We start from the raw sequence: 71298 nt of genomic DNA, 5'->3' as shown, positions 1-71298 counted from the left end.
TACAGTTCTAATATTCATAGTTGATGTGTCTTGTGACCATAGCATCAAATTCACCAGAGAGGATGCAGAGCACAAACAAACTACCCTTTCTGGACTGTCTGATGAGCATGGAAGGAGACGGAAGCCTAAACATTGAAGTGTTTAGGAAACCTACTCACACAGACCAGTATCTTATTTTTTAATCACACCACCCACTGGAACACAAACTCTCAGTCATCAGAACCGTACAACACCGGGCAGAGCATGTCCCTACTAAAACAGAAGGGAAGGACAAAGAACAGAAACACATCAAAGATGCTCTCCAAAACTGTGGATATCCAAACTGGGCTTTTATCAAATCAGCAAGGAAATCCAAAAGACACGCAACAGAAGATAACGATGAGAAAATTAAACGCAAAAACATCACAATCCCTTATGTTGCTGGAGTGTCTGAAAAGCTCTAGAGGATTTTCTCCAAACACAAGATCCCAGTACATTTCAAGCCAAACCAAACCCTTAAACAGAGGCTAGTGCATCCTAAAGATAAAACCCCACAGACCGAATATGAGCGGAGTGGTATATGCTGTTCAGTGCAGCGAGGAATGCTCTGATCTTTATATTGGAGAAACCAAACACACTCTCCACAGACGCATGGCCCAACACTGAAGAGCGGCCTCCTCTGGACAAGACTCCGCAGTACATCTACACATGGTGGACAAAGGACATTCTTTTGAGGACCAGAATGTTCACATTCTGGATAAAGAAAATAGGTGGTTTGAGAGGGGTGTGAAGGAAGCCATCTATGTTAAGAGAGAAAAACCAACTTTAAACAGAGGTGGTGGACTCAGATTCCAGCTTCCAAAAACTTACAATTCAATCATAGACATGAGCCCTTCCAGATATCACCAAACCCCCCACCCCATCACAGGGGAACGAAGGACCTACCCGCTCCAGCCGGTGAACAATACCTCCTTAACGACCAACCCTTAACAATCATAGACAGGTTTCAGGTATTACAGGAGACAATCCCTGCTGGGTCTGCTTCCCCATTTGTTATCAGCGTCATAGATAATGTTATTTACTCTATATTATTGTCATGATTTTCTTGAGAGATCGCACCCACATGCAGTAAACCACTCAGAGAACCAGGGTAAAAGTTTGAACAGGTTTATTGATAAGGACAGTGGGGGTAGGATTCAGAAAACTCAGTGTGCTGGTGAACCGGAATTGGAAGAGGGAAGGGAAGTAACAGCGGTTAGCTCGGGATCCATGTGAACTTTGAGCGATGACTGGAGAGACAGAGAAAATGGGACTCACGTTGGTTGAGAAGACCTCTTCTCCCAGAATCCAGTTAGTGAGGGTTTATCCAGAGGTTGAGACTCGTTGGAGGGTGGGCAGGTTTAGACTTGGGCCCCGTCCACACGAAGTCAAAACGAACACGAAACGCTAATATTTTCCAGAACGTTTGTCGTAAAGACGGAGACGTAAAATAAATGTGATCGTCCACAGGAATGCATGAAAACGCTGCAAAATGTATGCCAGGCCTGTAAGTGGCGCTGTGGTGCCAAAGCAAAAATAGGCGACGAAATGTTGGGCATGGGTCTATTTTCGTGGTCAAGTCAAATTCAGGTGTTGAACTATGTCGTCGATATTGCTCTGTTCTTCCTGGAGATATTCCAGAAGAAGAAGATTCTGTTGTAAGCCCGACAGCAGGGTGAGTAGCATGAGCAGCAACCGCCGGCTTAGTATGAATGAGAGGCTGGTTTGGTGAAAAATTTATGCGTTTAGGCCAGGGTTTGGCTTCGTGTGGACGGGGCCTTGGTTGGATCCTGAGGAGCTATTGAGCGGACTGTCCCTTGGGAATCCAGGAGGACTTGAACGGAACTTGTGGAGGTTAATCCCCTGCTCAGTGTGAGACTCAAACAATCCTTCCAGGGGAGGAAGGCCTAACATTCAGCTTGCAGGAAGGCTTCCTGCCCAAAGGCAAAGACAAAAACAAGGTTAGGCTCAGCACAAAGACTCAGGGCCGGATCTATCAAAGGTTTGCGTGTATAAAAACGTGAGCTATTTCACTGCGCACGCTAAAAAATGTACAAACTGATCTATCAACAGCGTGCTAAAAGGATTTGGTCTTTAAAACGTGCTAAATAGCGCCTCTTATCCATTTAGTACTTTTTCTGCAATGAATATGCAATATGGGGCATTTACACGCAAAAGTGCGTCTTGTGGGAGGAGAAAATATAAATATATTAATGTAAATATATTAATTCAGCACTCGCAAAGTGATTTATCAAACCTGAAAGCAATTTTGCAGACGGTATCTGACTCTATATTTAACACGTTTCAAAAGAAGGTGCAAATGGTCTGTATGCGTAATTGCGCACACATACCAGCGGTTATAGTCGCAAGAAGGAGACATCGAAATGAAGCAAGGAGACGCAGAGAAAGTATTTTTTCACTCCGTGTGAATATTTTTGGAATGAACGAGGAAATGATCATCAAAACATATAATTTATCCAGCATTGCCATTTTGGAGCTGTTGGGGGAACTCCGAATGGATTTCACTCTTGTTAAATCACCCGCAAACCATGGTTCAGCCCCTCGCGCAAAATTCCAGTTTGTGAGCGCAAATTACAGCACGCAAAATTGGATCTTGATATATCCGGCCCTCAGTAGACTAAGCAAAACTCGGCTTGGCTAGAGTACCGAAAAGTGGCAAACTGGCGTCGAGGTAGTGACAGTCCACAGCTCAAATAGTCCTCAGAAATGAGCCAACCAGCCGCAGGTGTGTGGGAGGACCAATAAGAACAGGGCGCCACCTGGTGGTGGAAGGCGAGAACAAAACAAAAACACAACCAGCACAAACTGGATTCCTAACAATTATGGAGGAAATCTAGTTTTTTGGTGAGTGACCTATATATAACCTATATGTAACCTATATATAACTCACTGATTCAGCTTTTTAATAGCTAATGTAAACTCTGGATTTCCTGTGAAGAACTGATTACCTTTTTTTCAATAAAGAAAAAAAAGTTAAACCCTGTTTGAAGATTGCTTAAAAATCCATGTCAGCTGCCAAATGTAGATGACATGGATGAACACAGATGAAGATTAGAGTGTAGAAACGCCCCAATTTACTGTAAATACCAACAAGGAAAAAAAGAGGTTTAAATGTAACTTCTGGGAAAGAGACAGTCTGAACACATGTGATCTTCCTGCTTTGGAACAAAGTAATTCCGGTCCGTCAACATATTTGTTGGAGGAATGTTACTTAGATCTGAAGGCAGTCTGGTTTTTATTTTATTAAAACGCTGTCATGCTGAGAGGTGAAATGGCTCAGAAAGGAGTTCGGGTAGACGAAGAAAAATACTGTTGTCCCATCTGCTTGGACCTACTAAGTAATCCAGTGACTATTCCTTGTGGACACAGTTACTGTATGGACTGCATTAAAAACCACTGGGATGGAGAAGAACAAAGGAAAATCCACACCTGCCCCCAATGCAGGAAGGTCTTCCTACTGAGACCTGCACTGGAGAAAAACATCATGTTAGCAGATTTAGTGGAGGATCTTAAGAAGACTGGACTCCAAGCTGCTCCAGTTGATCACTGCTATGCTGGACCTGAAGATGTAGCCTGTGATGTCTGCACTGGGAGGAAAAAGAAAGCTGTTAAGTCCTGCGTGGTCTGTTTGGCTTCTTACTGTCAGAATCATCTACAGCCTCACTATGATGCGGCACCATTACAGGAGCATAACCTCATTGCCCCCACTAAGAAGCTCCAGCAAAAAATCTGCTCTTCTCATAAAAAGGTAAAGGAGATCTTCTGTCGTACTGATCAGCAGTGTATCTGTTATCTCTGCACCATGGATGAACATAAAGGCCATGAAACAGTCCCAGCTGCAGCAGAAAGGACTGAGAAGCAGAAGGAGCTCCAGGAGAGACGACAACAAATCCAGCAGAGAATCCAGGACCAGGAGAAAGATATGAAGCTGCTTCAACAGGAGGTGGAGGCCATCAATGGCTCTGCTGATAAAGCAGTGGGGGACAGTGAGAAGATCTACAATGAGCTGATTCATCTCATCCAGAAAAGAAGCTCTGATGTGAAGCAGCAGATCAGATCCCAGCAGGAAACTAAAGTGAGTCGAGTCAAAGAGCTTCAGAAGAAGCTGGAGAAGGAGATCACTGAGCTGAAGAGGAAAGAAGCTGAGCTGGAGAAGCTCTCAATCACAGAGGATCACACCCAGTTTCTCCAGAACTACCCCTCACTGTCAGCACTCAGTGAGTCTACACACTCATCCAGCTTTACTAGATGTCCTCAGGGATATTTTAAGGAAGTGACAGCAGCTGTGTCAGAGCTCAGAGAGAAACTACAGGACATCCTGAGAGACACATGGACAAACATCTCACTGACAGTCGCTGAGGTTGAGGTTCTACTGTCAGAACCAGAACCAAAGACCAGAACAGGATTCCTAAAGTATTCCAAGGAAATCACTCTGGATCCAAACACTGCAAACATGAAGCTGATATTATCTGAGGGGAACAGAAAAGTAGCAAGAATGAACCAACAATCTTATCCTTACCACCCAGATAGATTTACTGATTCCTCTCAGGTCCTGAGTAGAGAGAGTCTGACTGGACGCTGTTACTGGGAGATCGAGTGGAGAGGCAGAGGAGAAGTTGGTGTGTCAGTTTCATACATGAACATCAACAGAGCAGGCAAATCAGTCAACTGTTTATTTGGATTCAATGATAAATCTTGGTCATTATATTGTGACTCAAAGGGTTACCTATTTTGGCACAAAAGAATTAAAACTCCAGTATCAGGTCCAGTTTCCTCCAGAATAGGAGTGTATCTGGATCACAGAGCAGGTATTCTGTCTTATTACAGCGTCTCTAAAACCATGACTCTCCTCCATAGAATCCAGACGTCTTTCACTGAGCCTCTGTATGCTGGGATTGGATTTCATGATGATGGATCTTCTGTTGAGTTTGTTAGGCTGAAATAATCAGAAGTTATCTGAGGTCCAGACAGTTAAAATGTCTATTTTAGTCCCACTTTCTTTCGTCGCCTCATTGACTGTGAGATCTTTTTGTTGTTCAATTTCTTCACTTCTCAAGGACAAAATGTCTTTAGGGAGCTACTAGAGTCGTCCTAGAAACGTTTTATTTAAAATTTCTATTACTAATATTTTATCACTTGTTTGGGTTTAAATTTGAGTCATGTGAGTTTAGGGATAGGTACCAATCTCATGGTCTAATGCACCAGATTTTGGTCCCCATAAGGACATAGTACCCCATGATGTGACTTTGAAAACAGATAAAAGTCCCCACACCGTTGTTAAAACAGGTACCATGGACTGTTTCCCTCACACACACACAAACACACACACACCGTCACAACGATCTTCGGATCCAACACCACTTACAGATACTTGTCGACTATAGCTGTATATAATCTGTAAATATTTTATCTGCTATAATATTGCTTATCATTGTTTATCCTGCATTATAACCCCATTTATATATATATATATATATATATATATATATATATATATATATATATATATATATATATATATATATATATATATATATATATATATATATATATACAGTATATATATATAATCCATATCCTAACTTCCCTGTATACGTCCCTGTAATCTGTATATAGCTTTCATATTCATTCATTGTATGCCTCTTACAATTACTCTCTGTTTATATATACCATTTATAGTCACTACATACATAGTCTATGTGCACATGTAAATAAATATATATATGCTGTATAGCACTTCTCGATAGATGCAAACTACATTACGTTGCTTTGTTCTTGTGACAGTGTAATGACAATAAAGTTGAATTCTACTCTATTTTATTCCTGCATACAAATTCATTTCCTTTGATTTCATCATTTGTTTGTTTTTCTTTTTGGGTGTGTGTGTGTGTGTGTGGGTGGGGGTGGGGGGGGGGGGATGTTTTTCCAGCTGGAAAGTACCACCACTCCTAGCCAAAAAGTTTGATAAAAGTTTAGGGTCGAAAACAGGTTGGCTAGATGTGTAACCTTTGGTAATGAGAAAAATAAAAGTAACTTTGAAAAAATAAAGACTACACCTGATGTTTCCTCTACCATAGATAATTACTAATAAGTACCGAAAGGCACCTATTAGTATAATTGAGTTTTAGGTCATTTGCATACAAACTAACAGCAGCACTGTATGTTTTTTTTTTTTATTATTATTATTCAAAAACCAGCCTTGTTGGGGTGGGGTTCTAGAAAATTGATGGAGTGAATCCAATTGCCTTTGTTGTTTGTCAGCAAGAACTGAGAAACATATGAGACCTCGGTCATAGTGATGAGAGTAGCCAAACACCCCTGGAATAATCAGTCTGACCAATAATGAAAGACAGGAAACAAAAAAGCTGGCTGAAGTGCAGGAATTAGTGGAGTGGAAATAGCCAATTAGGTTACTACTGCTAATTATGTCATTTTTAAAGTGTTAAGCATTTCTCCAACGTAATACCTGAGTTCAGTGAAGAACAAACTGTCATGATTTTCTTAAGAGATCTGACCCACATGCAGTAAACCACTCAGAGAACCAGGGTAAAAGTTTGAACAGGTTTATTGATGAAACCAGCGGGGTTGGATTCAGCAAACGAACCGGAACTAGAAGAGGGAAAAGAAGTATTGGTGGTTAGTTCAGGATCCGTGGGAACTTTGAACAATGACTTGGAGAAACAGAGAAAACGGGACTCACGTTAGTGGAGAAAACTTTCCTCCCAGAATCCAGTCAGTGTGGGTTTTTCCAGTGGTTGAGACTTGTTGGAGGGCGGACAGGTATAGACCTGGTTAGACCCAAAGGAGCCATTGAGCAGACTGTCACTTGGGAATCCAGGAGAACTTGAACGGAACTTGTGGAGGTTTATCCCCTGCTCAGTGTGAGACTCAAAACAATCCTTCCAGGGGGAGAAGGCCAAACATCCAGCTTGCAGGAAGACTTCCTGCCGAAAAGGCAAAGACAAAAGGTAGGTTAGGCTCAGCGAAAAAACAAAGACTAAGTTAGACTCAGCAAAACTCAGCTTGGCTAGAGTACCCAAAACTGGCAAACACTCTGGCGCCGAGGTAGTGACAGTCCATGGCTCAAATAGTCCTCCGTGATTAGTCAACCAGCCGCAGGTGTGTGAGAGGACAAACGAGGACAGGGCACCACCTGGTGGTGGAGGGAGAGAAGACACAAAAACTCAACCCACACAAACTGGATTCCTAACACAAAAATATTCTTAGTTATTTAAACTTTTCTCAATCAACCTCTAAAGAAAAAGGGTTTTCCGTTTTTCATAGATAAACACCGGCTACATATTATTCAAATGTTCTGTGATTACAGTCATTCTGAAAACAATATGCAGATACAGCCATAGTTTTTATGTGCATTCTCTTTAAGGTGTTATGTTTTCTTTTTTTAGAAGATAAAAACTATAACTTATTTCTAGCATGTTTGGACATATGTAGTTTGTGTACTTTGTTGTTTGGGGGGGTGTTGTTGCTTTCTTCTGGATGGACATCATTTCTGTTTCTATATTTTGTTAATTATTTTCTTTGGGGTTCTGTTTTTTGTTTTGTTTTTGTGTCTCTGAACAGATCTTTGGTTTTATTGTTTTTATTTTGAAATTCAGGTCAGTTGTTTGACCCAAATATTATTGATTATGAAATAAAGTAAATAAAAAGATACAACTTAAAGAAGCTCAATTGGAAGAGGAATTTAAGGGAAAGTAATTACACCTCTTAATCTGCCTAAGTATATTAGAGGGAAAGACGAAGTTTCTAATCAAACATGCTGATTCAAGAAGATTCCCTTCTGCTCCAAATATTTGTTAAAATTACGATCTCTCTTGCAACAAATACATTTATTTTGGGATAAATTATTCCACAGGGAAGAAAGCTGTTTTAAGCATCAGAGAAGTTTTCAAACAAAGAAGTTAAAAATGGAGTGAGCAGATTTATATTTGTGAAAAGCATGAGTTGTGGTAATAATTCTAACAGACTATAGCATGTTCATATCTAGTTCTTATATTGAGTACCGGTAATTAAAATTGACATTGATGTTATTAAAGCCTGACAAAGAAAATACAGGATTGAATTCTTCACATTAAAATATTACAATCATAGAGGATTAATACAAATTCATGCTGTTTTATGAAATACTTTTTACGCTTTATGGGAAAGAATCTGTCTCTGCACTAGCTTAGGAGTTTTATATGTAATTACAGTTAAAGATCAACTGCTCAAACCATTTCATGTATACATTATGTAGAACTATAAAATATCTAAACAGCACTGATGTGAAAATATTTGCATTGCTTTATTAGCAAGGGCCTCATTAAAATCTACTGTGTCTTCAGTAATTTATTTGGGAAGTATAGATGCAGGTATGTTGTGATCAGTAAAGGTTGACCCTGAACCAGTGGCACCATCAGGGGTTGGCCATGGGTGGCCACTGCCTGTGCAATGCCCTGGCCCACTCTTAGAGATGGGAAGCACTGAAGTACAAATACTTGGTTACTGTACTCAAGTAGATTTTTCTGATATTTTTACTTTATTTTACTACTTATTTTTATGGCGACTTTTTACTTCTACTCCTTACATTTTTACACAAATATCTGTACTTTCTACTCCTTACATTTTAAAAAATTGGCTCGTTACTTTAGTTTTGAATCATTTCAATGGAGTTACAGTTATTATTTTTCACGTCATCAATACCAAATTCAATCTAATTGGATGGGAATCTACGGTACGTTGCATTTGACGCACCACTACAAGATGAATCGACAGATTCGGCGGTATTCATTCACGGCAAATCATTGCAGCTTGGTGGCGGTGGCGTTAGCATAGTAGTATGGACGACGAGATGATTGAACATGAACACAACGGAGATCTAGTCCTATTGGCAGACATCCATTTAAAATGTAGGCAACGGCATGAAAAAAGTGGTTTCTACTTTTACTTTTATACTTTAAGTAAATTTACAAGCCTGTACTTTGTTACTTTTACTTGAGTAAAGAAGTTTAATCAGTACTTCCACTTTTACCAGTGTATTTTCTAACACAAGTATCTGTACTTTTACTCAAGTACGGAAAGTGAGTACTTTTGCCATCTCTGCCCACTCTCTAGTATAAATTGAAGTAACATCAGTTTAGCATTTCATCCCATTATCCACATTAAAAATAACACAATTAACCAAGATATAAGAAGGTTTTTACTTTAGTCGTTATGATTTTTACAGGCAGGTTTACAACAATAGATTTTATGGCTTTTAGTTTCAGTGAGTCACCCCAAGATTTTTAGTGGCTCCATCTGGCCGTCCCGACGAAACATTTCTGGAGGCGCCACTGACTGAACTGGTTTTGATGCCCATTAGATTTTTGCCTCAGTGCTAATTGGTCCCTCCCTGGCAACCGCTGGGATAATTTCCTGGAACAGCCACTGCTTATAGTAAACACTGGCAGAGCGTTTTGAAGAGTCAGCAGCAATGACGCTGCAGAGCTGAGTCAGACCAGTATTTCTTTTAGGTGTTTTTTTTTACTTTCTGTTTTGACTGGTGATAAAATATGCAGCCAAAGAGCCAAGTGTAGCTTTCCTTTCAGTTTCACTCTTTGTTAAATGATTTACTATGCAAATGTTTATCGAGAAATTTCATGCTTTTGTTTAAAGCATAATGACATCATTTCGGCTACTATTATCTGTTTCCCACTAAAAGTTCTAGAATTAAAATCTCCACGATTTTTTTTTTTACTTGGGTCATTGGAATCCTGAGTAATTCATCATTCTGCAAACAAATTACTACATATTTATTTATTTTAAGGAAATCCCTTTAATATACATCTGCTTGACTTCTGAATAATTATATATATTTTTTATTTGATCATATTTTGGATCTGTTTCATATGATTAAACCCACTAACTGAATAAGAGAAAAGAAAATCTCCTTGTTTAACAAAAATAAAACATTACTACCTTCATTTTTGGTTGCAGTGAACAATTAATGGCAAACAGGCGTCATAGCAATGATAACTAACTCACTACAGCACTCATTACCCTGCTTTTATCTTTGAAACTGAAGAAAAGTAAAATACACAAATATTTTTATATACAGTATTAATACCTGCACTATCAAACACTGGATATTCGTAGATGTGTTTTACATTTTTTTTTAGAAAATAAAGTTAAACAAAAAAGTAAACCCCAGTGAAAAGAGAGTTAATATATATATTAGAGGCTTTATATGTATTTGTTGGTTTAATTAATTTGATAATCTTTAGTGAAGTTAATTAAAAAGTTGAATGTTCATATGAAAAAACATTTAAGAAATGAAAGCTATTGCATCCATACATAGCTGTGGATTGCTTGTAGGTTAAATACATTCTTTTTTTTATACTTCTTTATATAAAAAAAAAAACAATTGAGAATCCAAATGATGTGCAATATAAATAAGTGTGTAATAGGACCAGAATTGTGCAATTAGAACAATACCCAATAAATAACGTACCTTCTAGACCTTTGCTGCTTTCAAATTCTCTAATATAATATATATATCTTTTCTATTCTATTCAGGCAGACACTAATGGTGTATTACTTAAAAACTGAGAGCAAAGGAAAAACTGTATGACTGACCTCAATAAAAGAACTCATTATATATTTAGATGAGAATATCCTCCAGTGGAACTGGTTTCCTGCCTTCAGGTTTTGATGATGGGTGGAACCATTAGCTTCAACTTAAGCATTGCTGCTAGGAAATGAATCTATCATTATTGAAAGTAAGATCACACAGGGAGGAGATGTGCTGCAGTGACAGCAGATACATCTCATCCAGCTTAAAGTTATGAAAATAAACAATAAAAATGATTTATCTGATCATCCTTTAGTAACAGTTTCTGTAGAAAGCCATAATAAGGAGTAAAGAGGTATTGAAGCTTCACCTGGTGGAAGATATATGACACAGAACTTATTCAGGGGAGAAAATTCTATAAATAAAACTATAAAACAGGCAGACACCATTCATATTGCTTCCTTGTTCCCTCCCTCTTTGTTTGCATACATAATAATGGGTGGAACCAAAGACCAAACAAACCTGCTTTTTAAAGCCGAGCCAAAAACAATTTGCTTGTATGTAGAAGGAAGTCCAACTAAGAGCTGAAATGGAGCCGAGAGGAGATCTGCTGGACCAAGGTAACCTCTCTTGTTCCATCTGTTTGGATCTACTGAAGGAACCTGTGACTATTCCCTGTGGACACAGCTACTGTATGAACTGTATCAAAGTCTCTTGGAGACAAGAAGATCAGAGGAGGATCCACAGCTGCCCACAGTGCAGGAAAACTTGGAGGCAAAGGCCTGTTCTGAAAAAAAATATCACATTATCGGCTTTAGTGGAGAGTCTAAGGAACTCTGCTCCAGCTGATCACTGCTATGCTGGACCTGAAGATGTGGCCTGTGACGTCTGCACTGGGAGGAAAAGGAAAGCTGTGAAGTCCTGTTTATTCTGTCCTGCTTCCTACTGTGAGGATCATCTCCAACCTCATTATGATGCTCCGCCATTAAAGAAGCACAAGCTGGTTACTCCCTCTAAAACTCTTCAGGAGAACATCTGCTCTCGTCATGATGAGGTGATGAAGATCTTCTGTCGTACTGATCAGCAGTGTATCTGTTATCTCTGCTCAATGGATGAACATAAAGGCCATGAAACAGTCCCAGCTGCAGCAGAAAGGACTGAGAAGCAGAAGGAGCTCCAGGAGAGACGACAACAAATCCAGCAGAGAATCCAGGACCAGGAGAAAGATGTGAAGCTGCTTCAACAGGAGGTGGAGGCCATCAATGCCTCTGCCGATAAAGCAGTGGAGGACAGTGAGAAGATCCTTGGTTCAGTGATCCGTCTCATCCAGAAAAGAAGCTCTGATGTAAAGCAGCAGATCAGATCCCAGCAGGAAACTGAAGTGAGTCGAGTCAAAGAGCTTCAGAAGAAGCTGGAGCAGGAGATCACTGAGCTGAAGAGGAAAGATGCTGAGCTGGAGAAGCTCTCAATCACAGAGGATCACACCCAGTTTCTCCAGAACTACCCCTCACTGTCAGCACTCAGTGAGTCTACACACTCATCCAGCATCCATTTATGGCCAATTAAAGATGCATCAGAGGGACCACAGGAGATGCTAAGAGACACATGGAAAAAGATCTCACTGAAGGTCACTGGACTTGGTATTTTACTGTCAGAACTTTGGACCAGAGCTGAGTTTTTAGGATATTCCAAAGATATCACTTTGGATCCAAACACAGCAAACAGGTATATCTTGCTATCTAAGAAGAACAGAAAAGTAACATTAAAGGTGGGGTATGTGATGTTTTCTGGAGCATGTTTTTACCATACTGATTGAAAACCTCCTCACCAGCCCATTGCGCCAACTGAGATAGAATGTTTGGAAAAAAAACGAAATCTTTTAGTCCAGTGTAGAGGGCGTAGTCAGAGGAAAACGCAAACCAATAGAAGTAACTATCATCCCTACTTCTACTGGTTTCTGGCACGCCCATCAACCGTCAGCTCTGAGCTCTCCCCACCCCTCCCCCCTGCGCGTTCACAGACTCGTGACACCCCCCATTCATTCTTTTCCTGCTTTGTGTGTCAACTTACACGGTTGCTAAGCAACAGAGCATACGCCGGTAAAACCCGCTGAAGGGAGGACCTGTTCGAATTTACAGACAGAACTCTTCTGGTCTCCTTATTTTCAAGGACTTCGAAGGGTCCAGTCTAGGTAGACCGCGTCCTTGGAGGATGCAGCCCAGGTTTTTGAACAGAGCCTCTGATTAAGAACAGGGCTGCCCGCACGCGGCTCAGGGATTACGTCACACGGAGCGTCGTGCGCAGTGAAATCAGGACATTTCCTCACTTTCTAAAAAAAACCCGGGACGCCCGGGACAGGACGTGAAATACGGATATGTCCCGGGAAATACGGACGTTTGGTCACCCTAATCAATACTTCTTGAAATGACAACCGTGACAACTTGTTTACGACCATATTGAATTGTTCAACACTCTTACCGTACTAGGAGAAGACGACGCCATCATGGAAGTTAGCCTGTTATGTTGTGGTTAGCTAGTAATAGACATGAGCTTCTCGCCTCATCCCGAGTCACGTGCACTCGCGAGGTCTCGGCCTGTTTCGTTCTCGTTCTCGGGAACATCCGAACATTCTCGACTGACAGCAGGCGCGTTCATGTAATTTGGAGGCGTGGTTTCGTGGGGTGGGCTGAAGGTGTGTATTTTCAAAAATGTAGCTGGCAGGAACCGTTTATCCAGGATCATATACCCCACCTTTAATGGAGCAGCTACAGTTCTATCCAGATCATCCAGACAGATTTGCTCGATGGTGGCAAGTACTGAGTAGAAACCGTCTGACTGGACGTTGTTACTGGGAGGTGGAGTGGATCGGGGAAGCAGTTTATGTTGCAGTTGCATACAAGAACATCAGCAGAAAAGGAACGTCCCAGGATTGTGTTTTTGGATTCAACAACAAGTCCTGGGCTTTACAATGTGAGGAAGGATCCTACACTTTTTGGCACAACAGTGTTAAAACTCCAGTATCAGGTCCAGTTTCCTCCAGAATAGGAGTGTATCTGGATCACAGAGCAGGTATTCTGTCTTTCTACAGCGTCTCTGGAACCATGACTCTCCTCCATAGAGTCCAGACCACATTCACTCAGCCTCTATATGCTGGAGTTTGGCTTTCTGATGACGGAGACTCTGCTGAGTTTGTTAAACTAAAACAGTTAGGCTAAACCTGAGGTCCAGTTATAAAGAATTTGCATTAATTTCCAGTTACTTTATTCCAGGTCTTTTCCATCATTTCAGCTTAGAGGTTATTGTTATCACTTCCACACTGGTCAGGATCAGCTGTGTACTTTTATCATGTTTGTTGTTTTGTTGATAGAATAGTTAAATATAAAGCATTATGGGAGGAATGTTTATGTCTATGAAGCTGTTGTGATGTTTTTGGATGCTTGTTCATGTTTATGGAAATTATGTCATAAGTGAGTGATCTTTTTCATACCCCCATAACCAATCCATTACCAGTTATAATAACCTTTAAACTGTCTAGCTTAATGAGTTTGATGTGTACAGATCCTGTCAGTGATATATATTATGAAGCGATAATAGTTCAAACCATTATTTTTCATGCCATGAACACTGATTTAGTTCTTGCCATTAGTTCTTGCCTGGTGACATCAGATTAACTTAATACTAAAACTGAAGATATGTTATTTTTGTATGGCTTCCTATCTATAAAGGATGTTATTTATTTGCCTTAACTGTTACATTCTTTAATAAATTTTTTATGAGGCTGATCCAGTCCTTGAACCTACTTTGTCAGACAATTCTTAAATTTGGTTCAATTCAGTTAATTTATATAGTGTCAATTCACAACACGTCATCTCAAGATACTTTACAGAGACAATACAGTCAGATTGATTTACAGTTTCTTTTATGGGAAACCAGTTTATTCTTTACACTCATTGACTTGCAAGAGATGCTTCTCCAGGATGAGCTTACAGCAGTGATTTTCGCTTGCATTTTGTCATTTGGCTCTTCAGCAACCTTTCCCATCGAGCACCAATATAGTGACTGTGGAGAGGAAAAACTCGTTTTTAACAGAAGGAAACGTCCAGCAGAAACAGGCTCACTGTGGGCGGCCATCTGCCGAGGCCAAATGGGGTTCAAGGAGTAAGAGGCAGACATAGAAAAAGAATTAGAGATACAAAAGGTAACTATAAACCAGTTCCACAGGTGGCCCTGTCCAGGAAACATACAGCCAGGCAGATGTGCTCTTAGTCAGCTCTCATGTCAGAGGATGAAAGAGAGCACATCCACTTAGTCACAGGCAGAAGAACAGGACTACATTAAAAGTAAGGCCAAGGTCCTACATCAATAAATAAAGATGTTGATAGCAACAGAAGAGCTGATATTTCTCTCCAGGACAGAGGCTGAACTAATAAATACAGCACAATGCGAGAAAAGAGATAATGAAGCAGAATGATGAAAAGTGGTCCCTGTGTCATCCAGCAGCCTAATCATATAGCAGCAAAAATACAGAAAATAGCTCAGTGTCATGATCGGTTTGACAAATCTGACCCACATGCAGAGATACCACTCAGAGAACACGGGAAAAGTTTAACCGGTTTATTGAGGTAGAGTACAGGGGTTGGATCTGGAACTCAGTGAGCTGGTGAACGGCAAGTTTGAGGGGGCCTTGTTAGTCCTTGAATCCAGTCTGAACACGTTGGAGGGCGGACAGGTAGACAAACGTTGGAACCGGAGGAGTAATGGAGCGGACTGTCACTCGGATTTCCGATGGGAACTTGAACGGATCATTTGGAGGTTTTCCCCTGCTCAGTGTGAACTCAGCTTTTCCTTCCAGGGAGTGAAGGACCAGGTATCCAGTTAAACAGGAAGTCTTCCTGCCGAAGAAACAAAGACAAAAGTACATAAGTCTCAGAGAAACAACGAGTCTAACGGCTAGGTTAGACTCAGCTAATCTCAGCTTGGCTAGAGTACCCAAAACTGGCAAACAGTCTGGCGTCGAGGTAGTGACAGCCCACTGCTCATATACTCCTCCAGATAATGGCCCAATGAGCCGCAGGTGTGCAGGGAGGCCCAACGAAGACAGGGCACCTCCTGGTGGTGGAGAAAATTAAACACACAAACAGACCACAAAAACTGGATTCCTAACACTCAGGATAGCTGGCTTGTTTGGATAAAGTCTGACAAAGCTAGATTTACCGTAGAGCCAAGGAGACACGTCTGTCAGGGAATGAAATTCTCCTCCACTAAATCGGGGTGTTAACGCTCGACCTCCATCTACTTCTCTAGTGACACTGCGACTAAGCAAATATTCTTATGTTTCTAACTACAAGGTAGTGTTTTAAAGCTTACACTTAAAGGTAAACGGAGTGCCTGCCACACGGACTAAAATCCATATCTCACACACTAATATTCAGTTAAAAACATCCTAAATAATGGTTTATAGACTAGCAGAACAATTTTAAAGTCTATATTCTCTAAAAGACAGTGAGCCAGTGTGAACCTTAGAACTGGGGTTATGTTTTTCCATTTTCCATTACAGTTCCAGTCAGGATGGGAAAGCACCTGTAACACAAGATTAAAAACCACCTAACTCACCTCCTATCTGATTTACATCAGGTGGTTTTTTGTTCTTTTGTTCAGGTACTGTTATGTGTGCCAAACGATTACCAATTGTAGTTTCACTTTCATTTGAACTCCTAAAATATACTTTACTTTGTTTTTTTTTTATCCAGAAATAATAGTCCCTTGTTTTAATATGAATGGTAAGGAAATAGTTTTAAAAAATGGATCATGGGTGGAAGTTCAACTGAATAAACTGATTACTCGCCTTCATCCGCCTATGACACAGCCAATCAGCTTTGAACCACACCTCCACGAAAGCCAATCAGGATCCAAAGTTCATCTTAAAGGAATAGTACACCCAAAACATGATTAGCCTTCATTTTCTACTCACCCCCATGCTGAACAACACTCTGGAGTACTTTTTTGATATCTCAAATGCATCTGGAGATCTGGGAGGCTTCTTGCTGTCTGCTGACATTCAAATAATGGAGGTCTATGGTGCCCGAGGCAGAAAGGTCCATAAAAGTCCACAAAAACTTGTCAATATTCCTCCATACTGCTCGTCCAATGTATTCCAAGTGTTCTGAGTGGGTAGCCTCCATAATTTACTCGAAACGAAGTCATTTAGAATGTTTTTAGAGCATAAACAGTAGTGTATAGGATTTCCTAAAAGCGCGTTCACGAGTCTACGGAAACCGCGGCAGACCAAACCAGATGAAAGTGCGCATTCAGCGTCTGCTCTGCCAATAATGCAAGCGTAGAAGAAGAAATGTGCTGTTTACCTGTGCAAAGAAAGAAACAACGGAAGAAAAATGTCTGAGGACTTCAGTGTTGAGGAAGAGCTTGAGTTCTTTGCCGAGCTGAATGCGCACTTTCATCTGGTTTGGTCTGCCGCGGTTTCCGTAGACTCGTGAACGCGCTTTCAGGAAATCCTATACACTACTGTTTATGCTCTAAAAACATTCTAAATGACTTTGTTTCGAGTAAATTCTGGATGCTACCCACTCAGGACACTTGGAATACATTGGACGAGCAGTATGGAGGAATATTGACACGTTTTTTGTGGACTTTTATGGACCTTTCTGCCTCGGGCGCCATAGACCTCCATTATTTGAATGTCAGCAGACAGCAAGAAGCCTCCCAGATCTCCAGATGCATTTGAGATATCAAAAAAGTACTCCAGAGTGTTGTTCAGCATGGGGGTGAGTAGAAAATGAAGGCTAATCATGTTTTGGGTGTACTATTCCTTTAAAAGGCCTCCGATCCACAACTCGTCTGCTACCTGGTACGCAGGCGGTGGTTGTGCCGTGTGACTTCATTCGGATGACCCCGTTTCAACCAACCTCCAGCCCCTCCTCCACCATCGTAGCTAAAACTTCATCAGAGGTTCATTCCTCTCTGACTCTTACTGTGTTCCGATCTCATTTCAACCGGTCTGGCAGAAGACCGCCATGTTGAGCCTGGTTCTGCCGGAGGTTTCTTCCCACTGTCGCTTCATGCTTGCTCATCATGGACAGGTTCTATTACTGATACTATTAGTGATTTCTTTGGGGCGCCAGAAAGTGAATATGAAGCCTTTAGCACCAGAATATAAAATGCAAGATTTTTTACCATAAATGTTTGACCTTTTTAGTATGAAATGTTTCACCAAAATTCTGAAAAAAAATTTTCAATGGAGTACCATCTCATGATCAAACAAAGCTGTTTCCTTTTTCCTGGTACATAAAAATAATATACATTTTCCTTAACACAGGCTTTTCATGTAAACTTTCCATACTGAGGAATTAACTTATTAGTTTCCATGTTTCAATGTTTCATGCAGAAAGCTTTGCAAGACAAGAGACCACAGTTAACAAGCAGTTTTCCAAAAGCTTCCAGTAGTTCTCTTCACCCATGTGCACGCCCATCGCCAGCTTTTACTTCTCTAAATATTTGCTTACGATTTGACTGTCAAGGTATCCTGTCCGGGTTCCTCTATATTAATTGTATGCTTTTTGATTTATTTTCTTATTGTGATAAGGTGTTATCATGAAAGTTTTTCAGCTTTTGGTCTTGATATTTGACATGAGTTTAGCTGTTTACTGTAATAATAAAAGAAAATAATACTTTGGTGCAGTTTTCTTGTCAACTTCCCCATACGTCATAAGGTTGATCTAAATACAGTTGTCAATAACCTTTCTGTGGAGGCCGCAGCATCAGAATTCCCCAAGGATTCCTTTAGGCTGGGTCAATGAAATCTTGGGACTTTTGCTGGAAAAGGGACTTAGGTTTGAATAATTAAATGTTAATGAAAAATCTAAAGTGAAAACATTTCTCATCTTTCCTGTTTGGATGAACACAATGTGCACAAGTCCATACTGCAATGTTACCTAAAGCGAAACAGGCTAACTTTTTGATTGCAATCAGCATTTTTTTCTTTTTCACTACTATTTTCTTGGCCTTGACACGTTAAAGTCGTAGGGAAACGACTGTTCCAACCGTTGCTTTTCCGAATTCTCCCAAGCAGTGCCCGACGTATGAATCAAGATGCTATGACTGAAAAAATTGATTGACAGATGACGTTGATATATGATTGGCCGAACTTAGGTGTACAGGCTGACGTATGACTAACTGGCTGCATAAACAAAGGAATTTTAAGATTTGAAGACAGGATTTAAAAAAAAATGTAAATTTTCTAACTTTTGGGACAATATGGTCTGATTAAGAGTACATTTATATACATGTTTAAGCCAGCATGATTTGACATTTAAAGATGACTTCCCTACAATTTTAAATAGATAAAAAAAAAAAAACAGACCTCTGCCTTCAGCAGTGAGGATTGAGCCCAAGATGAGTGATAATGACTTTACAACTTTTTAAAGTTTTTTCACACAGTGGGAGATTTGAAGAAAAGACATAGAGAGAATGTGAAAATGAGAAACACCTTAAAGGAATAGTACACCCAAAACATGATTAGCCTTCATTTTCTACTCACCCCCATGCTGAACAACACTCTGGAGTACTTTTTTGATATCTCAAATGCATCTGGAGATCTGGGAGGCTTCTTGCTGTCTGCTGACATTCAAATAATGGAGGTCCATGGCGCCCGAGACAGAAAGGTCCATAAAAGTCCACAAAAACGTGTCAATATTCCTCCATACTGCTCGTTCAATGTAATCCAAGTGTCCTGAGTGGGTAGCATCCAGAATTTACTCGAAACGAAGTCATTTAGAATGTTTTTAGAGCATAAACAGTAGTGTATAGGATTTCCTAATAGCGCCCCCATGCGCGCTCACGATTCTACGGAAGCCGGCAGACCAAACCGGAAGAAGGTGCGCATTCAGCGTCTGGTCTGCCGATAATGCAAGCGTAGAAGAAGAAATGTGCTGTTTACCTGTGCAAAGAAAGAAACAACGAAAGAAGAATGTCTGAGGACTTCAGTGTTGAGGAAGAGCATGAGTTCTTTGCCGAGCTGAATGCGCTGGTTTGGTCTGCCGGCTTCCGTAGAATCGTGAGCGCGCATGGGGGCGCTATTAGGAAATCCTATACACTACTGTTTATGCTCTAAAAACATTCTAAATGACTTCGTTTCGAGTAAATTCTGGATGCTACCCACTCAGGACACTTGGATTACATTGGACGAGCAGTATGGAGGAATATTGACAAGTTTTTGTGGACTTTTGTGGACCTTTCTGTCTCGGGCGCCATAGACCTCCATTATTTGAATGTCAGCAGACAGCAAGAAGCCTCCCAGATCTCCAGATGCATTTGAGATATCAAAAAAGTACTCCAGAGTTTTGTTCAGCATGGGGGTGAGTAGAAAATGAAGGCTAATCATGTTTTGGGTGTACTATTCCTTTAAGACAAATAATGCAGATTGAAGGAATAATAAATAAAAGGAGCAGAGAGAATCACAGATAAGGCATTTGATAGAGAATAGCAATTTAAAAAATGCACAGAGAATACCAGAATGAACTAAGAATCTAATTGTGATTGATGAACAAAAATGCCAGGATACAGAGAACATGAAAAAGAAGAAAAGAGACATTGTTACAGAAAAATATATAAACCCTCTAAAGATCAATACAATTAGTATTCTTCTTATTTAAAATAATAAAAATATCTTCCCTAACAATGATTTGTTAAGAAATCTTCTAAATTTATACTCTGTTTCAATCTCAGACCTCGGCAGGAAACATAGCGCTGAATTTTGATAGATATGCATGAACAGGAGCAAAGAGCAGGGCTGTTTCCCCTCCAGGCCTGAAAGTTGTGGTGGAGTGGAGATAGAGGAAGTTGGTCAGTCTGTAGACTGCTGGTTAGAGAGACGGTCTGCTGAGCTTTATGGGGAGATCCATTGGACTGCGTGAGCTGATACTAGAGCTTCACTCAGGGACCTGCAAGATGGAAGTCCAGATGTATATATATATATATATATATATATATATATATATATATATATATATATATATATATATATATATATATATATATATATATATATATATATAAAAACTGTTTTCTCACCCCTCGTGGGGTGGTATGTGTCATCCTCAAGCTCGGGTCCTCTACCAGAGGCCTGGGAGTTTGAGGGTTCTGCGCAGTATCTTAGCTGTTCCTAGGACTGCGCTCTTCTGGACAGAGACCTCTGATGTTTTACCTGGAATCTGCTGTAGCCACTATATATATATATATATATATATATATATATATATATATATATATATATATATATAGATAGATATATAGATAGATAGATAGATAGATAGATAGATAGATAGATAGATAGATAGATAGATAGATAGATAGATAGATAGATAGATAGATAGATAGATAGATAGATAGATAGATAGATAGATAGATAGATAGATAGATAGATAGATAGATAGATAGATAGATAGATAGATAGATAGATAGATAGATAGATAGATAGATAGATCTATGAACTTGGAAATTAGCCACAATTGAAACAATTTCTTTATAAATATACCACAAAATAAACCTATTAGAATCAGGGCTCTGTTGTTTACTCTTTTCGCTCCAGTCCAGATGGTGGCGCTAATGCGCTGCTATGTGAATTAAAACAGGAAAATGAAGAAGATCCTCATCCTATTATTAAAGATAAAATAAATAAGGTATGGCAGAAAAGATGGAATTTAGAAAAAAAGGAAGACATTTATATAAAATACATAAAGATATTAGCATAAGATATAACAGTATAATGAGTAGAAGAGAGGAAATATGGATAAATAGCTTAAGGATTGGGCATACCAGTTTAAATGCAGGTCTAAAAATAATAGGGAAACATCCAACGGGTAATTGTTGTTATTGTGGAGAAATCGAAGGAGTAGAACATGTGTTGATCTATTGTAGCAAATATATAAAAGTGAGGAAAGAACTGGAAAGGGTAATGGGGAGTTCAGTAAAGATGGCAGATTTATTAGGGAAGCATCAATCAGATAAGATAATTAAAGCACTTATTAAATATTTAAAAGATACAGAATTAGCTGGGAGAATTTAGTGTGTGTATGTGCGTGTGTGTAAGTATAGATAGAATTTAGTTTCATGAAGATATAAAGATATATAGGCATTATATTTCTGAATTACATCTCCGTCCAGTTGATGGCGGTAATGCACACAGGATGCAAACTGCCAGAAAACTCAATAGAAGAAGAAGAAGAAGAAGAAGATCCTCATCCTTCCATCGCTGGGATCATGTGAAGAAACCCGCGTATGGCAGAAGTAAAATCCCTCTGGGGTGAGTTAACTTTGATCAAATAAAACTTTATTAAGTAATGTTATAAATGTAAGTTATGAATATGTTGTTACAGCTCGTAAGGAGAAGTTTAGTTGTCATAAGGTGACGCCGTCCATCGTTAATTTAACTTTCGGTTCCGCTGGAACTTCTGTGTTTTATTACCTGCCGAGACTTTTTTTTCCCTTCTTTTTAATAAAATGAAAAATAAACTACCGTACGGAACACTACCAGTGAAATAAAAACAAGTACCATCAGGGGGCTGAGCATAATCCGACATAACATTTTATCGTTTCAGTTTACAAATATGAATAAATCATAAATGTTTTACATAACTGCAAAGCTAACAATGAGACAGTCAAACACTACAGGATCTAAGCACAGGAGAGATGTGGTTCATTAATAGAAAACCAGTTTAGACTGAAATTGATTTCCTTCACAAAAGAGCAATTAAATCTGTATGTCACTAAATGGAACAAAAAACACTTTTGAACGGATAAAATCTGTTTTTTAAGTTGAAAAAATACATATTTTACTTTAATATTTATCACAATAAGCTCATGTGTTCCTTTTTTTACTGTTAAGATAATTAAATGCTACAGCATGTAATAATTACAAGGATTTACTGACAGAAAAGTAATATATTATACATAAGGATGTCATTTATAATCATCTACAAGCTGATAGTTAACAGTGCAGTGATTAAATAGATAAATACCTATCTATATAAATATCTAGTGTAATAATTAAATAGATAAACACCTATCTATATAAATACCCAGTGCAATAATTAAATAGATAAATACCTATCTATATAAATACCCAGTGCAATAATTAAATAGATAAATACCTATCTATATAAATACCCAGTGCAATAATTAAATAGATAAATACCCAGTGCAACAGCTTATATCCACTTACAGCTATCCACTTAAGGAGTTCTGGAGAAAGCATTTGGATGAATACAAAAGGTTTTTTTTAGGGATGCACGATATAATCGGCCCCTTATCGGTATCAGCCTGTATCGGCCTTAAAACTGAATATCGGACATCGGCCACCCCACCGATATTTAACCCGATATTTGATCAGCTTCTGAGTTTCTAAAGTCTAAAAAAAAATAAAAAATACTACTACTTCTTCCTCAAAAACTTCTTTTTTTCAGACTTAAAAACTTCTAAAGACGAGGGAAAAAATATTGATACATTAAAATATCCCAATATCTTCATATGCTGATATATTGCCATTTAAAAACACCATATCAATCTCTTGTACTAATGAAATATTGCTATACGTCATCGTTATGCTACGAAATCCCCCGAAAATTCACGAAATGTTGCCATATTTTTATATGTTGATATATTGACGCGGTATCCATCTATTTTACTAACAAAATCTCACAAGAATTTCCAAATATCACGAGAGTTTGTAACAGAACGTTGAAATTTCACAAGATTTTGAAAGTAAAATAGATCGATACCGCATTTTGAAAAATCTATTTAATATCAGCATATGAAAATATATTTGAGTATATTATTTTTCAAAGTGTCAGAAATGGATAACAAAACTGCTATTTTCAATGACTACTTATTTTTGTCCAGCTTTAACATCGGTATCGGTTATCGGCTACATGAGTTTGAAAATATCGGCATATCGAAAATCGGGCAAAATCCCAATATCGTGCATCCCTAGTTTTTTTTCATCTTAAATTCTAAATGTTTACATATTTCTTTTACAATCTTGGCATAGTTACTGCTCTAAGTGGATTGATCTGTAAGATATAGGGATGTTTTAAAGTCTCTACACTCTAGTTAAAGGTTAATTCAGTACTTAGCAGACTCAGGGGAATCCCGTGCAGACCAGAGGGTTTCCTCTCTTCATCTGCAATGAAGTGACTCTCAGGGGGGAGGGAAGCGTGGCAGGAGGTCATGAGTGGGTCAGGGGTTGGTGATGGTAAGAGGGGAGGAGAGGTGTCTGGTGACCTGGAAGACGTGTGGAAAATTGAGGACAAGAAGGGGGCTTGTGTGAGTAGGGGGTCAACACTGATCTCTGTTCACTGGAATGCTGATTGCCCCCGTTCGTCATGCTGGTACTCCCAACTCCCAGGGAGATGTGCAGTAAAAATGCCTTCATGTGTAGCATTTCACTACGAAAACAAGCAGTTTGCCGGCTGTGGGAAGAGGTTTCACAAGTATGCATACATACTTGTATGTGTAGTTTTTTCAAATGATCAGATTCTTGTTGTAACTAAGAGCAAAAAGCAAAATATGAACTTGATGTTGCCTGTTATTTTACCAATTTATGGGATTTTGTGTGTAGAAATTTAAGCTCTGTGGAGTTATAAAATTGAGTCATTGACTTAGCTTATTGTAAGTCTGTCAGTTATAAAGGCCAATGCACAGACAAAGTATAAAAGTCAATGGCATCATGCATGCAGAGTTTGCAAATAGAAAAATACTATAGCATAAACAGGCATGTAATTCAGTCTTTATGTAAAATCTTAAAATTATATGTAAGATGTAAATACCCAGTGTGAGAGAAAACAACAACAAAAAGATGTGTCAGTTCATCAGACCATTCCACAGCTGTACTTTCATACCGCCCGTAACCCAGCGCCATAGAGAGACAAATTGTTTACGGCAGTAACGAAGCGACAGGAAGAACGCTCGTCACGCTCATAGACTTTCAGTGGTGGATCTACTCCCAGGGTGAGACCCACTCAAAGCACCAGTGATCCTTTATAGAAAAGTCCGCCTCAGTTGCCCGGTTCGCTTGTGCAATGTTGCCAACTCAGCAACTTTGTCGCTATATTTAGCGACTTTTCAGACTCCTCCAGCGACTCTTTTTCAAAAAACCGACTAGCTACAAAATCTAGCGACTTTTCTGGTGTCACTAGCGGCTTTAAGAGACTCTTAAATGAAAGCGGCAGGAGCTGCCATGGGTCGCCTCCCCCATCCCAACCCCGCAGGAGTCCACCCAGAGCTACAGTCAGAGCCACGGCATGTTTACCCTGAATGTAAGCAGGGAGGGGCTTACATTCAGGGCGGGAGCGAGCGGGATGTGAATGTAAAATGTTATTTGGTCTAAAATAAATAACTGAATTTGAAATGTTTTATCTTAAATAACGGCAACAGTCACTTAAAGCTACAGTGTGTAATTTTCAGCGACATCTAACGCTCAGACTGCAGACCGCATCAACATGAACATCTCCCCCCCCCCCCCAACAGTACGGCGAGCGTTACGGGACAAAATGTCTTCCACGACGTCCGCATCACCTACCTTCTCAAGTGATGAGGTTTGTTTACATAGATAATTTTAATACTGCCATCTATTGTTCAGTACCGTCTCAGTTTATCTCTCTCAACTTGCCGTAGTTACTTTCGAGCATAATGGGCGATCTCGCAATCGCTAGTTTGTTGGCTCTGCGCTGCCGTAGCGCAAAGATGTCTGCCTCCATGGATGCGAGACCCGCTCCTATGTAATTATAAATAACGAATTCGGAATATCTTCAGAACGGCTCCAAATAATTTTCCTCCCATGGTCCTTCTTCTCAGCTCTTATCCTACTTTGGAGCCCTAACACATATATATATGATATATATATATATATATATATATATATATATATATATATCATATATATATATATATATATATATATATATATATATATATATATATATATATATATATATGATATATATATATATATATATATGTTATCCCTGTTATTGTCCAACAATATTCATTCTCTGCATTTTGACCCATCCCCTTTGGGAGCAGTGGGCTGCCATTGTGTGGCGCTCGGGGACAGTGTGGGTTTAAGGGTTTTGCTCAGGAACCCAGAGTTGAGTATGTTGGGTTAAAACCAGGTACATGCAACCTATTTATGGAAAGTATGTGAGCTTGAATGCAGATAAAAAATTAATAAGAACGACATGAGATCATTTTTAGGAACACCATTTTGTTTCATATGTTAATTCAAACTTCAAACTTCCTATTGTGGATCAAGAGTGACGAGCAGCTGTTTGAAAAAAGGTTTTTAAACTACAGACAAAGGCGACATATTTCTCATATTTATCACCAAGAAGAAAGCCCAGTTAGTTTGCTTTGCCTTCTTTTTATGGGCAGAAGATCCCTAAGATTCCTACGACGACGTGGAAGCGTGTCGGAGCCAACATAGCTCGTGGGAAATTTTTACAAATCACTGTGGTTTGTTTTTTGTCTGACTTGCTGTAAACGAAATATTGCAGAACTGGCAAACTACTAAAACACTTCTCTGTGCCAGTTTCCTCTGCCTCTGTTTCCTCTGAGAGGGTGGCAGCGTGTCTGGGTCCGTGATTACAATTGGTTGGGAGGAAGTGGTGCGTTAACCTTCATCATAGGCTACAGTGAAAAGCAAGGCCATCAATTGGGACTGAACCAGCTGATAATGAACTTGCAATGACTAGATTTCGGCTGGTGTCTTGCACTTCATGCCTTTTGGCACCTCTCTTTCTTCACATGTTCAATACTTTAATTAGTTACTATCAGTTCAATGATTATAACTGTAATTTCCTTACTGACCAGGGTTTTAGCCTCTTACATGAAATATTGGACTCCTTAATCCGGCTGTTAAAAATTCAGTTGTCTTTCACCAATTTAGCAATTTAAGCTATGGCTCTTAGCAACGTTACTAATCACTGTGAGGGACCAAACTTAAATAAGGACAAAAGGTGTTCAAAATTTGAAAAAGTACTTTCATTTAATTGTGTCAAAAATGGTTAACAAAGGCTGAAAAGCGATACAAAATAACATGGATCCAGGCCCAACTTAACTGAAGTCAACTGAGGATCCAACTCAAACAAAAAAACTGACCTGCAAACAAAGAACTAAAGGCTGCTTAAAAAGGGATGGAGTAACCCAAGTCTACCACATGAGGGAGGCACAACATAAAAGTATAAAACAAATACAAAATTAACCATTCTATGAAACAAATAAAGCAAAACTAACTTTTACTGAGCAGAAACAATAAGTGAGTATTTAAGTGACAAACTAATTGAAAACAAATTGAAACAAGTCTCCCCCGTCAGTCTTTCAAAAATGGTACGCTCCAGGTTTCCTCCTCCAGCTGGTTTGCATCAGCAGCACCTCAAACAAAAGACAAGTGTAAATAAACCATTCAGACAGACATTAACTAAAGTGTGCACCCATTAGAAAATACCTGTCTAAAAGAAATAATCAACTTAAACATAAACTGTAATCTAATATAAAGCAAGAAAAAAATACTAACATGATGTGGTGGTGGGAGGATCATCCACCACAACCACCAACCAAGTAAATGTGTCTCTGTTCATTCAAATGCTACTAAAAGAAGAGTGCAGGGCTCGATGTTAACCATCGCCCGATCTCCCGGGGCAAGTAGTTTTTATTGTCGGGAGAGTACAAATTTTTACCACTTGCCAAAGGGCAAGTGGTAAAAATCCTTAACGTCAACCCCTGGAGTGAATCCAGCCTGAGTGATTAATCATTCACTGTGTAAAATAAACACAAAAGAATGCAAGTTAAAATACAATGGTACCATTATTAGCTACAATCACACAGTATAATATCTAATAACTAAGCAAAACACAAAACATTACTGAAAATAAGCAAAATAAAGAAATAAAAGGGGAATAGGTGTTTAAAAGTCCCTTCAAAGTCTGAGGGATGTTCAAAGTTTAAGGATTAATGCATTGAAAGTGTCCTTTAGAAATAGCAGCAGATAAAATATGAATAAATCCTGACACAAACCAGTAGAAGACGAATATGAAGCTCACTAGAGTGAAATGCGTTGCCTTGACAATTTGTGCAATTTTTTGCTGAAAGTCCTAAAAAGAAAAGGCCAAGACATATTTGGACAAAGACTTGGCTGAGCAAACATGGCTACTATGGTTTGTCAGTTTTACAGAAAGAACCCCATTTCACTCATTGCCATGCTGCTGTGTTTTCATCTGAGAGGAAGAAGAAAAAGAAGAATCGTTGTTTGCGCCCTGAGCGATTTTTCCCACGATGGTCGTGAACTCACGATTCCTGATTGGGAGGTGGTCGTGAGAGGCTGATCGCCGCTCGTTACGCTACACGATGCACGAACAGGCTGAAAGTCGTTCCGATCGGAAATTCTCGTACGACTGGAAAATCACCCCGAAAAAGGGCAAAAAATCACACAGTGTACGCTAGGCTTTAGCTAGCCACAGGGCTTCTGGTTCTGGTCTGGTCAAACTGAAACAAAGAAAGGGTTAGCTCACGATGTATAATGTATTCAGCATGAGGTAGCTGCAGCTCCATGTAGCAATTAGCTTTAGCAACACGTGACTCATTCAGTCTATGTAGTGGGCATTAGCATTCAGTTAAACTCTTAAAGAGACGACTTTGCAAACTCACAGTAGCCGAAACGTCTCCTTTTAGCTACGGTGGTTAGTAGGGATGGAACGGTTTATGAAAACCGTCCGAACCGTTTGGTTCGACTATCTCGGTTCGATTTGCGTGTGTTGCGTTCGGTTCATGCGCTGCTCCTTTTTCTCATAGGCGAAGCGTTAACACTCCAGAGCAGAAGGTGGCGGTACTGCGACCAAAGCCAACCACCAGTAGTAAACAAGAAGAAGCGAAGCAGCGTAGCCGGGTGTAGCAGAAAAAAATCAGTTGTTGTGGAGAATTGTGTCGGAATGGCGAGTGGGAAAGAACAGGAGTTGGAAGACCCGCCAGCAGCACTTTATAGGTCTGCTGTATGGGAGCGCTTTGCATTTAGAGTGACCTACGATGACGGCCGAAAGAAAGTTGTGGATAAAAGTGCAACAGTGTGCAAGCATTGTGCAACACGTTTTGTTTATGCTAACAGCAACACGACCATAACAGATTTTCCTAACTATCAACATATACCGAACCGAAAACCGTGACCATGAAACCGTGAACCGAACCGAACCGTGGATTTTGTGAACCGTTCCACCCCTAGTGGTTGGCCACAGCCTGTAGCAGCAGTTCCTCGGTGCTGCTCCGTCTCTCCATCTCAGGCAGTCATGGGTCTGGCGGCTTCTAATGGCTCCTTCAACAAACAGCGATTGGGGTTTCCGTTGTTCGGTGGTTAGATTCAGGCTGGCAGAGCTGGGTTAGCTCTTCTCTGTCTCTGCTGCTGCAGGCTTCAGGGAAAACTGTTTTCAGCTCCTTCTGAATCACAGGAAAAAAGCAGTCTGACTCGGTCCAGCGAGCACAGACCGAGCTTTATAGATCCCTCTATATGTCATTACACTGCTCCTCTATTCTTATATAGATATGTCATATTGTCCTGATTGTTTCAGTTCTCTTCATTCCTGTTACATTTCAGCACAATTAGATGAACTAACATATTTCTATGTTCCTTTTTTAGATTTACAAGACAGAGAAAGGACTGAACTGGTGCGATTCACAGGAGTACTAACTTTTGAGAGCTAAACTCACACCAGTAAAACTGACACTTGTTACGGAGCGGTGAAATGGCGGAAAATGTACCAAATTTTGAGCGAGAAAAAATCTCCTGCTCCATCTGTTTGGATCTACTCAAAGATCCAGCAACTATTCCCTGCGGACACAGCTACTGTATGAGCTGTATTAAAATGCACTGGGACGGACAAGATCAGAGGGGAAACCACAGCTGCCCTCAGTGCAGGAAGGTGTTCAGACCAAGGCCTGATCTCCTGAAAAACATAGTGTTGTCAGAGTTGGTGGAGGATCTGAAGAAAAATGGACTCCAAGCTGCTCCAGCTGATCACTGCTATGCTGGACCTGAAGATGTGGCCTGTGATGTCTGCACTGGGCGGAAGAGGAAAGCTGTCAAGTCTTGTTTATCCTGCCCAGCCTCATATTGCAACACTCATCTTCAGTCTCACTATGACGCTCCGCCATTAAAGAGACACAAATTGACAAATCCATCAAAGAAGCTCCTGCAGAACATCTGCTCCCATCATGATGAGGTCATGAAGATCTTCTGTCGTACTGATCGGCAGTGTATCTGTTATCTCTGCTTAATGGATGACCATAAAGGCCATGAAACAGTCCCAGCTGAAGCAGAAAGGACCGAAAAGCAGAAGGAGCTCCAAAAGATACGACAACAAATCCAGCAGAGAATCCAGGAACAAAAGAGAGATGTGAAGCGGCTTCATCAGGAGGTGGAGGTCATCAATGGCTCTGCTGATAAAGCAGTGGAGGACAATGAGAAGATCTTCACTGATATGATCCGTCTCATCCTGAGAAGAAGGCGGGATCTACAGCAGCAGATCAGATCCCAGCAGGAAATTGAAGTGTGTCGAATACAGGAGTTTCAGGAGAAGCTGGAGCAGAAAATGACTGAATTAATAATGAAAGATGCTGAGCTGGAGAAGCTCTTAAAAACAGAGGATCACACCCAGTTTCTCCAGAACTACCCCTCACTGTCAGCACTCAGTGAGTCTACACACTCATCCAGGATCAATGTTCGTACTCAGAGATATTTTGAGAAAGTGACAGGAGCTGTGTCAGAGCTCAGAGAGAAAGTGGATGATTTCCTGAGAAACACGTGGAAAAACATCTCACACTTAGCTACTAGAGTGGATATCATACTGTCAGGACCAGAACCAAACACAAGAGCTGATTTTTTGGAATATTCACAAGAGATCACTCTGGATCCAAACACAGCAAATGGGAAGTTGACATTATCTGAAGGGAACACAAAAGTAGCTTTCATGGACTCAATGCAGTCTTATCCCGATCATCCTGACAGGTTTACTAATCATAATCAGGTTCTGAGTAGAGAGAGTCTGACTGACCGCTGTTACTGGGAGGTGGAGTGGAGAGGAGGTGGAGTTTATGTAGCGGTTTCGTACAAGAATATCGATAGAGCAGGGTGGTCGGATGGATGCTTGTTTGGATTTAATGATAAGTCGTGGTCATTGCAGTGTTTTACAAACAGCTATACCTTCTATCACAACTACATGCAAGCTCCAGCTTCAGGTCCAGTTTCCTCCAGAATAGGAGTGTACGTGGATCACAGAGCAGGTATTCTGTCTTTCTACAGCGTCTCTAGAACCATGACTCTCCTCCGTAGAGTCCTTACCAGATTCAGTCAGCCTCTATATGCTGGGATTAGGCCTATCCTTAATGGAGATTCTGCTCACTTTGTTAAACTGAAATAATCTGTAATCATCAGAGATGCAGTGAGTTAAAAATGTGTATTTTATTTACGGTTTCTCTAGTTTATAATCTTTAATACAGAGAACTCTTTGTTGTGTCATTATTTACCGCTTAGAGATCAGCAGTATTAATTGAGCTCCTTTGTGGCCTTGATTGTTGTTTTGTTTGTGTTTGAGTTTGTTTGGATGGAGGTCATCACTGCCCAGAAGGTTTTTATTCCATTAAATTAATTAAAATTACACCGATTGCTTTGTCAGACCAAATGTTGGTCAAAGCTAGGGCTGTAACTAACAATTATTTTGCAAATCGATTAATTTGGTGATTATTTTTCGGATTAATCAATTAATTATCGGATAGCCAAAGGTTCTTTAAAGAAGATTTTTTTTTTTAAGAAATTAAACCAGGTGAAACCAAAACCTTTCAAATTGAGGAGTTCTGGATAGAGAATATTGACGGATAAAGATTTGTTGTATCTTGATATAAGTACAGCTCTAATTGAATCAGTGTGTCAGCGAAAGGCATGTTTTAGAGTCTCTATTTACTCCAGTTACCAATTAATCGATTAATTTAGTCTGTCCTCTCTATCCAAATTCTCAACCTTTGGTATTCAAAAGTGTGTCCTTCTTCTTGAGGTGCAAGTGTGTATATATATATATATATATATATATATATATATATATATATATATATATATATATATATATATATATATATATATATATATAAATCTAAACTTCTTTTTTGCATTTTTTTTTTGTTTTGTTTTTGGCAAATTTATAGAAAAAGTTTGAGCTTAAAATCCAATTGTCTGGACATCAGAAGTCTGAAAAACATTCTGTGTAGCATCGACCTGGACTTCCTCAATATCATCGTCAATGAAGTACTTCTGGGTGAGGTAGTGCAGCCTGGTACACCGTCTCATTGGGATGGCTCTGCGGCACCTTAAGCCATTCCAGTCCTACCCGCTATTCAATCAACAGACAAAGCTTTTCGGTTTCTCCAAGCTTAGTTGACAATTGTTTCCATAATCGATTAATTCATCCCTGGTCAAAGCTATGTACAGACAAGCTGATGGAAACTATTATTTTCATGATCCTCATCAATCGGGATGTCATCTTATTGGAAAGTCAAATAATCATATGAATGTTCCACATGTCCCTACTTGATACATTTCCAAACACACCACGAATTGCCCCTTTAGTTTTCCAAAGCAATGAACAACTCTGTGCTTCTACAACTCAAACAGGAAATAAATTAGCTTTTGGACCAAAGATGAATGTTAGTTTTTATGGATTGCTAAAACACTAAACCGTGTTGTCTGAACAGAACCCTCAGTTCAGACAACATAGAATACAGCTACCTTTTCTTCCCAGCTCCTTGCTTGCTTGCCTTCTTTTACTCTTAACTTTATTATGCCACTGCTCTTATGGCAAACTAGTAACTACACCTCCCAGCTTGCCAAGTAGTCACCTATAGAGGTTGTCATACTACGACTGTAGTAAGCAATGCCCTATTTTTCAGCTACTGGCTGAGGCGAAGAGGAACCCAACATCTCAGTTCAACCACATAGTAGACCTTTTGATGGTACACCTTTGATGGAGAATCTCTTTATCGTCACCCCTCAGAAGCGAGGGGTGAAAACGCCATTCCTTTCTTTGTAAATACTCTTCCCCTTGGCAACCTTGACTTGGGATTTGATTTAATGTTGATATTTATCCAAGAGAGGCATGCTAAAATTTTCTGTTTGATGTTTCCTAGTGTGGCTAAATTCATTTGAAAATCATTTTATTGTGTTGGTTTCTGTTAAGCAGTTGCCCCGAGAGTGACTGAAAGTAAGGTTATGCCTGATGCGCATACAAGCCACAGATAAAATTAGCATCCTCTCGCAATGTCTCCTTTTCTGGCTGACTCCTGGGGTGGGCGTGTACAGCACAAACACCAAGCTTACAAAAACCCAGTACACCAGGAAGTAGAAAACACAGCCAAGTCTTTTCATGCCATAGATGACGGACAGTAATTTCTTCCCGAGAGTTTTTTCACAATTCATTGATTGTGGTGGTATCCTTCCATCTATTTTCCGTCACGTTTACCCCAAGTGGGGTTGCGAGGGGTGTTGGTGCCTATCTACGAGCGAGATGCAGGGTAAACCCTGGACAGGTCGATTGTGGTGGTATTTATGAGATAAATCAATGCATGTCTCCATATGTTTACATTTGCAAACTCTCGCCAGCAGAAGCTGTTGCTCTTTCGCCATGTTTTTTTTTTTTTTTTTGCGCTGACCTGTCCATGTATTTACAAATTTTCCTTAGTGTGCTTTGCATGGAGGCTGTACGGCGGGGCTTGGAAGTCATAAATCATGTTATTTTCCTATACTTACCTCACGGATGCATCAAGCATTTGCCAAGCTTTATGCTGAGTAACGGTTCACTGTCTCTCTCTTAAGCTGCCCTTCCTTTCATCCGTTTCACGGTTAGCTTATTGTTCCGACTCTGTGTCTCTACGACCTGTTGGAGCTAGCTGGTTGGCTTTTTTAACCCACAGTCATCCAGGTTATGGCAACCGTTAACAGGCTTAAATTGGAAGGCAACCTGTCAGTTCGACAACTATCCAGGAGTCTTCGTCAATTCTGTTGGCTCACAACAGAGCAATCTCTAGTTGGAGCACTGATGTATTTTAGCAGCATGGACGTGCATCCTCCTAAGTCCAAGTCAGATGCAAATCAAGTAGGCACCCGATTTTTTTATTTTTATTTTTGGATTATTGGAGTTTTTTGTTGTTCATGTGCCGTGTGATTTGCCTTTTGAGTCATAATAGTAGTGCTTATGCCGTTTCTTGGGAATGTCTTCCATGATTAGCTTTTTAATGCTTGGAAGCTAAAACTGCAAGTCTGCCCCTCTGTTTGGTGATGGCTTTTTACAAAGATTGCTTTCTCTATCCCTCTTTAAAGCCATCTGTCCTCTCTATCCAAAATCTGAAAACTGGTATTCAAAGGTGTGTCCCTTTTTTTTTGAGGTGCAAGTGTATATATAAATCTTGCCCAGAAATGCTGGCTCTTTGTCGTATGTTTGTCTGATTGTTGTTTGGTTTCTCCAATATAGAAGGCTGTACAGTCCTCACTGTTCTAGATCGCATACACAGCGCCGTTCAGCTTAGGTTTGAGTGTTCTGTCTTTAGGAGGAACCAGTTTTTGTCTGAGTTTGTTTTTAGTCTTGAAGTTCACTGGTATGTTGTGTTTTGAGTAATTCCATCTGAGTTTCTCAGAGATTTCTTAAACATATACAATTTCAATGTTTTTGCATCTCTGTGTGTTCAGCAGTGTGGTTCTTCCTGCTAGTTGGTTTTGCTGACTTAATAAACAGCCAGTTGGGATAACCACAAGCTTCAAGTGATTTCCTAACATGTTTTTGTTTCTTTTATTTACCCTCTGTAGTTTAGGGAATATTGTCAGCCCAGTAACTCAGCGTCCTGATCACTAAAAGTTTATGTTCCAGTAGATGATGAGAGTCAAAATGAATGTATTGGTCTGTATGTATAGGTTTCTGGTAAACCTCAATATTAAGACTTTAATTTGTCCTCAATGCCCACAGCACAATATTATTTAACCTTGCTGTTTGTTAGTTTTTCCATTGTGTTTTTTATATTAGTGGTAACTACTGCAATAATTACTGTAACATGTTAAATGTATTGTAACTATTGATTTAATAAATTTTAACTTGATAAAATAAAAGATAAAATGTGGTTGTCTGCAGTTTATTTTAAATTAGTAAACATTTGGTGCTGCTGACCACCTCTACAGCTGAGCTGTTGATGACCAGTGGAGCGTGGTTAGGCCGGTTCTTCCTAAAGTCAACGATGATCTCCTTCATCTTCTCGACGTTCAGGATCAGGCCATTGACTCTACACCAGCTGCTCCACCTCCACCTTGGTCCGTAGACGCCTCGTTGGACGGGGTCTGTCTGTGGTGTGCATGAGTCAGCATCCGCCATGTTGAATGTGGCAAATCTGCTGTTAGACTCAGACACTTAAACAGTACCAGAGGGACTTTAATCTCAGAATATATTTTATATTTGTAATATTAAATTTTTTGTAATATTACAAGTTTATTTCGTATCCCTTGGCTTCATCCTGACTTTATTCTCACAAAGAAGAAAAAATGATTTTAAATAATCAAACATGATCTTATTACTCCAAGACTGAAATTGTTCTACAAACTGTGATTACTCTGGAAATATTCCCCTTTAGTTATCAATATATGACATTTTTCTCATAACATTACCAATTTTGTTCTACTTTTTTTTTTTTTTCTAACTTTATTGTCCTAGGACCTTTTTTTCTTATATTACCTGTATTAATTTTATCTCTTTAATGTCCCCCAATTTCCTTTTTAATAAAATTGCCAAACTCACCTAGAGCCATAGCTCTGTTGAACTTGCCATTCCAATTGATTTCACATAATAAAGTAAAAAATCTTGGTGTTGTTTTTCAGGACCTGTCATTTAAATCCCATATCAAAAAGATTTCTAGAATTTCCTTCTTTCATCTGCGCAATATTGCAAAAAATAGAATTATCCTGTCCAGGGGTGATGCTGAGAAACTAGTCTATGCATTTGTTACTTCAAGGCTGGACTATTGTAATATTTGTAATATTTTACTATCAAACTATAGTTAAAAGTCTTCAGCTGATCCAAAAGTCTTCCTGTTTAATCCAGAATTGTTCTCAATCTGTAGGTTTACTAGTGGTTCCTAGAATTTCTAAAAGTAGAATGAGAGGTAAATCTTTTAGACCTTGAGGCAGACACCCTGTCTACTATTAAGGGTAGGCTTAAAACTTTTCTCTTTGATAAAGCTAGTTAGAGGAGCTCAGTTTTTAAAGTTTTCTCTATAGTTATGGTGCTATAGGCTTAGACTTCTGGAGGACATGAGGACTCGTTGTCAACATTCGGCTTAATTGTTTCTCTATGCTCCCATTCTGCAGTATTTGTTCAATCTCTAACATTTTGTTCTCTGCTTTTTCTTATAACTTCACCTGTTTCCATTGCAATCATGTTTCTCTGAATGTGACTAACTGTATTTGCTCTATATATCTATTTAAAGCTATATCTATCAATATAAATATATCTATCTAAAGCTATATCTATCAATATAAGTATATCTATCTAAAGCTATATCAATATAAATATATCTATATAAAGCTATATCAATATAAATATATCTATCTAAAGCTATATCTATTAATATAAATATATCTAAAGCTATATCTATCAATATAAATATATCTATGTAAAGATAAATCTATCAATATCTATCTATCTATCTATCTATCTATCTATCTATCTATCTATCTATCTATCTATCTATCTATCTATCTATCTATCTATCTATCTATCTATCTATCTATCTAATAGCCCCCCCTTTGAAATGAGAATGAATGTCCTGTCCCTCTTTCGTCCAGTAGGTGTCAGTAATGCAGGGTTTGTCTGTCAACTGTTGCTAAGAAGAGAAGAAGAAATCCTCCTCTGTCACGTGACACGTTGTTGTTTTTTAAATCTGACCGCGGGACTCCGCTGAGATAACCAGGCTTCCAGCGTGGAATAAAGAACAGGAATCACAGTAAGTTTTTGTCAAAAACTTTTTGAATATAACCCATTTTAACCCGGGAATATTACAGCTAAATAAAGTAAATATAAGAAAACGGACTAGAAAACGTTCTCTCTTAGAACAGAGAGCTGAAAAACTATCTTACTGATAGCAGGCTGTCATGAGTTAGCTTGGCATTGCTAGTGTTAGCTTGTAGCCTGGTCAGCATTTTAAGCTGTAGAGACCTTACTTACTTCAGGGTGTTTAGCTTCACCCTGCTACCATAGTTTAACAAGATGTTTGTGCCTTTTTAATCAGTATAAACAAGGCTTCTGTAACTATACAGCATATTTAAATTGAACTTTTGTTTTGTGCCAAGAAACATTTAAATCAAACACAGAAAGAGTCATGCAGACATGAAAAAACAAAAAAGAGAATGCAAAGAGCTTAAGACAAAATTTTTTGGCATATATTTTTCTTTTTTTATCTTTATAAGAGAAAAGAGTTTAGAAACTGTAAATTTACAGTCATTTCTACTATTTTTCAAGGCTGTAGTTTTAAACAGATTAAATTGTCCAGTGAGCTGTTTCCAAACGAAATTTATTTTTGTTTTACACTTGTGTAAACAAAATGACAAAATCTCTCTAAAGATGGAAAAATGGGGTTTAAAGTAATCGATAAACCAATGAAAGGAGAATTTAGCATTTCTCCATTTTAGCACAGTGGATGTGAAATTTACCCAACAGCAGGATGATATTAATGGTATCAGAAACAGGCTGGGGGAGATGGTCCATATAAAAAATGACATCATTTAGGATTTAAATTTAATTTTTTTGCTGCAGCTACACTGTTTTCTTTCAGCAAACCAGATGCTACATTCTACTTTAAGCAAAAAAAGACGACAACAAAAAACTGCTACTAAGACGGCATCCACAATATTGTTATAGTGGGTATTTTTTACCTTTCTACCAATAAATACTTCTAGCTCTTAATTCAAACGTAATAAAATCTAGAAATGGAACAAAATCATGTATGATTATGTTAGCTGCAGTGTATGAAGATTATTATTATTATTATTATTTTTAAGTGTGTATTTGAAGTTGTAGATAGAGATGCAGTCTAAGTTTTGTATTTGTAGAATAAAAAAAATCACAATTACAATTTTTATTTTTTTTTATTTTTTTTACAACTGTTCAAATTTTAAGTACAAATGCACACATTCTGTTCTACATGTTTCACATAAAAAACCTCTTACATTCTCAGTTTTGCTCCAAATAGTTCAGAACTGTTGTTGCAAAACTATTTGTGCATTTTAACTTTGGTGTTTTGTTAATGTAGTTTTTTCTTTTTCTTTTTCTTTTTTTTATTGTTGTCACAATTAAAATAAAAGTTACACCTCTTCAAATTCCTGACTTACAGTACAGACATTGTTCTGTGAGTTGCACATTAAACATGTATTCCATTCAGTTTTGCTACAGTTGATCTAAATAAAAAAAATGGTGCAAAACTCAAATGATCTTTTATTGGGATAAAGGCAACAGACGCATATTTGGAAATAGGCCTTAAATTGTGTTTGACTTTATGAACATTGAAAGACCGAGGGTTGATAGGCGCCTTTTTAGGATGTTGATGTTTGAATTCTAATAGTGGGAAATATATTTAAGGGAAGGATAAAAGAAGATAAAAATCAGCTGTGGAAAAGTTTTAATGCAACAAAATGATAAATGCAGCCCAGAGAGAATATGTGAGAGTTTTATAAAAAATACATTTCTCTTGCTGTGTTTCCTGTTTGGTAAATATTGCTCCAGGAATCAATGTCCCAGAGTTAGATAATAGCCAAACAGATTTGCTTTTACAAGTAAACTTTTATGATTGTTGCTAAAAGGTTCTGCTTGGAAGTTATTCATAGAGCTTTTTTTAGGAATAGCTTAAAGTTCTTCAGCATTTGCAACAAGACACTCCATATCTGTTATCAGTCTGTTGTGGAGTGTGATCTCCTCTACTATCATCTGCTGAGGTAACTGCATCAGAAAAAAATGACTTTAGAGAGAATTTTTTTTTTTTATATACTTACTTTGGCCCCTTGACTTTACTTTATTACATCATGTTCTACTCATCCATATGGGTTTTGTGTCATTTGGAGGTGTTCCAAAGATATTCCGTTAGGTTATATCCAAGTAACGTCTTCCTATGAGCAACGACTTGAAGGCACAAACTAAACTGTTCATAATTTATCATTTATGGTACGCCAGCCAGCATTCATAACATGTCGTTATATTTTTTGTATTTATATCTTTTAAAAACAAAGCGGCGCATGTATGACGTCATCCGAGAGCCGCACTGGAGTTTTTTGGGGTTTTTTTCTAAAAAAAAAATTATTTAACCAATGTACATTACATCAGGCGGCTACGCTCTACTCCTTCTATTCATTCGGCTAGCTAATCTGAGTCGTTCAATTCCATTTCAAGAGTGAGATCATCTGTGGTAGCAGCACTAGACATCTTCCAGGCATGTGAGTAAAACTAGCAGCAGTTCAGCGGACAGGATGAGTGAATGGTAGCCGGCACGCTCGGATGACATCACACACACTCCGCTTTGTTTTCAAAAGATGTAAATATAACAAATATAACCGTGGATGTCTGGAGGACAGTGATTCGCCTACATGCTATGAATGCTGGCGTACCATAAATGATAAATTATGAACAGTTTAGTTTGTGCCTTCAAGTCGTTGCCCATAGGAAGATGTTACCTGGATATAACCTAACGGAATATCTTTAGAACGGCTCCAAATGACACAAAACTCATATGGGTGAGTAGAACATGATGTAATAACGTAAAATCAAGGGCCCAAGGTAAAAAAAAAAAACAGCGTTCCCCTTTAAAAAGGAGCTCCATAAAGCTAAAAACAGTGAGATTCCTCTTCAGAAGATTGTTAGACAACAAAAGTGTCTTCAGTCAGAGTTTCCTCTAGATCCGGTGAAGCACAGACCACTAGAGTAAATCTTTCCTGCCTTCAGCTATCGACATTAAAAAAAAAAAAAAAAACTCCCCCAGGATTTACTGAAGGGATTAAAGTATTCCAGGCCGGATTTCCGGCAATCGTAGTGATTGCCTGTGGGTAAAAAAAAAATAAAAATGACTCGTAAATAAATTTAATGTGGACTGTGAAATAAGATCTAATTTTCTTTTCCATGGGACAAATGTTAAATCAAATTATTTTGGTCAAAAGCCATTTTTTTTCTCACCGTGAACTAACGTGTTTCCATGTTCTTTCTCCTAGATCAACAAACCAGAAGGAGGAGTTAACTCCTGGAATTCACTTTGAAGATCTGACCTCAGACCAGTGAAACTAACAGTCATTGTTACTGAGAGGAGAAATGGCTCAGAAGGTTACTAATCTAGAGCAAGAAAAAATCTCCTGCTCCATCTGTTTGGATCTGCTGAAGGATCCAGTAACCATTCCCTGTGGTCACAGCTACTGTATGGACTGTATTAAAGACCACTGGGATACGGATGGTCCAAGGAGGAACTACAGCTGCCCTCAGTGCAGGAAAGAATTCAGACCAAGACCTGTCCTGCAGAAGAACATCATGCTAGCTGCTTTAATCGATGATCTAAATGGAATCCACATTTCTCCAGCTGATCACTGCTATGCTGGACCTGAAGATGTGGCCTGTGACGTCTGCATCGGGAGGAAGCTGAAAGCTGTCAAGTCCTGCCTGGTTTGTTTGGCTTCTTATTGTGAGAATCACCTCCAGCCTCACTATGATGCTCCACCATTAAAGAGACACAAACTGACACACCCTGTGAAAAAGCTCCAGGAGATCATCTGCTCTCGTCACGATGAGGTGATGAAGATCTTCTGTCGTACTGATCAGCAGTGTATCTGTTATCTCTGCTTAATGGATCAACATAAAGGCCATGAAACAGTCCCAGCTGAAGCTGAAAGATCTGAAAAGCTGAAGGAGCTTCACCAGAGTCTGCAAAAAATCCAGCAGAGAATCCAGGACCAGGAGAAGGAAGTGAAGCTGCTTCAACAGGAGGTGGAGGCCATCAATGTCTCTGCTGATAAAGCAGTGGAGGAAAATGAGAAGATCTTCACTGATCTGATCAATCAGATCCAGAAAAGAAGCTCTGATCTGAAGCAGCAGATCAGATCCAAGCAGGAAACTGAAGTGAGTCGAATCAAAGAGCTTCAGGCGGAGCTGGAGCAGGAGATCACTGAGCTGAAGAGGAAAGAAGCTGAGCTGGAGAAGCTCTCAAACACAGAGGATCTCAACCGGTTTCTCCAGAACTACCCCTCACTTCCAGAGCTCCCATTGAAACCACCAGAGATGCTGAGTGGCACATTGAAAAGGATCTCACTAAAGGTCCCTGGAGTGACCTTCAGTGAGTCTACACACTCATCCAGCATCAATATTCGTCCTCTGACGTACTTTAAGGATGTGACAGCAGCTGTGTCAGAGCTCAGAGAGAAAATACAGAAAACCTTGAGTTCCTCCTGGACAACCGTTTTCCTGACGGATTTAGGCGCCGTATGGCCGGCGATATTCTTAAAACGGTCACAAGATAACCCTCTAGATCCAAACAGAAATCTGATATCATCCGACTGGATCAGAAAAACACAGATGCAACAAGAGCAATCCCATCCTGACCGTCCGGGCAGATTCAGCCTGGCAGATTCCTCCTCCAGTTCCCAGAGGTTCTGAGTAGAGATCGTTACTGGAGAGGGGCGGATCTAGACAAACATATCATGGTAGTCGATTAATTGTTTGGATTCGATAAAAATAGAGTCCAAACCACATTCACTAAACCTCTATATCCTGGGATTCTGTTTTCTTTTTTAAGTTTAGTTCTCAGCTAAAGCTCAGCTAAGCTTAGTTCAGAGATCAGCTGTTTTTTTGTCATTTTTATTTGTCATTTTTGTCATTTTGATGTTGTAGTTTGGGTGCTGCCCCTCCCTGTTTCTGTTTCATAGCCTGTCACTGCTCAGTTGTTTATATCCATTTATAGAAGCGCTGAGGGAAACTGTATATTAAAGTACATCAGTCGTTGATTCTATGGAAAAAGAGAAGCTTCTCGTTTGTTCTGATTGTAGAAATGAACAAAATGGAAATAAAAGTGCAGAATAAATCTCTTTTTGCAGACTTTTTTTGTTGTTTAAGGGGTTTTTATGCCTTTTTTTTCAGTGAATAAAACACTTTTAGACTTAGACGGATTTATTTGTCATTTTGGTTTAGAACAGCTCTTTACAATTTCTTTTTTTTTTTTAAGTGCGGCCTTGAAAAACAGTAAAAAATATATAAAAACAGTAATATATATATATATATATATATATATATATATATATATATATATCCGGTGACGTACAGACCCCTAAAGTAAATCCTTCCTGCCTTCAGCTATCAACATAAAAAAAAAATTGTTTTTTTTAACCCATTTCTTTAAATAAAATTCCATATCCACCTCTGTGGGCTGCTTAAGTTTACCAAAGAAAGAAACTAACTGGAACATTTAGGTCACAGAACCTCTATCTGTTTGAGGATTCATCAAAACATGGATGAGGAACAGCAAAGGAAATGATTCAGAAATTAATTTCATAAAACACACTGCATTAAATTTTTAATCTTAAGTCAATTTGTCTTAAAATAAGTGCATTTTTTCTTGTATTGAGGTAAGTGAGACACTTTGCCAATGGAACAAGACAATTTACATTTAAAATAAGAAAAAACAATTGCATTGTCTTATTTCAAGTAAACTTTATCTAATTATCTTATTTTAAGAGTAAAAATACTCATTCCATTGGTAAATCCTCTTACTTACCATCTCAAATTAAGGGTAAATACACTTAATTTAAGAAATCTTTACTTATTTCTAGATTGTTTTTGCAGTGCATGTAGAAGAGCCAGACTAACAGTTCTTATTGAACTTAGCCAACATGTCGATCTGCATTACTGGGTTTTACCAAAAGAACAAGCTTGCTTTCTCAGTAATGAGTTCAACTAATGGGTGCTGCAGTCGATCACGGAGCTCACTGAGAAACTACAGTGATAACTTGCATCATAAAACCATAGTCTTCTATAAAATCAGTGGGGATGACAAGATTTTATCATTTATGTCCACGTGTTACTCAGATTTTAACCAGAATCTGAATTAGATCAACATTACTACATTTTTGCATTTAAAAGTACCCCAGCCCTTGCAACAGGTAAACACTAAAAATGAGTTCTGGCTGGTAGCTAAGACTGATTACGCTCACTTTATTTCTGCAAGGTAACAAAATATTTACAGAATCTGTGACAGATTTTCATGTTGCAGTAACTATCTAAATTAGGCCTGGGCAATTCATTTAATTTTCAATATGATCTTAATTTAACAAAACACAGCTGTAAAATTGCAATATGATTTTTATTTATAGTATAATTTACCAGATTAAGGCACTAAATTTCTCCCTCCAGCCCTTTAGATGGTGATTAAATGCTTGTAGTGGATTTTTGATCAAACAGAAAGGTAGAGAGAGTTGCAGCTATAACACAGATCCATGCAAGTAGAAGTAAACACTTTTTTTCACACAGTTACAGTAAAGTCTTTTAACAATGGACTCCAAGCAAGCAAACCTTCAAAAATCGAAGGTCTGGGGTGAAACATTTAAAAGATTGGAGTTAATTCAAGAAAAATCTAAATAAAATTGCTATTTTGGTTAAAAATATTTGCAATTTAGTTTTGATAAAATAGTTGAGCCCTAATCCGAATTAAATTGCAGCTTTTAACCCTTTTAAAACCCGATCCAAGAATAAAACAAAACAGAAAATTACTTTTTTTTGGTTTGAATTCCTTATTTGGCCTTTTAACAAAATATGTAAAAAGAAAAAACAGAAATACATTTTTTATATTAATAATTTATTACTATGTGATAAGTCCAGATTATCTTTTGTGTAGTCTTCTACTGGCTGTTATCAGGTATATCTGATTGTGTATCTAGGATTTTGAGCAAAGTTTTTACCATTAAATTATGCAAAAGGTGTCAGACGCAAAACATTTCAGAAACCGTATGTATCAAATATGATACTTTTGGCATTATAGGGTTAAAGATAGAAGTATGTAACAGGTACAGGGGAGGACTAACCTCATCTGATTTACCTTACTGGCAAATGAGTGCAGGCCTCAGCAAAGTGTCTACAGAACAGTGAAGGCGTGGATCTGAGCCTCTGAGGGAGAGATGATGTCCAGTTACCATCAAATAAATTGATCCTCTAGAAAATCTGTTTCTGCAGGTTATTGTCAGGGGAAGATGGGAGCGAAAACTATCTGTTAAGGAATTCTGGTAAGAATGTATTTACAAAAAAGTATTTTCTTTATAATGAATATACATCTTTTTTGTAGTTTTGACTTAGTTTCCACACTGAGTTGGTTGATCTTTTAGCAAATTGTTTGTATTAAAGCCTGTGTACTCAATTAAATTATTACCAATTCCTGTATAAACTGTATATAGTTTTAAAATGTATTAATGTTATAGCCTCTTACAATTACTTTCTGTTTATATATAGCATTTCTGGTCCATACATACATAGTTTTCTATACACATGTAAAACAAATATATTTATATCCTGTATAGCACTTCTGGACGGATGCAAAGTAAATTTCGTTGTTTTGTACTTGTGACAGTGTAATGACAATAAAGTTATTCTATGATATTCTATGAAATGACATGATATTTTCTTATATTATATTCTATGATATTCTATTCTATGTTCTTCTATGATATTATATTTTATATTATAACAACTCAAAAGCTAGAATAAGGACACATTTAATCAACAATGTAACATAGAACCAATGAAAAGTACTACATCATAATTTATCAGGACAGACAGACAATCAAAACTAAGAGCTCGAGTCTTGTAATTTCAGACAAACACATACTATTCAGATTAACCCTGATTTTTAATCCAACATATTGCTTCCACTCCAGTCCAGCTGGTGGCGCTAATGCGCCAACGTCTATAAATCACTGAGAGGTAGCCCCTCCCATACGTACGCCCTGCGTCATGCGTCACAGATTCAAAAAATCACCGCGAAAGGCCAGTGCGACAACGACAAACCTCCACAGGGGTAAGTAATGTTATACTTTGACTGAAAACGCCTAAACATAGAAAAACAGAGCGCGGAAATACCAGAAAGCTTAGGATGAAAAATATATCTGACAGGAAAACGTTACGTCGTTTAACTGACGGTTAAACACCTCCTCGTAGAGACAATATGGGGACATGTTGGCTTCACTGTCAGCAGAGAAAAACTAGGGCTTTGTTTTAATGCTCCACTGGTTTTAATGATACAGCATTAAAATAGACGCAGTTTATGAGGTGATGAGTTTTTGCTGTCATGTCCTCCAGGCTTTCTGTCCATAATTATAAGAATAACTCATTTAAACGGTGAAAAAGGGTTGATTGTAAATTAGGGTGTTTCAGCTTAGCAGCATATCTACATGCACTACATCATTTCACTGCTTCTTTATGTTATTTTTTATTTTTTTATTTTATTTTGTTGGTTGAATTAAAATTGGGTTTTTATTTATTTTAACCTGATAATTCAGGAAAAAATAGCCTCTTGCATAGTGACTTAAAATTTGACCTTTTTTATAATTGTTTAAAAAAACATAACAACAATAACATAAAAATATGACTTGTATATACTTTTAGCATTTGTAAATTTATTTTGCTTAATTATGGAAAGCTTTACCAGGGTTTCTGCAGGTCATTAAAAGTCAATTATTATTATTATTTTTTTAAATTAAGGCTTTAATTAGCATTAAAATTCATTAAATGTGATTATCATGGCATTTAAAATGTTTTATAAAAAATAAAAAAAAAATGCTGTCATAATATATCAGATTTAACCCGTTCCACGTGTTTGCGTGGAACTGTTCCTGGTTGATTGTAAAGCCATATGTTCATATACATGTGTATGTATATATATATATATATATATATATATATATATATATATATATATATATATATATATATATATATATATACAGTGGTTTTTACCCGTGAAATAAGATAATTAGATATATATCGTGGTTGACGTTAGGGATTTTGACTCTCACATTTCATTTGCCTAGAAACAATTTTTACTTGCCCAGTATAATATTTGATAAATATAGTTCCTAATATTATGTTTGTATATATATCAAGGAAACATTTTTGTTTTTTAAATGTTTTTTTGTAATTCAGTATGTTTCCAGGTTCCTGGTGTGTATCTGCATGCGTCAGATAATAAACTCAAGCCTACATTACCGTGTTAACATGCTTTTCAATCCTTCCTGCACATTCTTTTCAAAATAAACTTTGCTTTAAACTGTTCTGTGCTTGGAAAAATATAAATTGTAATATTTACACGGTGCGCATACAATTATTATTATTTTCTAGATCCCTGACTGATCATTTGTAATTTAGCGTGTATTATAGTATAGATTAAATTCATCATCCAGCTGCTGCTCTGCAGAATTCTCTCCCCAAGGAGAGGAAAAATCACGCCATGAGTAATTGGTACTTATTGATGGCATTCAAACTATTTCTAAGAACATTAAAAGAGCATTAAATTAGAGTTTCTCCTTCCTGTATAACCCTATTTACAACCACACACTGTTATACAGTGTTTACCACTTTAATTATTCCCAACTATTGGACTTTGTTTACAAGTTTGAAGATGTTTCAAACCTGGAAAACAAAGTTCAGTGGGTTTGTTGTTTTATTTTAAACTTATTTTTAGAACATCTGTGTATTAATTGTGACCCATTGTAGCATAAAATCCCCATTTAATATAAATCTGATGCAATTCATAATGTTAAATAATTTTATAAATGTTAACCCATTAAATTAAAAGTAAAATTTTTTTTTTTTAATTTACATACATGTTTTTTCTGTTCTTTCTCATAGATCTACAAAGGAGTTGTTCCAGAGATTCACTATAAAAACACACCTTTATGATCTGACAGTCGGTGTTACAAAAAGGTAAAATGGCTCAGAGAATAACCAAATTGAAAGCGGAAAAAATCTCCTGCTCAATCTGTTTGGATCTACTGAAGGATCCAATGACTATTCCCTGTGGACACAGCTACTGCATGAAATGCATTAAGAACCACTGGGATGGAGAAGATGATCTGCGGAGGATCTACAGCTGCCCTCAGTGCAGGAAGACTTTTATAACGCGGCCTGCTCTTCAGAAAAACTTTGTGTTGTCTGCTTTAGTGGAAGATCTGAAGAGGGCTGACCTTACTCCTGTTGATGACTGCCATGCTGGACCTGAAGATGTGGCCTGTGATGTCTGCACTGAGAGTAAACTGAAGGCTGTTAAGTCCTGTCTGGTCTGTTTAGCATCTTATTGTAAAGGCCATCTGAAACCTCACTACAATGCTCCACCATTAAAGAAGCACAAACTGGTGGACCCCTCTAAGAAGCTCCAGGAGAACATCTGCTCCAATCACGATGAGGCGATGAAGATCTTCTGTCGTACTGATCAGCAGTGTATCTGTTATCTCTGCTTAATGGATGAACATAAAGGCCATGAAACAGTCCCAGCTGCAGCAGAAAGGACTGAGAAGCAGAAGGAGCTCCAGGAGAGACGACAACAAATCCAGCGGAGAATCCAGGACCAGGAGAAAGATGCAGACCGGCTCCAGCAGGAGATGGAGGCCGTCAGGTGCTCTGCTGATAAAGCGGTGAAGTACAATGAAACGATCTACCGCGTGCTGTTGAATATCGTCAGCCAAAGAAGGCATGAATTGGACAGGGACATCAGATGCAAGGAGGAAACTGAAGTGAGTCGAATCAGAAAGATTCAGGAGAAGCTTGAGCAGGAGATCACTGAGCTGAAGCTTAAAGATGCTGAGCTGGAGAAGATCTTGCAGACTGAGGATCTTAACCAGTTTCTCCAGAACTACCCCTCCCTGCCAGCCCTCAGTGAGGCTACACACTCATCCAGCATCAATATTCCTCCCCAAAGATACTTTGACAATGTGACAGCAGCTGTGTCGGAGTTCAAAAAGAAAGTAGATGGCATCACGAGAGACCAATGGACAAACGTCTTGCTGTCAATCACTGAAAGAGATGTGACAGAACCAGGATCGGAACCTCCGACCAGAGCCGAGTTACTGAAATATTCCCAGGAAATCACTCTTGTCCCAAACATGGCACAGAAAAACGTCATGTTTTCTCAGGGCAACAGGAAAGTGACGGTGCCGCCGCAGTCTAACGTCGCAAACGCAGCTGAGATTAAACTGCTCCTGAGCAAAGAGAGTCTGACCGGACGGTGTTACTGGGAGGTGAAGTGGAAAGGAGGAGGGGGGATCAGTGTTGGAGTTTCATACAACACTAGCAGCTTTGGATTCCTCTTTAAACCAAAGGAGGCCTCCTTTTGGTCATTGCACTGTAACACAAGCTTCTGCACGTTTTCTCACAACGACGTTAAAACTCGAGTGTTTGGTCCGGTTTCCTCCAGAATCGGAGTGTACCTGGATTATAAAGCAGGTATCCTGTGTTTCTACAGCATCTCTGACACCGTGACTCTCATCCACAGAGCCAAGGCCACCTTCATTGAGCCTCTGCATGCTGGCATTTATCTTCACACCGGAGGCTCTGCTGAGTTTGTTAAACTCAAGCAGTCATAAAAGATCTGAGGTCTAATTGGGGGTAGGCGGAGCTCCCCGACTGTTCGAATTAAATCCGTTTTTCTTTTAGGGTTTCTTAAAAATACTTTTTCCGGACTGTTTTAGATCAGATGAGAAGAAACGTGACAAGAACTGAGATAAAAGCTCAGCTAGGAAGTCCAGCTGATGTCACTTCCTGTAATGTTTGATTTTACCTGTAAAGGAATTCATTTACTCTTTTTTTTTTTTTTTATGAGGAACTCTCACAATGATTGAGAACCAGTGAGTTTTAAATCCTAGTATCCCTCCTATAGTTTGAGATATTCTGAGGTCTCTATAGATAGAGATGCTTGATTGATGTTGTGTTGAAAACTGCTGTTAAGTTTTTTGTACAAAAATTGATCATTAAAGTTGGTTGTGATTCCTCTGAGTTTGTGCTAAAGCCTCCTTTTTTTGTTAGTAAAGCTGTATACAAAGGCTGTATTTATGTAGCAGTTTTTGAAAATTGGGGTTGAAGAAACTAATCTGGATTATTGAAATAATCGTCAACTAAATTGGTGATTTGATTGATATCTGAGACCAATTACACGCAGACTGAAACATGGCATTTGGAGAAATAACCTACTTACAGCAGTAATGGAGTCAAAACTACAAATATAAACTATTAAAATGTAAACATTTCCACTTGTTTAATTTCAGAACATATCTGACGTATTTTGTGAATAGTAATCCGTTTAAAATGATTTTTTTCCCCCTCTAAATGTTCATTTACCAAAAGTTTTAGTAATGCAACAAATTTATAGGTGCAGCCCTTGTGTGGTCGGAAAATTTAATTTTTCTTCTTTCCTTCTCAGTATTTGAAGTATGCTATGTATTCTCTAAAAATGTTTTTTTTCTCAGCTAGTTTGTCTCACTTGCAAGGCCACAAAATGTCTGAGTGGAAGATGGTTATAGACAAAACATACCTTTTTCCCGTAACAAAACCACATACTTTTTCAAGGTAACTGTTTAACCAAGGTCTGCTATGGTTTTGACTCTGCCTTAAAAGCAAGGGAACAACTCTGTCTAGGGTTAGAACTTGGCAGACCATCATGCTGTGAATGTGAATGTCTTGTTCTCCTTTACTTTGCAAAGTAAATAAAGTGCCGACTGAGTAAATCCATCGATCTCCTTTATTTAACTGGACTAAACAATTGAAAACTTTTTCGCACAACACCTTGACAGAACCACAACTTTGATATTAAAGCTCATCCTTTTAATTAGAAAAATGAACCTATCAGTCTTTCCATTGCTCCGATTGTTATAAATCCAGTGAGATCTGTTTTACTGTTCAGCAGAAGACTCCACACATGCAGCCATGATTTATGAGTGGAGCCTCATATTTCAACCATGATTCAGTTTCTCTGTAGGAAGTAGATAAAGTACCTGGACCCATGCACGCCAAAGGTATAACTCATTTAAAGGAATAGTACACCCAAAACATGATTAGCCTTCATTTTCTACTCACCCCCATGCTGAACAACACTTACTTTTTTGATATCTCAAATGCATCTGGAGATCTGGGAGGCTTCTTGCTGTCTGCTGACATTCAAATAATGGAGGTCTATGGTGCCCGAGGCAGAAAGGTCCATAAAAGTCCACAAAAAACGTGTCAATATTCCTCCATACTGCTCGTCCAATGTATTCCAAGTGTCCTGAGTGGGTAGCATCCAGAATTTACTCGAAACGAAGTCATTTAGAATGTTTTTAGAGCATAAACAGTAGTGTATAGGATTTCCTGAAAGCGCGTTCACGACGCTACGGAAGCCGGCAGACCAAACCAGAGGAAAGTGCGCATTCAGCTCGGCAAAGAACTCATGCTCTTCCTCAACACTGAAGTCCTCAGACATTTTTCTTTCGTTGTTTCTTTCTTTGCACAGGTAAACAGCACATTTCTTCTTCTACGCTTGCATTATCGGCAGAGCAGACGCTGAATGCGCACTTTCATCTGGTTTGGTCTGCCGGCTCCCGTAGCGTCGTGAACGCGCAGGCGCGCACTTTCAGGAAATCCTATACACTACTGTTTATGCTCTAAAAACATTCTAAATGACTTCGTTTCGAGTAAATTCTGGATGCTACCCACTCAGGACACTTGGATTACATTGGACGAGCAGTATGGAGGAATATTGACACGTTTTTGTGGACTTTTATGGACCTTTCTGCCTCGGGCACCATAGACCTCCATTATTTGAATATCAGCAGACAGCAAGAAGCCTCCCAGATCTCCAGATGCATTTGAGATATCAAAAAAGTACTCCAGAGTGTTGTTCAGCATGGGGGTGAGTAGAAAATGAAGGCTAATCATGTTTTGGGTGTACTATTCCTTTAAGTACAGCTGGATTGAAAAAAATGTTTTTGTAGGATTATATGCAGTATGTTAAAAGATGACAAGCAGCAGTGATCAAATGTGAGGCTGAATGGAAAGAAATAAATACGGTGAAAAATACAAGGGAAGAATAAACAAAGATATTATCACATGCACAAAAATACTTTAAAAGATATGTAATAAATTGAAGATTAATTGTATGCTTATTTATTTATTGAGCCTTTATTTATTTCTCTATTTTTCAATATGGCAGAGTTTGTCCTCCATAAGTCCATATTTGAGTTCTTATGAATTGAGAAACGGCCACTGACTTCAGACTTGACTTCTCTCCTCTCCTCTTGTAGATTCAAGTAAAATGTTAACCAACCAATGGGGAGAAGGTGAACATCTAAGACACACACTTCCTCATTTGCATAATGAGGCAGAAATGGATAGAGAAATGTAAAAACGACAGGAAGAAATAAATAGCATAGAGGAAATAAATAGGGTGAAAAAAAACAAAGGAAGAATAATACAGGCAAAAATATCACATGCACATAAATAAATACTAATAATAATAAAATTAATAAATAAAGTTGAAGATTATAAGGGACAATAAATAAATAAGGTAATATTACAAAGGTAAATAAATAAAGAAGTTAATTAAAAGAGATTCCAACATTTATGTCTCATCATTAGCCACCCCTATCATTTTTTCCCTCTAATACAGACGGTGGCAGCAGTAATACTCTCAAGTGGAATATTCAAAACATTTAAAATTTTCATATATTAACAATTACTTGACAATAAAAAAACTGTGGTTAATTATGCGCATTAAATTCTAACAGTTAGAAATGATAAGTGCAGAAGTCATGCTCTTTCCATAGCTCGATTTTATGTTTCATGGGGTAAAGAGAACATTATGTTTCTCTGCAAGTCATCTAGTTGTCTTCAGTGAAATCATAAATAAATAACTATTTTAATAAAAAAACATTAAATAATCAATATGTGGCTATTAGTAATTGTAAATATCAATTTTATCCAGAATGATTGTTGATGAAAGAAGGTAAGTAAAGACAATGGAAAAGATGTTCGCCCCAGAAGTCAAACCTGAAAGGATTTTATCCACTATACCTTTTATCTAGGAAGCACAGATGTTTAAATAAATGCGTCTATTTGTTAGCAAAGGTTGTAGGAAAGTATATTTTGTCTTTATTTAGAAAATATGGATCTTTTGCATTTTAATTTTCCTGTTGGAAGAGTGTAGATTGACCCTGAGGTTCTGGTGCCATCCCTCAGTGTACATTGGTTATTGCCTGGCCACCCTAATAAACATTTTCTGGCTACTCCTCTGGTCTCATATTTATTTTTAAATATGGCAGAGTTGGTCCTCCATATTTGGATCTAACTGGGAATAAAACATGCAGCACTTCAAACTGTGCAGAACAACCTTATTGTTTTAAAAACTGAGAGGATTTAATCAGAATCAGTCTGATTCTGATTAAATCCTCACAGTTTTCAAAACAGCCTTATGGGTTAATAATCCTTGTTGCCTCCCACTTTGACTACCAAACTTAGTGATGGGTGGAGACAGTGATGTTTGCTGTAGGAAACCAGCTCAAACTAGTTTCTGTTGTAGGGGAGAGAAAGTCACACAGCTGTTTTCACAGAGTTCGAGCAAAGACAAACAGAATCAGACCAACGTTAGCTTTCCTGTTTGATCTGTTCGGATCTACTGAAGGATCTAGTGAATATTCCCTGTGGACACAGCTACTGTAAGACCTGCATTAAAGACCACTGGGACGGAGAAAGTCTGAGGAGGATCTTCAGCTGCCCTCAGTGCAGGAAAGAGTCCATCCTGAGGTCTGTGTTGGAGAAAAGCGTCATGTCAGCTGCTTTAGGGGGGGATCTGAAGGAAAGTGAACTCCAAGCTAGAGCAGCTGGTCCTGAAGATGTGGCCTGTGATATCTGCTGCATTAGGAGAAAAATGAAAGCCATTAAGTCCTGTCTGGTCTGTTTACTCTCTTTCTGCGAGGATCACCTCCAACCTCATCATGACGTCCCTGGACTAAAGCAGCATAAGCTGGGGGACCCCTCCAAGAAGCTCCAGGAGATCATGTTCTCTCGTCATAACGAGGCGGGGAGGATGTTCTGTAGTGCTGATCAGCAGTGCATCTGTCATGTCTGCACTATCGATAAACATAAAGACCATGAAAAAATCTCACCAGCTGCAGCAGAAAGATTTAAGAAGCAGGAGGAAAGGTATGCTTCACTGTGGAGACCGGAATTCCAGACCAGGGAAGAATTCCTGGAATATTCACGAGAACTGACTCTGGATCCAAACACGGCACACAACAAGCTGGTGTTATCTGAGGGGAACAGAAAAGTCACAAGGATGAAACAGAAACAGTCTCATTCTTATCATCCGAACCGATTCAGCTTAAGGTTTATGACCCTGAGCAGAGAGAGTCTGACTGGACGCTGTTACTGGGAGGTGGAGTGCACAGGGGGGAGAGTTCATGTAGCAGTTTCGTACAAAAATATCAGCAGGGTACAAAAGTTTGGATGGGATGAAAAATCTTGGTCTTTATATTGCCATAGAAGCGGTTACACATTTTATCACAAGAAAACTCCAATTCCACTGCCAGGTCCAGTTTCCTCCAGAATAGGAGTGTATCTGGATCACAGAGCAGGTATTCTGTCTTTCTACAGCGTCTCTGAAACCATGACTCTCCTCTATAGAGTCCAGACCACATTCACTCAGCCTCTATATGCTGGGGTTTGGCCTTTAGTTAACAGAGCTTCTGCTGAGTTAGTTAAACTGAAGTAGTCAGAGTTAATCCGAGGTCCAGTTGGTTCAAATGCATATTTTACCTCCAGTTTTCATAAGTGTTGGGTTCAGAACACTTTAAATAAAGAAGAGACACAAGGAGGCATTGAGACACGGCTTCTGTTTTACTCTTCTACAGAACAGGAAGCTTCTCTCTACTACTCTTTCAGCAGCTCTCCCTCTGCATCCGCCTTTTATTAGAAAGAAAACATGGTGGTTACAGGGTCAGCCAATAATAAAGCAGTAAAACATCTTATGCCTTTAAGATAAGCCTAAGTGTTACACAGTATAGATAGTAGAAGTGTTTCTAGTAGCATAAGTCACGCCGTAGGTTAGCTGGTCATGCAAGCATGTGATGTGTGCAGCTTTTATGTGCACCTTATGTTCCCTTTGACTACATAGTGACCCTTTAAGGCTGTATAGAGACAAACAAACCTTACAATAAGTCTTCATTTTTGTTGCTTGGAGCTAATTTTTCTGTAATTTCTTCACTGACATCAGCTCACTTTATAAAGCTACTTTAAAAAGGGAGTTATTTTGAGGTGCTGCCTCTTCCTATTAACCTGACTCCGCCAGATGGAAACCTTCCGTTTAAGTCATTTTGGGAAGCGGCGGAAATACTGGTTAGCTGATTGGCCTATGTTGGTGATAGACGGGCCAAATAAACCAATCGGGTCAACGAAGCATATGACGTACTAACAGCCAGGCTACTCTTGCCGAAACCAGTCAGGAGAAGAGCAAAAACATTTTTTCCTCTGAGAAAAGCCTCCAGAGCAGTGTTTTGCTCTTCTTTCAGTGAAGAAATACTCTGTAATTCCGATAAAATTTGCTCGATAGCCACGCTAACGCTAGTTTCATCGGCTGAAGCCGCCATGCTCTTTAGACTGAACTGTCGCGCTTCTCGTTGTGTCACACCTCAACCCGCCTCAAAGCCAACGCTGATTGGACGTTCGTTTGGTGAACGGCTCCAAATTTTCTTTAACGATTAGCGAGTGAAATCTTAAAAGCTCGCAAGATCAGGATGGTCTCATGAGGCTAGCTCCCTATTTCTGTTATACTTAGATTTGTCATTTTGTTTACACAAGTGTAAAACAAAAAGAAATTTCATTTGGAACAGCTCTCTGGACAGTTTCATCTTTTTAAAGATACAGCCTTAAAAAAATAGTAAAAAAAAAAAAAAAAAATATATATATATATATATATATATATATATATATAGAGAGAGAGAGAGAGAGAGAGACAGTAATATAAACATATGACTGTAAATTTACACTTCTTTTTTTTGTTCAGCCATGTAGGCCAGCACTGCTGTTGAGGAATATTATTTAGCTAAATTACATTTACTATGTTATCAGTCAGAATCGTTGTAGAGATAAGCTGATGGAATCTATGACTATGATCATCAATCAGTTCATCATCAGATCAAATTCATTTCATTTAATATGCAGTATCACTTATAACAACAGCAAATAAAGATCATATATTTGTCAGTTGTTTTCCTGTAAGGCGTCTTATTTATTTTGTTAATATAGTTTCAACACAGTTGGTTTTCTTAGTTTTTCTTAGTGAAATATTTGGGGGAATCGTTTATCACATTTCTATTTCAGATATCTCCATTTATTAACCATTCATTTATCAACCATCACTCATTTCTATATCTCACACTTTACAAGAGAAAATAAAGGATATTATTCAGTGGTGAATTGTAGCTGTTGTCTGGAAGTGTGTAGAGTTTAGGGAGGATCTGGAGATGGATGCTTCTAAAGGAGAGATTCCTGATGCGAATGTTCTGGAGGTTCTACACCCTGCAGCTGCACTCATGCAGCAGCACAGATACCTGCAGATCAACATCAGAGATCCAGAGATCTTCCAGGGAATAATAGGCAGGAACTTGACACTTGATTTAAATCAATGTTCCAGTGAAACAGATTTGTCCTGCAGACAGTTCATTTTATGCTTATATACAACAGTATTACATGAAATTTCATTAGTTCTAATATATGCAATGAGTGGAGATCGGCTGTGACTAAAGAGGAGATTAAATAATTGCATTGAAAATATTAGCAGCATTTTAATAAAGGAACATAAACGTTATTGTTTAATAGATTTTTCAAGTTTAATTGGTTGAAAATGTGGTGATTATGTTGGGTCAGAAAAACTATTAGCATAGTGAGCAAAAAAGGAGCTATTTTGTGTAGTGATACATTGCAACTTTTTCCTACTTGACAAGTTTAAAAAGGATGGCTGTTGTACATATGACTCTGACCAAACATACAGTTAACTGTTTGGGGAAAACATTTTTTTAAAACTGATTAAAGGTTAAAAGATTTCGGATGTATCCTAACATTTGTCCACCAGGTGGCAGCAAAACTCAGCGTAAGAGAGCCATTTTTGTGGAACTCAAATCTACAGAATGTAGTAGAATTCAATAGAATCATATTTTCAAAAGGTTATGTAACACTAGTGGGTCTAGATGACATTATTTAAGCTGGACTAAGGGCAAAAATGACTCCAGATCCCTGCTCCTGATTTATTTATGCTTACAGTGTGCAGTGCAATAGTTTTGATTTGCTCATTAATGTTTTGTTTGAATTCACAAATCCTTTGAGCGCACTGAATATAAATCCTTAACGCTGTGCAGAATCTTGTGCTATTCTTATAGTTATGCTGCTATAGGCGCAGGCTGCCAGAGGACATAGGCACCACTTTTTCTACTTCGATTCTCCAGTTCTTCAGTATTTGTCAGTCAAACCCCAAACCTTTTGTTCTCTCTTCTTTCTCCAGTCATATCCTTGTCTGGTCTGGTAGTGTTTGGCTAAGACACCATCCTGTAGAGAAATATCTGCTGTACTACAGCCATCAACACATTCTGTTATAGATGATGGATTTCTGCCTGTTTTTCAGTGCTTAGTCCTGTTTCTCTCCTAGACTACGGGCTCTCTTTTATTATTTTTGACATAAAACTGGCTGATAGCTAATCTGCTTAACTGTTTCTTTCCTTGACAGAGCCAACCTGAGAGCTTTGGCGGAAGGTAGCTCACACTTATTTCTGCTACAGGTTTCTTCCTGTCACACTGAGGTGTTTTTTTTTTCTCCACGTTGCATGCATGCTCAGTGTGAAGGATTGACGTAGAGTCGAATACACAATACAAATGAATATCTTTTGTCCCCACATACTCAGCTAGGATCTGCTGGGTTTCCTTAGAAAACGTTTAACAAGTTTTTATGATCGATGATTGATTCTTTGTAATACTCGCTGCACAAAGTCTGCATGATTTCTTCGTCTTCCAGCATATTCAAGACAACACCAGGTGCTGATCAGTGGACAGTTTCACCCCTCTCTTCGCCCTGGTGTCCAAAACATGATCATCGACCTCCAGCCCATGGTGTCCTGGTGTCAACATTGATATTCTTATGGTGAGCATGGTGATCATCTTGGACAATCCGTGGCTTGCACAGAAGTCAAATAGTTAAACACCACTTGGGTCAGAGAAACTGTAACTCTGCTAACGTCTGGTTCTCTGGTTCTCTGCCCCAATTCAGGAGCCAGGGTTGGTTTACACAGGCACTTCAAAGACCTGGTGTCAAAGGACTTATTTACAAAATCACTAATACATATTTGTGGTTTGACTGTTGACTTTAGAGTCAGATGGTTATTTTCTTTTCATTAATGCTACCCAGCAAGCTGCTATATAGATGTATTTTTTCCCGATAAAGAGCTCTTGAAGTGTCACTTGTAAAACTCCTCTCTGATTCCAGGTAGGGATTGATTTTGCATAACCTTTAACAAATTAAGGAACACCCTTCTCTTTTAATACATGTCTGGGCTTATGCAGAACGATGCAGCAACACAGCTGTCAAGGAGGACATTTTCTTCTACTCTTGAGTTATTTATTATATGATTTTCTCTACAAACATATGTTAACATGAACAGTTCCTGTTTTTATTAAAAGGGTTAAGAAAACAAAGCAATTCAACTACTTATGCTTTACAGTAGAATTTAATTAATTCAGTTATCTATAGTTAAACAGCATCTATAAGGGACACATGTTATATCAGATAAGCTTTAAAAAGCAGCCTCCAAGATATACAAAAAATGTGCTTTCAATTCAATTCAGAAAAGAGAATAAAAGAAATTAACATAAAGTTTAAATAACTTCTGAAATCACAGCCAAGATCAGTTCATTATACAGAGCCACCATTAATCTAAAAAAATAAAAATAAAACTTTTTGTTTTTATACTGTCTTATTTAGAATATTTCTCTTCATAACTTGCTCCACCTGTAAGATATTTAATTGTCGCCTCGCCCTGAAATCAGTTCAGCTGTGGGTGTGATTAAAGACGTTAGCTGCAGTGTTGTGTAAGTTCGATTTCTAACCGGTAACAGGGAAGTAAAATGGCTCTGGATCAAGAAAAATTCTCCTGTTCGATCTGTTTGGATCTACTTAGGGAACCAGTGACTATTCCCTGTGGACACAGCTACTGTATGGACTGCATTAAAGATCACTGGGACGTAGAAGATGAGAGGAGGATCTACAGCTGCCCTCAGTGCAGGAAAATGTTCACACCAAGGCCTGTCCTAGAGAAAAACATCATGTTAGCAGAGTTGGTGGAGGATCTGAAGAACATTGGACTCCAAGCTTCAGCTGATCACTGCTATGCTGGACCTGAAGATGTAGCATGTGATGTCTGCACTGGGAGAAAAGGGAAAGCTGTTAAATCCTGTCTGGTCTGTTTGGCTTCATACTGTGAGAATCACCTCCAGCCTCACTATTATACTACACCATTAAAGAATCACAAGCTGGTGGACCCCTCTAAGAATCTCCAGGAGAACATCTGCTCCCGTCACGATGAGGTGATGAAGATCTTCTGTCGTACTGATCAGCAGTGTATCTGTTATCTCTGCACCATGGATGAACATAAAGGACATGAAACAGTCCCAGCTGCAGCAGAAAGGACTGAGAAGCAGAAGGAGCTCCAGGAGAGACGACAACAAATCCAGCAGAGAATCCAGGACCAGGAGAAAGATGTGAAGCTGCTTCAACAGGAGGTGGAGGCCATCAATGGCTCTGCTGATAAAGCAGTGGAGGACAGTGAGAAGATCTTCTCTGATCTGATCTGTCTCCTGCAGAAAAGAAGCTCTGATGTGAAGCAGCAGATCAGATTCCAGCAGGAAACTGAAGTGAGTCGAGTCAAAGAGCTTCAGAAGAAGCTGGAGCAGGAGATCACTGAGCTGAAGAGGAAAGATGCTGAGCTGGAGATGCTCTCAATCACAGAGGATCACCCCCAGTTTCTCCAGAACTACCCCTCACTGTCAGCACTCAGTGAGTCTACACACTCATCCAGCATCAATATTCGTCCTCTGAGATACTTTGAGGATGTGACAGCAGCTGTGTCAGAGCTCAGAGAGAAAATACAGGACATCCTGAGAGACACATGGACAAACATTTCAGAGTTGATCGCTGAAGTGGATGTTTTACTGTCAGAACCAATGACCAGAGCTGAGTTTGTCAAATATTCACAAGAAATCACCCTGGATCCGAGCACAGCAAACAGATTTCTGTTATTATCTGAGGGAAACAGGAAAGTAGAAATAACTGATGAACGACAGCCTTATGCTGATCATCCTGACAGATTCACTGATTATAAACAGGTCCTGAGCAGAGAGAGTCTGACTGGACGCTGCTACTGGGAGGTGGAGTGGAGAGGAGAAGGAGGAGTTGAAGCTGTTGCAGCTTCATATGGAAACATCAGTAAAGAAGGAAGATTAGATGAATGTTTGTTTGGGGGAAACGACAAATCTTGGTCATTATACAGTTACACTGACTCAGTGGTTCCCAAAGATTTTCTTCTGGGCCCCCCTTTGGATTACAATAAAATTTCCACGCCTCCCCCCCCCAAAAAAAAAAATCAACTGGGCACACACATCGTTCAACCAGATATAATAAATCTACACACATATTTTGTTTTCAAACTCCACTGAAGTTTATTTCACACTTCAGGTTGCAACAAAACAAACTACACCATCTTTACAGTGGAACACTTTTGTGTAACTGTATTTTTTTTCATAGTTCTATACTGTAGATTAGAAGAGGATTCTTTTTTGTCTGTGTTATTTTAAACATATTTCTTTTTTTTTATTTGTAACAATATTTAACTTTGCTATAATCTATACATTAAAAAAGCCTCTGTGCAAAATGGAGTGAAAACATTTAACAGCTCCCTGAGAGTTTTTTCTTTGTACTTTAATCCTCCCATCTTTTCAGGGGCTGTAGAGAGCCTGCTTTTTGCTGTAGATCTTCTCAAATCTGGGTTGCAGTGTCACAACTGTCCATTATGCTCAGTCAAGCAAGCGCTTTTTTTTTTTTTTTCTTCATTCATCCATACCGCTTCCCGCGCCCCCCCCCCCCCTGCAATGGCATTGCACACACACTTTGGGAACCACTGCACTAACTGTTACACATTTTCCTACAACAACATCCATACTCCAGTATCAGGTCCAGTTTCCTCCAGAATAGGAGTGTATCTGGATCACAGAGCAGGTATTCTGTCTTTCTACAGCGTCTCTGAAACCATGACTCTCCTCCATAGAGTCCAGACCACATTCACTCAGCCTCTATATGCTGGAGTTTGGCTTTATGACGGATCCTCTGTTGAGTTTATTAAACTGAAATAATCTGGATTTTTCTGAGGTCCAGTTGGTTAACATGTTTATCTTCTTTTAGTTTGGTTATTTGGCTCTTTCTTCTTTATTATTGTAGCTTAGAGCTAATTGTGTAATTTCTTTGCTGCTCAGAAATTAGCTGTCTTTATGGAGCTACTTAACTTCTTGTTAGTTGTTTTGCTGGTGTTAGAGGTTTGGTGCTGCCCCGTCCTGTTTCTGTTCGGTTATTGGGGCTCTCTCTGTTCAGGGGGGGGGGGGGGGGGGGGGGTTTGTTTACCTAAAGCAACTACATTTGCATTCATTGCTTTAACAGACTTAGACTTAGACAGTACTTTATTGATACCTTGGGAAGACTCCCTCCGGAAATTAAGGTTACCAGCAGCTTACAGGGCAAAAAAGTATTACCGGTAAGTTAAATTAAGTTAAAATTAAGCAACAAAAAAGTATTAAGTTAAATTAAGTTAAAATTAAGCAACAAAAAAGTATTAAGTTAAATTGAGTTAAAATTAAGCAACAAAAAAGTATTAAGTTAAATTGAGTTAAAATTAAGCAACAAAAAAGTATTAAGTTAAATTAAGTTAAAATTAAGCAACAAAAAAGTATTAAGTTAAATTGAGTTAAAATTAAGCAACAAAAAAGTATTAAGTTAAATTAAGTTAAAATTAAGCAACAAAAAAGTATTAAGTTAAATTAAGTTAAAATTAAGCAACAAAAAAGTATTAAGTTAAATTGAGTTAAAATTAAGCAACAAAAAAGTATTAAGTTAAATTAAGTTAAAATTAAGCAACAAAAAAGTATTAAGTTAAATTGAGTTAAAATTAAGCAACAAAAAAGTATTAAGTTAAATTAAGTTAAAATTAAGCAACAAAAAAGTATTAAGTTAAATTGAGTTAAAATTAAGCAACAAAAAAGTATTAAGTTAAATTAAGTTAAAATTAAGCAACAAAAAAGTATTAAGTTAAATTAAGTTAAAATTAAGCAACAAAAAAGTATTAAGTTAAATTGAGTTAAAATTAAGCAACAAAAAAGTATTAAGTTAAAATTAAGCAACAAAAAAGTATTAAGTTAAATGAAGTTAAAATTAAGCAACAAAAAAGTATTAAGTTAAATTAAATTAAAATTAAGCAACAAAAAAGTATTAAGTTAAATTAAGTTAAAATTAAGCAACAAAAAAGTATTAAGTTAAATTAAGTTAAAATTAAGCAACAAAAAAGTATTAAGTTAAATTGAGTTAAAATTAAGCAACAAAAAAGTATTAAGTTAAAATTAAGCAACAAAAAAGTATTAAGTTAAATTAAGTTAAAATTAAGCAACAAAAAAGTATTAAGTTAAATTAAGTTAAAATTAAGCAACAAAAAAGTATTAAGTTAAATTGAGTTAAAATTAAGCAACAAAAAAGTATTAAGTTAAAATTAAGCAACAAAAAAATATTAAGTTAAATGAAGTTAAAATTAAGCAACAAAAAAGTATTAAGTTAAATTAAATTAAAATTAAGCAACAAAAAAGTATTAAGTTAAATTAAATTAAAATTAAGCAACAAAAAAGTATTAAGTTAAATTAAATTAAAATTAAGCAACAAAAAAGTATTAAGTTAAATTAAGTTAAAATTAAGCAACAAAAAAGTATTAAGTTAAATGAAGTTAAAATTAAGCAACAAAAAAGTATTAAGTTAAATGAAGTTAAAATTAAGCAACAAAAAAGTATTAAGTTAAATGAAGTTAAAATTAAGCAACAAAAAAGTATTAAGTTAAATTAAATTAAAATTAAGCAACAAAAAAGTATTAAGTTAAATGAAGTTAAAATTAAGCAACAAAAAAGTATTAAGTTAAATTAAATTAAAATTAAGCAAAATACAAATACAAATAAATATGGAGTTCACATTTGACAGAAAAAATTAAAAAATACAAGTGTTGCTACTCCTTCCCTCTTCTAAGCTATTCTATTGGACTTTCATTTAATATTTTAACATCTGGAACATTTAACTGAATAAACACAAATACATATTATATATATTTGTGGTTTCTTTTCCTCTGAGTGTATTATTTTTCCCTCTTTTGTATGCAGACATTAAAGAAATTTTCATTAAGCATTTCCTTTAACTCAGTTTGCATTCTTGTAATATTTAAGCTGAGAGGAACCGACTTGGAATCAAAGGTCCAGGATTTCAGTGAGCAATTTATTACATTTTTACTTCAGATACCAGCATAAGTCTCATGGTTCATGTTCTCAAAAGCACCTGATTGACATCCATTTATACTTTACAAAAGAAAATGATTTACTTCATGACATGAAGTCTGTAGAGTTTAGGGAAAATGAAGTCCTAGACACTTTTCTTTTTTTATATATATATATATATATATATATATACATAATTATTAATCATTAATTAATTAACAGTATAATTTTAATGATTAGTGTTTATTTTTGAAAGTTGGCAGACAGGAAATATGATTATAGAAAGGGGGAAGAAATCCGTAAGGTCACCAGGCCTCAAACCTGTGAGGGGCTGGCTGTGTTGAGGACCAAAGCCTGTTCATGGGTTGCGGGTTTAACCGCTGCACAGCCGCTGCTAACTTTCTAAAACTAATGTTCTACTGGAGGTTTTTAAGCCATTTTTGCATTAATGGAGCAAAACACTCTATCATAATATATATTATGTACATTTTGAATACTTTTAATTTTTAACAGGAACAACACATTTTAGAGCAACAAGTATTAGCATATATGTGTCTTTTAAATAGTATATTTTTGATACCGTTCAAACTTTTTACACTTTTTCAAAATATAGCTCTGGTTTCAGTCAGGCACAGATAGAAAAAACTCTTATTTGAAATTAATTAAAGGAGGTTTTAAACCTTCAGCAGTGTCTTAAAAATTTTACCTTTTAAAAAACTAAATTAAACTAAATCTGTCCAGTAGGTGGCAACAAAAGTCAATGGGAAAAAGTAGATTTTGGTGGAAATCCGTGAAGTCAGGGGTGTCTTTAAACAAGAGAAAAAAGTGTTTTTACATGCAGAGCAGATCAAAGAAGCACAAATGATTTGCATTTTCAGTTCAGTGCATGTAAACCTTTTTTTGGTTAATGACATCTGGTCTGAAAACACTGTTGCAGGTTGCTGCTGTTTTTCTGCATTTGTACCTTTTTTCTCTGGTGTTGTAGAAAAGATCTGCTTCTCTTAGATCAGGGATGTCAAAGTGGTTCCAGAAAGGGCCGTGTGGCTGCAGGTTATCTTTCCAATCAAAGATTAGCAAACCAGACTCCATTCATCATCAAGTCATCATGTTCAGATTGGACTCACCTGAGATAACTGGAGTCTGGTGTGCTATTGCTTGGTTGGAAAAAAAAAACTTGCAGCCACACGGCCTTTTCTGGAACCACTTTGACATCCCTGATCTTAGAGGAGCAGATCTTTTCTACGACACCAGAGAAAAAAGGTACAAATGCAGAAAAACAGCAGCAACCTGCAGCACTGAGCAGACCACCAGCTGCAAGGCCAACCACATGTGTTTTTCAGACCAGAGGTCATAAACCAAAACAAAAACAAAAAAAGGTTTACATGCACTGAACTGAAAATGCAAATCATTTGTGCTTCTTTGAAGATCTGCTCTGCATGTAAAAACACATTTTTCTCTTGTTTAAAAACCCTATGAAGAGCAGCCCTAAGTGTGCTTTTTCAAATTTGATTTAAGTGCACACAGATACATAACCCAGGGCTATGAATGACTGAAAATGTTAACATTTAAAGACGATCAAATAATGAAAGAAAAATAGTTGCAAGTTACCAACGCTGGTTCCTCTCTGCTATTTATCTTACCGGGCTTGTGTGCAGAAAAGAAGGGTAGAAGAAAATAATTTACAGCTGTCACACCTTTTGGCTCCCTTCCCCAGGTATAAGGAAGCTCAGACCTGTATGTCATCAATGAGTACGCATGACCAAACTAACTCATAGCTGGTCAAGCAGTGATCCTCTCAATGTCAGTGTAACAAATAACCTAAAATGGGTGTCAACTGTTCCTGGAAAGGAGCGCAGAATGTTGAGTTTAATGTCAGCAAGTAGATTCAACTGCATGGTTCCTACTATTATCAAGATTGAAAATACTAGTTTTACCATCCAGAACTTTATTTTACTTTTTCATTTTCTTTTATATATCTTGACATATTTGCACAAAATTAAACTTGTTATTGTATAACAAAAAGACAAGAGATGCTCCTTTTTTCTATTTTGTTTCAGTTCTATAAAAACTAATTATACACACTATTTTACTTATAATGATTAAATTATCAGTTATATGAATGATTTGGTAAATGACCTTTACTTATATGGCACTTTTTCAAGTCAGAAGACTTAACCAAAGCACTTTTCACTACATTTATTCATTCATCCATTCATTCATACACTAATGGTGGCAAGCTGCACTGGTCTTTATCATGGGTCTCAGTGATCAACTCTTGGCTGCACTACAGATGCCCTCTGACCACCAACATTAGGCAATGCAGGTGAACTGTCTTGCCCAAGGGCACAATAACATTGAAAGCCGGAGCTGGAGCCCTTCATTTGCAAGGCAAACTCTGTAAGTTAAACAGGCTTAAATAATAAGTATATTATAGTATTGAATGCAAAGATTCTTTGACCAAACAAACACCTATTTAAAGAGACACACTGGTTTGTTCTTATGCAAGAAAAAGGAGACAAAATACAAATGAATCTAACAAAATGTACCAATAACTTGCAGGCCTATCTGTTCTACAGAGTGGGCCTTTGCTTCAAAGCTTCGACAGTTTCAAGTTTTGGTTGACATACCTAAGGACAGTTTAGAGAAACCAATTAACCTAATAGTCTTGTTTTTGGACTGTGGGAGGAGGCCAGAATACCCAGAGAGAATCCATGCATGCTCAGGGAGAACATGCTAACTCTATGCAGAAATAACCTAGGCTGAGAATCGAACCCAGAACCTTCTTGCTGCAAGGCAGCAGTGCTACCTACTGCTGCACTGAGCAGGTGATGAGATGATTCATTACACTAAATTTTCTTTACAATTAGCAATGGATGCTAGAAATGCAGCCTAAATATCCACAAACTACATGATCTCCTTTAGCTCCTCACATCTAGGTGCTGCAGCCACCATACCCGAGAATGTGCTGATTGACCCCATTTATGTTTTTACCTCATTATGTACTTAAATTTAGCAAAACAAACTTGGAGCAACGCACTGTGTGGTAAACAGGTGTTTCTGTGTCTACAGCTCTGTGCCTGTTGGATAGCAGGGCTGGAATACTATACTGTGAAATTATTTTGACCACCACATATTCATCTTTCTGCTGGATTATTTATTTATTAATGCATCAATGAGACACACTGAAAAAGGACACTTGCTTGTATCTGAAGTTGTCCAGTCTTCATTTTCTGTTGCCTTCTTGAAGGTTATATTATTTTGAGCAGTTTTCAAGAATTCCTATTTTGAACACCAAAATCTTTCTGTAATTTTGGCAAGTCGATTAAAGAGAAATCTGAGATTATTTTTGTTTTCCTCTAAAAGTGTAGAGTAACATTTTCCCTTCAGTTTCCTAGCATAATGCTTCCAAGTGCATAGCTCTGAATCAAAAATTTGGAGCCAGCTTCCTATAAATGCATTCCTTCTTTTTCGGGTGGTGGGCGTTGTATTGTATAATACGATGTCCAGTGAAGAAGTAATCACATCAACAAAATCATCAGTTTGTGAAGGGAATTGAGTGCCCTCTGCACTTCTTTCCTGTAATACAGGAAATAATCAATAGGAGAACAGATTTTGTTTGTTACTGCATTATCTGATAGCAACTTGCAAAAGAGATACCATCATTTGGGGAGGAAAATTCAGTTAAATTACATTTATAGGTCATTAAGAATAGTAAGATAGGGCAGGATTGTAAGGAAGTACTGTTAGTTCTTCACAATCACTGTCATATCTCAGCACAAGGTCCAAAGTGCAGAGATGAGAATGCGTGGGAGTATACAAACTTAAAACAAAGCCAATCAAGTGTAAGATAGCACTAAAGGCTGTATTTAAGCCTTCAACTTTAATGTTGGCATAAATATGTTAAAATCTCACCCAATAATTACTTTATCAGCATTTAATACTAAATTAAATAAGAGGTCTGAAAGTGATCTGAAAATTGAGACTAAGGGCCTAAAGACGAAACAGAAGTAAAACTGGGTGTTAAGTGTCCAAAATAATTATAACCAAAAGTTTTTTTGGGGGTGTGACCGTGTGGGGTCCCGTCATTAAATCTCCTAGTGAAGACGACCCAACCTTTCCTGTAGAGAAGACGTGGCTTGGCTACTTGGCCTACAACGGTGTGTACTACTCCTTTCAGAGGACAGCACAAACAGGCTCTAACCACAGTAGAAAAAGAAATGGGAGGCCGCGTTGCACAACTGAGCAAGAAGATACGTACATTAGAGCCCTAGTTTGAGAAACAGATGCCTCACAGGTCCCCAACTGGTATCTTCATTAAATAGTACCGCAGTAGCCTGTTTGTGCTGTCCTCTGAAGGGAGTAGTACACACCGTAGTTGGAAATCTTTAATTTCTTAGCAATTTCTCGCATGGAATAGCCTCATTTCTAAGAACAAGAATAGACCGTCGAGTTTCAGATGAAAGTTCTCTTTTTCTGGCCATTTTGAGTGTTTAATTGACCCCACAAATGTGATGCTCCAGAAACTCAATCTGCTCAAAGGAAGGTCAGTTTTGTAGCTTCTGTAACAAGCTAAACTGTTTTCAGATGCGTGAACATGATTGCACAAGGGTTTCTAATCATCAATTAGCCTTCTGAGCCAATGAGCAAACACATTGTACCATTAGAAAACTGGAGTGATAGTTGCTGGAAATGGGCTTTTATACACCTATGTAGATATTGCACCAAAAACCAGACATTTGCAGCTAGAATAGTCATTTACCACATTAGCAATGTATAGAGTGTATTTCTTTAAAGTTCAAACTAGTTTAAAGTTATCTTCTTTGAAAAATACAGTGCTTTTCCTTCAAAAATAAGGACATTTCAATGTGACCCAAACTTTTGAACGGTAGTGTGTATTTATATATACGGAATCGATAGCTATATACAACATAATCCATATGATAAGTTTTATACAATATATAGTACCTAACTATATACTATATACATAGCAGACTATGCATTAATGTAACGCAGAAGGTCTTGAGATGCTAGGTTGGTGTAGGTTGTAGCAAATGGTAAGAAACTGTTCTTGTGGCATGAGGTTTTTGTCCCTAAAGCCGGGTGTACACTGTGCGATTTTCGGGTCGATTTTCCAGTCGTGCAAGAATTTTTCGATCGGCCTGACGTTCAGCCTGATCGTGAGTCATGTAGTGTACATGGGGTTACACCTGATCAGGAATCGGGAGGTTGGGCAAATCATTCAGTGCGCAAACAAGGATTCTTCTTTTCCTTCTTCTTCTCAGATGTAAACACAGAAGCATGGCGGGGTTGCAATGAGTGAAATGGGGTTCTTTCTGTAAAATTGACAGACCGTAGTAGCCACATTTGCTCAGCCATATCTTTGTCCAAATATGTCGTCCCCTTTTCTTTTTAGGGCTTTGGGCACAGAATTGCATAAATTGCCAAGGAATCGCATTTCACTATAGTGAGCTTCATATTCCCCTTCTATTTGTTTGGCTTCCGGATGGATGAGTCAGAGCAGCTCCATCTTACTGTGGAGCTGAGTACGACATGGTTTTAGTCGTGCAGTGTGAGCAGGTAGATCACATCAGAGCGCACATACATCATGAGCTGTGAGCTCGCACTGTACGACTAAAACCTGTGGTTAGTAGTACAGTGTGAACAGTAGCTGCGTGCAACGATTGAAAAAAATCACCCAGTATACGGCCGGTTTAATGGACCACAGCCTCCTACCAGAGGGAAGTGAGTGAAATAGTTTGTCACTGGGGTGAGAGGAATCAGCCACATTTTTCCCTGAGCGCCTCAGAGTCCTGGAGGCGTACAGTTCCTGGAGAGACGGAAGATTGCAGCCAATCACCTTCTCTGCAGACCGGAAGACACGCTGCGGTCTGCTTTTGTCCTTGGCGGTGGCACCACCATACCAGATGATGGAGTAGGTGAGGATGGACTCAAGGATGGAGGAGTAGAAGTGCACCATTATTGACCTTGGTAGGTTGAATTTATTCAGCTGCCACAGGAAGTCCACCCTCTGCTGGGCGTTCTTGGTAAGGTAATTGATGTCCAGCTCCCACTTTGGGTCCTGTGAGATGATAGTTCCCAGGAAGAAGAAAGACTCCACAGTGTCGATTGAGGAGTAACAGAAGGTGATGGGGATCGCTGAGGCTGAGTTTACAAATTAATTCTAGTATAATTACCCTTCTACATGAAGCCAAGTCTCTGTAAGACAATATAAACCATTATTTTCATCATCACAAACATTTAAAAGCTTTTTAAGGAGAGAGATTTGATCATTTAACCACATTTATTTTATTTTTTTTCAGTCAATTACAGTCCTAGTCTCAGCGCTCCAGTCTGTGTGTTTGTTTTTGTGCCTGTCTCCCTTCCACCAACAGGAGGCGCCTGGTTCCGGTCCGCCTCCTCACACACCTGCTGACGGTTACCTCGTTAACGGAGTGCTCTTAAGCTGGTGGTTGCCACTACCTCGACACCAGAGTGTTTGCCAGTTTTTGGTACTCTAGCCAAGCTGAGTTTTCACTGAGTAAGACTGAGTTCTTGTCTACCTGAGTTTTAACTTCGTTTTTTGTCTTTGCCTCTCGGCAGGAAGTCATCCTGCAAACTGGAGCTTTTCGGACCTCCACTCCCAGGAGGGATCAACTGAGCCTTAAACTGAGCCAGGGATTCAAACAAGAGGTTTGGATCCAGTCTCCTTGAGAGGATGTTGAAATTACTCTCTGAGCAAGGGAATCATCTTCACTACGACCCGTTCAAGTTCAGTAAGAAATCTGAGTGGCAATCAGCATCTCCGTTCTCCTACACCGTCCGAGTTCTAGGTAAACCCTGTTCCACCCTCCACCAAATCAGACAAACTTTGGAAAACAGCACACAGATTGGAGTCAAAGATCCTTCACTACTCTGGAAGCGTGAGTTAACAACCAGATCCTCTTCTTCAAATCAACGAATGAAATTTCCTACTGAGCCTGAACTAATAGTCTGTCTTTCCTTCACCTTCCAGTTACAGCTGAGCAGAGTTCAGAGCAACACTGCACCGTGCTTAACCTCCTCAATAAAACCTGTTAAACTTTTCATCTGTGTCTCTCTGAATTGGTTTCACTGCATGTGGGTCCGAGCTAAAGATAAGATCATGACACCTAGTAGTTTAAATGAAATGTTTTCTCATTTAGATTTACATCTTGATTCTCGGCAAGACACTTGTCTGAATGGAGTAATGGTTAGGTAACAGTAGAGAAGTGGCAGAGAAGTGAATTAAACTATGACTTTAGTTCCTTGTCTGGTTGGCTGATCTGATATGATCATTTATTCTCCCTGTTTTAACACACCGTAAGCTCCACTTTGTTTAGGGTGATGGTTATTGCCCACTCCTTTAAGATATCACGGGGCAGGCAGGGTATTACTGGAAGAGCTCAAAGTCTGACTTAAAGAGGAAGTTCAAACTATTTAAACCTCAAAGGCAGGATCTTACTGTCACTAAGAGGTAAAATGGCTCAGAGAGGTGCTCAGGTGGAGAAACTCTCCTGTTCCATCTGTTTGGATCTACTGAGGGATCCCGTGACTATTCCCTGTGGACACAGCTACTGCGTGACCTGCATCAAAGACGTTTGGAAAGGAGAAGATAAGCAGAGAAGCTGCAGCTGCCCTCAGTGCAGGAAGACGTTCGTTCGAAAGCCTACCTTAGAGAAAAACGTCACATTAGCCGCTTTAGTTGAGGATCTGAAGAAGACTAGACTCCAAGCTGCTCCAGCTGATCACTGCTATGCTGGACCTGAAGATGTGGCCTGTGATGCCTGCACTGGGAGGAAGATGAAAGCTGTTAAGTCCTGTCTGGTCTGTTTAGTTTCTTATTGTAAAAATCACCTCCAACCTCACTATGATGTCCCTGGATTGAAGAAGCACCAGCTGGTGGACCCCTCTAAGAAGCTCCAGGAGAACATCTGCTCTCGTCATGATGAGGTGATGAAGATCTTCTGTCGTACTGATCAGCAGTGTATCTGTTATCTTTGCTCAATGGAGGAACATAAAGAGCATGAAACAGTCCCAGCTGCAGCAGAAAGGACTGAGAAGCAGAAGGAGCTCCAGGAGAGACGACAACAAATCCAGCAGAGAATCCAGGACCAGGAGAAAGATGTGAAGCTGCTTCAACAGGAGGTGGAGGCCATCAATGGCTCTGCTGATAAAGCAGTGGAGGACAATGAGAAGATCTTCACTGATCTGATCAATCAGATCCTGAAAAGAAGCTCTGATGTGAAGCAGCAGATCAGATCCCAGCAGGAAACTGAAGTGAGTCGAGTCAAAGAGCTTCAGAAGAAGCTGGAGCAGGAGATCACTGAGCTGAAGAGGAAAGATGCTGAGCTGGAGAAGCTCTCAATCACAGAGGATCACACCCAGTTTCTCCAGAACTACCCCTCACTGTCAGCACTCAGTGAGTCTACACACTCATCCAGCATCAATATTCGTACTCTGAGATACTTTGAGGATGTGACAGCAGCTGTGTCAGAGCTCAGAGAGAAACTGAAGAACATCCTGAGAGACACATGGACAAACATCTCACAAGCGGTCAATGAAGTGAATGTCTTACTTTCAGAACCAGAACCAAAGACCAGAGCTGGATTCCTAAAATATTCCAAAAAAATCACTCTGGATCCAAACACAGCAAACAAGAAACTGTTATTGTCTGAGGGTAACAGAAAAGTAACAAGGATGAAACAAAAGCAATCTTATCCTAATCATCCAGACAGATTCATGGAATATAATCAGGTCCTGAGTAGAGAGAGTCTGACTGGACGCTGCTACTGGGAGGTGGAGTGGAAAGGAAAAGGTGTTGTTGTTGCAGTTTCATACAAGAATATCAGCAGATCAGGATGGTCAGATGAATGTGAGTTTGGATTCAATGAGAAATCATGGTCATTTGACTGCAGAGCTGACAGCTGCACATTTTATCACAACAGAGTTGAAACTCCAGTATCAGGTCGGGTTTCCTCCAGAATA

The 71298-nt window shown here is 38.4% G+C and overlaps 8 protein-coding genes across 8 annotated transcripts in view; all 8 read left to right on the top strand.

Annotated features, from left to right (window-relative positions):
• The first annotated feature begins 3299 nt into the window (after positions 1 to 3299).
• LOC119771349 (tripartite motif-containing protein 16-like) lies at positions 3300 to 5435 on the top strand. The gene has a single exon (XM_038267216.1). It carries the CDS (start codon positions 3311 to 3313, stop codon positions 4982 to 4984), a length of 1674 nt encoding a protein of 557 aa, XP_038123144.1. The 5' UTR covers positions 3300 to 3310; the 3' UTR covers positions 4985 to 5435.
• A 5721-nt stretch (positions 5436 to 11156) lies between these two features.
• LOC119771352 (tripartite motif-containing protein 16-like) lies at positions 11157 to 14080 on the top strand. The gene is made up of 2 exons (XM_038267220.1): positions 11157 to 12347; positions 13339 to 14080. The coding sequence occupies exons 1-2, from the start codon at positions 11175 to 11177 to the stop codon at positions 13798 to 13800; spliced, it is 1635 nt and encodes a 544-aa protein (XP_038123148.1). The 5' UTR covers positions 11157 to 11174; the 3' UTR covers positions 13801 to 14080.
• A 7685-nt stretch (positions 14081 to 21765) lies between these two features.
• Positions 21766 to 31707, top strand: LOC119771347 (tripartite motif-containing protein 16-like). Its single transcript, XM_038267215.1, has 2 exons — positions 21766 to 21902; positions 29277 to 31707. Exon 2 carries the CDS (start codon positions 29383 to 29385, stop codon positions 31054 to 31056), a length of 1674 nt encoding a protein of 557 aa, XP_038123143.1. The 5' UTR covers positions 21766 to 21902; positions 29277 to 29382; the 3' UTR covers positions 31057 to 31707.
• A 4807-nt stretch (positions 31708 to 36514) lies between these two features.
• LOC119771333 (E3 ubiquitin/ISG15 ligase TRIM25-like) lies at positions 36515 to 41769 on the top strand. The gene is made up of 2 exons (XM_038267202.1): positions 36515 to 36664; positions 39912 to 41769. Exon 2 carries the CDS (start codon positions 40009 to 40011, stop codon positions 41338 to 41340), a length of 1332 nt encoding a protein of 443 aa, XP_038123130.1. The 5' UTR covers positions 36515 to 36664; positions 39912 to 40008; the 3' UTR covers positions 41341 to 41769.
• Positions 41770 to 44652: 2883 nt separating this feature from the next.
• Positions 44653 to 49443, top strand: LOC119771361 (tripartite motif-containing protein 16-like). Its single transcript, XM_038267232.1, has 2 exons — positions 44653 to 44743; positions 46573 to 49443. Exon 2 carries the CDS (start codon positions 46653 to 46655, stop codon positions 48300 to 48302), a length of 1650 nt encoding a protein of 549 aa, XP_038123160.1. The 5' UTR covers positions 44653 to 44743; positions 46573 to 46652; the 3' UTR covers positions 48303 to 49443.
• A 2762-nt stretch (positions 49444 to 52205) lies between these two features.
• LOC119771338 (tripartite motif-containing protein 16-like) lies at positions 52206 to 54162 on the top strand. Its single transcript, XM_038267206.1, has 2 exons — positions 52206 to 52223; positions 52334 to 54162. The coding sequence occupies exons 1-2, from the start codon at positions 52206 to 52208 to the stop codon at positions 53453 to 53455; spliced, it is 1140 nt and encodes a 379-aa protein (XP_038123134.1). The 3' UTR covers positions 53456 to 54162.
• Positions 54163 to 57819: 3657 nt separating this feature from the next.
• On the top strand, positions 57820 to 60132 carry LOC119771340 (tripartite motif-containing protein 16-like). Its single transcript, XM_038267208.1, has 2 exons — positions 57820 to 59269; positions 59900 to 60132. The coding sequence occupies exons 1-2, from the start codon at positions 57853 to 57855 to the stop codon at positions 60130 to 60132; spliced, it is 1650 nt and encodes a 549-aa protein (XP_038123136.1). The 5' UTR covers positions 57820 to 57852.
• Positions 60133 to 69775: 9643 nt separating this feature from the next.
• The window catches only part of LOC119771344 (tripartite motif-containing protein 16-like), a 2805-nt gene continuing 1282 nt past the window's right edge, over positions 69776 to 71298 (top strand). Inside the window, exon 1 of the mRNA XM_038267212.1 lies at positions 69776 to 71298. This exon is cut by the window's right edge and continues 1282 nt beyond it. Coding sequence (XP_038123140.1) covers positions 69793 to 71298 — 1506 coding nt within the window. The 5' untranslated portion in view covers positions 69776 to 69792.

The sequence above is a fragment of the Cyprinodon tularosa genome, unplaced genomic scaffold, assembly GCF_016077235.1.
Source record: "Cyprinodon tularosa strain WSP-4 unplaced genomic scaffold, ASM1607723v1 ctg666, whole genome shotgun sequence".
In the NCBI taxonomy this organism is placed as follows: Eukaryota; Metazoa; Chordata; class Actinopteri; order Cyprinodontiformes; family Cyprinodontidae; genus Cyprinodon; species Cyprinodon tularosa.
Note: the sequence above shows the minus strand (reverse complement) of the source record. Positions and strands in the feature narration are given on the sequence as shown.

What these genes read in the sequence shown, in the direction of transcription:
- LOC119771349 (XM_038267216.1), top strand. Translation starts at nt 3,311, where the DNA reads ATGGCTCAGAAAGGAGTTCGGGTAGACGAAGAAAAATACTGTTGTCCC.
- LOC119771352 (XM_038267220.1), top strand. Translation starts at nt 11,175, where the DNA reads ATGGAGCCGAGAGGAGATCTGCTGGACCAAGGTAACCTCTCTTGTTCC. An exon ending in AGAAGAACAGAAAAGTAACA is followed by an intron (nt 12,348 to 13,338) that starts TTAAAGGTGGGG and finishes TATACCCCACCT; the next exon opens with TTAATGGAGCAGCTACAGTT.
- LOC119771347 (XM_038267215.1), top strand. Translation starts at nt 29,383, where the DNA reads ATGGCGGAAAATGTACCAAATTTTGAGCGAGAAAAAATCTCCTGCTCC.
- LOC119771333 (XM_038267202.1), top strand. Translation starts at nt 40,009, where the DNA reads ATGGCTCAGAAGGTTACTAATCTAGAGCAAGAAAAAATCTCCTGCTCC.
- LOC119771361 (XM_038267232.1), top strand. Translation starts at nt 46,653, where the DNA reads ATGGCTCAGAGAATAACCAAATTGAAAGCGGAAAAAATCTCCTGCTCA.
- LOC119771340 (XM_038267208.1), top strand. Translation starts at nt 57,853, where the DNA reads ATGGCTCTGGATCAAGAAAAATTCTCCTGTTCGATCTGTTTGGATCTA. An exon ending in CGACAAATCTTGGTCATTAT is followed by an intron (nt 59,270 to 59,899) that starts ACAGTTACACTG and finishes ACTTTGGGAACC; the next exon opens with ACTGCACTAACTGTTACACA.